The sequence below is a fragment of the Ursus arctos genome, unplaced genomic scaffold (assembly GCF_023065955.2).
Source record: "Ursus arctos isolate Adak ecotype North America unplaced genomic scaffold, UrsArc2.0 scaffold_23, whole genome shotgun sequence".
NCBI lineage: Eukaryota > Metazoa > Chordata > Mammalia > Carnivora > Ursidae > Ursus > Ursus arctos.
Window position 1 is genome coordinate 1,583,288 of NW_026622908.1, and position 72,089 is coordinate 1,655,376.

General features: G+C 36.7%; 5 protein-coding genes and 1 pseudogene across 5 annotated transcripts; 5 read left to right on the top strand and 1 right to left on the bottom strand.

Moving 5' to 3' along the window:
* The first annotated feature begins 11,919 nt into the window (after positions 1-11,919).
* Positions 11,920-12,855, top strand: LOC113249176 (olfactory receptor 6C3). The gene has a single exon (XM_026490704.2). It carries the CDS (start codon positions 11,920-11,922, stop codon positions 12,853-12,855), a length of 936 nt encoding a protein of 311 aa, XP_026346489.2.
* Positions 12,856-22,192: 9,337 nt separating this feature from the next.
* Positions 22,193-23,131, top strand: LOC113249173 (olfactory receptor 6C1-like). Its single transcript, XM_026490701.3, has one exon. It carries the CDS (start codon positions 22,193-22,195, stop codon positions 23,129-23,131), a length of 939 nt encoding a protein of 312 aa, XP_026346486.2.
* A 5,646-nt stretch (positions 23,132-28,777) lies between these two features.
* LOC125282304 (olfactory receptor 6C3-like) lies at positions 28,778-29,716 on the top strand. Its single transcript, XM_048216861.1, has one exon. The coding sequence runs from the start codon at positions 28,778-28,780 to the stop codon at positions 29,714-29,716; it is 939 nt and encodes a 312-aa protein (XP_048072818.1).
* A 3,325-nt stretch (positions 29,717-33,041) lies between these two features.
* Positions 33,042-33,682, bottom strand: LOC125282594 (60S ribosomal protein L10a-like; annotated as a pseudogene).
* An 18,819-nt stretch (positions 33,683-52,501) lies between these two features.
* LOC113249178 (olfactory receptor 6C75) lies at positions 52,502-53,440 on the top strand. Its single transcript, XM_026490705.1, has one exon. It carries the CDS (start codon positions 52,502-52,504, stop codon positions 53,438-53,440), a length of 939 nt encoding a protein of 312 aa, XP_026346490.1.
* Positions 53,441-69,676: 16,236 nt separating this feature from the next.
* On the top strand, positions 69,677-70,610 carry LOC113249171 (olfactory receptor 6C76-like). Its single transcript, XM_026490698.3, is given in 3 exon segments — positions 69,677-69,872; positions 69,875-70,120; positions 70,123-70,610. Coding segments are annotated over 3 exon segments (930 nt in total).
* Positions 70,611-72,089: the final 1,479 nt, after the last annotated feature.

Consider the following 72,089-nt stretch of genomic DNA (forward strand, 5'->3'; position numbering starts at 1 on the left):
CATCCTTCCCAAAGTTAGGAATTAATTCCAACTAAAAGAGAAGTAAAATAAACAAAACAGCTATTCATATGTCCTAGTAAGTACCACATAAATTACAGAGCATGAGGTTTTGAGTTGCTATTCAGCATAAACCCCTACAGATACTTGTGTTACTATTTCTGAAAATACTATTACATGTGATTTGGTGATCTTTTTTTCCTTTGGTTTGTTTCTATATACAATTGTATGAATTTCAAAAAACTGAGTCTGCTCATCTTCATTGAAATGAAGAAATATAAAAAATTCAGATTGAGTCAGGGAAATGGTCATCTAAATTAATTATGAAGAAAAGTAAAAGACAATTCCAATAAAAGAATTCTTCCAACCACTCAGTGGGATAAACTGTGGAGATTTTGATTCATGCAGACAGATGGAAAGTTTCACACGAACTCTAGTTGATTTGTCAAGAATGAATGAGTAGTGCCAGAAGTGTATTTCAATGCAATTATGAAGCTGAGCTAGATATTGCCCAAAATGTTAATTAAATTCTTTTCCTTTTCTCTAATATATTAAGTTGAGCATGAGTAATTACTTTATTGAATATTTCAATAAAGGAAAAAGAGGGTAACGATCAGAAAAGCAAACTGTTTTGGAGAGACTGTCTGAACGTATTTTTTAAATGGCTTTTAATAAGGTTTAGCTAAAGAATAGATAAGTCAGTAAATAAAGAAGACAAAAAAACTAGACTTTCAAAATCAATGCATTACTAAGGGAGACTTCCCCCAGCACAATAAATATCACTATTTTATTTTTTTTTAATTTAAAACACCTGAAATAAAGTGGAACCAGACAAAAGGTCCTCTCTCAGACTGTCAAAGGAACATCATTTGAGACTTAAATTTCATGTACTTTTTAAAATAGAGACCTTTTTCTAACCTTGAGACAATGAAATTGTCATTAGATCACTGTTAATATTGACTCAACAGTAAAGATTTTAGAAGGATAAGACATCAACATGTTTTAAAAACAAAAGCATTGAAGATGTTTCCTAGCCTTCTTATTTAGTCACTATTCAGTATTATTTTTAAATTTCAATCTTAAATGGCTCAGGAAATCTGCCTCAGGAATCCTTAGAAGGCAAGTCAGAATTCATTGTTTCAAAGGAGTGGAAGGAAATGTGTATCTTAGTAGCATAAGCCATGACACTGAACTGGAATAAATATAATTAAATATATATTTAGTTGCTCAGAAAAGCAAATGTAGCAGAATTATTCCAAGAGATCTTAAGTGCTGTAATTGAACTGTATATCTAAGGGGGTTTAATCTAAGTGCAAAAAGAATACCTTAAAAAAATTTCAAAATTTTCCTAGGTATGAATCATATTGTGGATGGTAGTGGTGTCACTGTTATTCTTTTTTTTTTTTAAGAGAAAACTGTCTTTATTTTTTTTTAATGTTTTTTTATGTTAGTCACCATACAGTACATCCCTGGTTTCTGATGTAAAGTTCCATGATTCATTAGTTGCGTATAACACCCAGTGCACCATGCAATACATGCCCTCCTTACTACCCATCACCAGTCTATCCCATTCCTCTACCCCCTCCCCTCTGAGGCCCTATGTTTGTTTCTCATAGTCCATAGTCTCTCATGCTTCATTCCCCCTTCTGATTAACCCCCCTTTCTTTATCCCTTTCTTCCCCTACCAATCTTCCTAGTTCTTATGTTCCATAGATGAGAGAAATCATGATAATTGTCTTTCTCTGCTTGACTTATTTCACTTAGCATTATCTCCTCCAGTGCCATCCATGTTGCAGCAAATGTTGAGAATTCGTTCTTTCTGATAGCTGAGTAATATTCCATTGTATATATGGACCACAACTTCTTAATCCAGTCATCTGTTGAAGGGCATCTCGGTACCTTCCACGATTTAGCTATTGTGGACAGAGCTGCTATGAACATTGGGGTGCATATGGCCCTTCCCTTCACTACGTCTGTATCTTTGGGGGTAAATACCCAGTAGTGCAATGGGTGGGTCATAGGGTAGCTCAATTTTTAACTTTTTAAGGGACCTCCACACTGTTTTCCAGAGTGGCTGTACTAACTTGCATTCCCACCAACCATGTAGGAGGGATCCCCTTTCTCCACATCCTCTCCAACAATTGTTGTTTCTTGCCTTGTCTATTTTTGCCATTCTAACTGGCGTAAGGTGGTATCTTAGTGTGGTTTTGATTTGAATTTCCCTGATGGCTAATGATTTTGAACATTTTTTCATGTGTCTGTTAGCCATTTGTATGTCTTCATTGGAAAAGTGTCTGTTCATATCTTCTGCCCATTTTTTGATTTGTTTATTTGTTTCTTGTGTATTGAGTTTAAGAAGTTCTTTGTAGATCTTGGATACCAGTCTTTTATCTGTAGCATCATTTGCAAATATATTCTCCCAACCGTGGGCTGCCTCTTAGTTTTTTTGACTGTTTCCTTGGCTGTGCATAAACTTTTTATCTTGATAAAGTCCCACAAGTTCATTTTATCTTTTGTTTCTCTTGCCTTTGGGGATGTATCATGAAAAAGGTTGCTGTGGCCGATGTCGTAGAGGCTGCTGCCTATGTTCTCCTTTAGGATTTTGATGGATTCCTGTCTCACCTTGAGGTCTTTCATCCATTTGGAGTTTATTTTTGTGTATGGTGTGAGATAGTGGTCAAGTTTCATTCTTTTGCATGTACCTGTCCAATTTTCCCAGCACCATTTATTGAAGAGACTGTCTTTTTTTCCACTGGATGTTTTTTCCTGCTTTATCAAAGATTATTTGCCCAAAGAGCCGAGGGTCCATTTCTGGGTTCTCTATTCTGTTCCATTGGTCTATGTGTCTGTTTTTGTGCCAGTACCATGCTGTCTTTGTGATCACAGCTTTATAGTACAGCTCGAAATCCGGCATTGTGATGCCCCCAGCTTTGTTTTTCCTTTTCAACAGTTCCTTGGAGATTCGGGGCCTTTTCTGGTTCCATACAAATTTAAGGACTATTTGTTCCAGTTCTTTGAAAAATGTCCTCGGTATTTTGAGCGGGATAGCATTGAAAGTGTAGATTGCTCTGGGTAGCATGGACATTTTAACTATGTTAATTCTTCCGATCCATGAGCATGGAATATCTTTCCATCTTTTTATGTCTTCCTCAATGTCTTTCAAGAGTGATTTATAGTTTCTAGAATATAGGTCCTTTACGTCTCTGGTTAAGTTAATTCCAAGGTAACGTATGGTTTTTGGTGCTATTGTAAATGGGATGGATTCCCTAATTTTTCTTTCTTCAGTGTCATTATTCGTGTATAGAAATGCAACTGATTTCTGAGCATTGATTTTCTATCCCGCCACATTACTGAATTGCTCTATAACTTCTAATAGTTTGGGAGTGGATTATTTTGGGTTTTCCATATAGAGTATCATGTCATCTGCGAAGAGAGACATTTTGACTTCTTCTTTGCCGATTTGGATACCTTTGATCCCTTTTTGTTGTCTGATTGCTGTTGCAAGGACTTCTAGTACTATGTTGAATAATAGTGGCAAGAGTGGGCATCCTTGTCGTGTTCCTGATCTTAAGGGAAAGGCTTCCAGCTTTTCCCCATTGAGAATGATATTTGATGTAAGCTCTTCATAGATGGCTTTTATGAGATTGAGGAATGTACCCTCTATCCCTACACTCTGAAGGGTTTTAATCAGAAAAGGATGCTGTATACTGCCAAATGCTTTTTCTGAATAGATTGAGAGGATCATATGATTCCTGAGTCTTTTCTTGTTGATATGATGTATCACGCTGATTGATTTGCGAATGTTGAACCACCCTTGCATCCCAGGGATGAATCCCACTTGATCGTGATGTATAATCCTTTTAATGTACTGTTGGATTCTATTAGCCAGGATCTTGTTGAGGATTTTGGCGTCCATATTCATTAGGGATATCGGTCTGTAATTCTCCTTTTTGGTGGGGTCTTTCCTGGTTTTTGGATCAAGGTAATATTGGCCTCATAGAATGAGTTTGGTAGCTTTCCTTCTGTTTCTATTTTTTGAAATAGCTTTAGGAGAATAGGTATTATTTCTTGTTTGAATGTTTGGTAGAATTCCCCAGGACAACCATCCGGGCCTGGAGTTTTGTTTTTTGGAAGGTTGTTTATCACTGACTCAATCTCTTCATAATTAATTAGTCTGTATAAGAAATCAATTTCTTCCTGTTTCAATCTTGGTAGTTTATAGGTTTCCAGGAAGGCCTCCATATCTTCCAGATTGCTTAATTTATTGGCATATAGCTGTTGATAAAAGTTTCTAATAATCCTTCCAATTTCATTGGTATTGGTCGTGACCTCTCCTTTTTCATTCATAATTTTATTAATTTGGGTCCTTTCTCTATTCTTTTGGATAAGTCTTGCCAGTGGTTTGTCAATTTTATTGATTCTCTCAAAGAGCCAGCTTCTAGTCCTGTTGGTCTGCTCTACTGTACTTCTGGTTTCTAATTCATTGATTTCTGCTCTCATCTTGGTCAGCTGCTTCCTCGTGAGTGGATTAGGCCTGTCCGTCTGTTGCTGTTCCAGCTTCTTGAGGTGAGAGTATAAAAACTGCATTTTAGATTTTTCTATTCTTTTGAGTGAGGCTTGGATGGCTGTGTATTTCCCCCTTAGGACTGCCTTTGCAGTATCCCATAGGTATTGGATCATTGTGTTTTCATTCTCGTTGGTCTCCATAAATTGTTTAAATTGATTTTTGATTTCCTGGCTTATCGTGTCATTCCTGAGCAGGATGGTTCTTAGTCTCCAAGTGTTTGAGTTTCTTCCAAATTTTTCCTTGTGGTTGAGTTCCAATTTCAGAGCGTTGTGGTCTGAGAATATGCAGGGGATAATTTCCGTCTTTTGGTATTGGTTGAGATCTGTTCTGTGTCCCAGAACATGGTCTATTCTTGAGAATGTTCCATGGGCATTAGAATAGAATGAGTATTCTTTGGTTCTGGGGTGTAGTGTTCTATATATATCTATGAGGTCCAACTCATCGAGTATGGCATTCAGAGCTCTAGTTTCTATGTTGGTTTTCTGCTCCAGTGCTCTGTCTATTGCTGATAGTAGAGTGTTGAGGTCCCCTACTATTAACGTATTTTTCTTTACATGTCTCTTTATTCTGGTTAAGAGTTGGCTTGTGTATCTTGCTACTCCCCTGGTGGGGCATATATATTTATAATTATCATATCCACTTGTTTGATACACCCTTTAAGAATAATATAGTGCCCTTCTGTATGTCTAACTGTAGTCTTTGGTTTAAAATCCAATCTGTCTGATATGAGAATTGCTACCCCAGCTTTCTTTTGAGGTCCATTGGCATGAAAGATAGTATTCCATCCCTTTACTTTCAGTGTGAATGTATCTTTAGGTTCAAAATGAGTCTCTTTTAGACAGCAAATGGATGGGTCATGTCTTTTTATCGAATCTGCAACCTTGTGGTGTTTTATGGGAGCATTTAGGCCATTTACATTGAGACTGATTATTGAGAGATATGATTTTAATGATGCCATGTTGCCAGTAAAGTCTTTGTTTGTATTGGTTGTGACTTTCTGTTCTGTAGCACTTTTGGGGCCTTTTTACCTTTATAGAACCCCCCTTAATATCTCCTGTAGGGCTGGTTTCGTGGTTACGAAATTGGTCAATGACTGGGAATTCTGGAAGGTCTTTATTTCTCCATCCTTTTTGAATGACAGCCTTATTGGATAGAGGATCCTTGGCTGCATGTTTTTCTCTGAAAGAGCTTTAAAAATGTCCCCCCAACCTGTTCTCTCATTCCAGGTCTGTGTAGACAGGTCTGACATAATTCTGATATTTTGCCTTGGTATGTGAGAAATTTCTTTGTCCTGGCCACTTTCAATACTGTATCCTTGGATCTAATATTTGCGAAATGCACTATGACATGACATGGAGTAGGTTTGTCGTGGTTGAGCTTGGGAGGGGTCCTGTCTGCCTCTTGGACATGAATATTTTTTTCCCTTGCTAGATTAGGGAAGTTTTCAGCTACAATTTGTTCAAATATCTCTTCTAGACCTCTGTTTTTCTCCACCCCCTCGGGGATGCCGATGATTCTGACATTGGAACGTTTCATTGATTCAGTAATCTCCCGTAACCTACATTCTTGTGTGTGGATTTTTTTGACCAGATTCTATTTTAGCTTTTTCTTCTACTAACCCATCCTCAAATTCGCTGATACGTTCTTCTGCCTCAATCACCCTGGCCATCAGAGCCTCTAGTTTTGACTGCATTTGGCTCATAGAATTTTTAATTTCTGCCAGATTCACTCTCATTTCCGCCCTTAGAGATTCTATATTCTCATTAACATTTCCGTTAATACTTTTTTCAAGTCTACACATCATCTTGATCATTATTACTTGGAATTCCATTTCTGATAATTTGGTTATATCCATATCCATTAGTTCTGTGGCAGAGGCCACAGACTCATTGTCTTTTCTTTGCTGGGGGGGCTTCTCCTTCTTGTTATTCTGATGAGGAGAGGTTGCGGGGTTGTCCAGAGCCCAAATTATTGACCTGTACCCAGGCCGTGGACCCTTGTTTTATAAGGATCTTAGGGATGTGGGCTTCTTGATTTTTCAGCCTTCCTTCTGGGGGAGGGTCCTGTCGCACTGATACTCAGGCAACCCTGTTTGGGTAGAGTCTCCATGTCCCCTGCAAGGGTGAATGGGGATGGGCACACTGTGAGCTGGTCTTTCCAGGCTTTTGTTCTCTGGTGGCTTTCCCTGGCGGTTTGCTGTGCCTCTTCTGAGAGTCATCAGCAGCGGCCGAATCTCAGCCTCTGTCTCAGAACACAGGGATCATGGACTGTTCTCCACTGATGTTCTGGCCACTTTAACTCTGTTACTCTTGGTGCTGCTCAACCCTGCAGTGTCCCAGGATGTGCACCCCACACCCGGTGTCCCAGTTCTCACTTCCAGGGCCGGCGCGTCTCTGTCCTTTTTGTTTCTAACACTGCCAGCTGCCAGCCACCCCCGCATGCTCCCAGAGCTCCCAGTCTCAGTCTGTTTCCAGTGAGCACACCGGAGCTGGTTTCAGTCTGGTGGCGCGCACTCCTGGCTCCCAGTATCAGTTTGCTCTCTCATGGGTGCTGGTCCGGGAGTCCACCTGCTTCCCCATGCAGGTGGCTACCACTTCCCGGTGCCCGAACACGGCAGCTCCCTCCCCCTTCCATTTCTCTTCTGATATCTGTGCGTGGTTTCACGGCTCCCCGCTTCGTACCTCAATACTCAGCACTGGAGATGTTCATTTGTAGAGATCCAGATGTATCTTTTGCATCTCAGGCTGATTCTGTGGATATTCAGGCTGGTCTGGTACCTATCCAGCTCGACTCAGGGGACCGGCTGAAAAAGGGGTCCCCTACTCCTCCACCATATTAACTCCTCCTGTCACTGTTATTCTAATGCTGCTGTATGTGCAGTGTGAGGAAAAGAAGCAAATGAGGATTAATGTGATATTACAATCTTATCTAATTCTATTCATAGCCAGGGCACTCATCATAAGATAAAGAAAATATACATGTATATTTTATATACATTTCATATATATTTATATTTTATACAAGGGGTTTCATAAAACTAGTGTAGTCTTAAAATTGAATGATACATTGAAATTACCTTCACAGGCATTTTACTTGAAAAAAAAATATGTGTTTCCTGGCCCTGTCTACTGAAAATACCTACAACGGATGATCGAACTCATAGTAATTATCATAGCTAGTGCCCAGTTTCTTACCTTGATTCACCATTTCCTAAGCAATATAAGGAGGCCTCTTTGGAGAAATGACTCAGTCCAGTAATACAGAAAAGTGTAGCATGAACTTGGAAACACTTGTCCCTCAAGATGGGAAGGAAACAATCAAAGAGGAAAAGCGTACTCTCCAAAGAGCAGGGTCTCCCCCCTGGCTAAAGCACTCCAAAGAGAGAGTGATGCCAATTTCAATCTCCCTTGAAATCTGTATGTCAATAGCTAATGTGACCTAGGACAAACACAAAATCTATAAAGCCATGTCCTCCTAAAGATACCGACAAAAAGATCCTAGAGAACCAACTCTGACTACTGAACAGAAATGAAGCAGGCATGCATCTGGGCTTCTTCCTATAAACTGTAATAGTGAATAAGCAAATGGCAAATGACAGATTACGAACATAACCTTTTTGCAGCACATAATGAATTAAAGGATCCTGCCATTGATCAACAATAGCTGCTAAGAATAAAAATAGAAGACAACTAAACACATATCTCCTGTTGATAGTTGCAAAAAAAATTCCCAAACCTAAATTTTTGAAAAAAAAAAAGTTCCCCCACGTACACCTGGATATACGTCTAAATCCAAACAGCAATTACAGGAAGCGGTGGGAACGAGCATGCGGCCAAGTGAGCACTGCTGCGCATGCGCCCTCCATGACTGTGAGAGAGTTTCTTGCCTAATAGTAGGGTTTTAGGGTAAAAACATGACACCATTTCATTCTTGCAACAAAACTGATCTATACGATTACGATATTATGCAGTCAACAGTTGCTGAGATGTTCTCACCACAAAAAAGAAAGGGTAAATATGTAAGTAATAGATGTGTTGACTAACCCTATCATGGTAATCATTTCACACTACACAAGTGTATAAAATCAACACACTGTACCCTTCAAACTTACACAATGTTCTATGTCAATTATATCTCAATAAAGCTGAAAATAAGATAAATCAAGTGGACAAGGGTATCACTCCCTATGATATAAAGCCACATCTGCCAGCATGCTCTTTTACTGGGTGCTCCTGTAACTCCTGTAACTGGGTGCTCCTGTAATATAAATACAGTATATACAGTCATAAATTTGAGTTATGCCTACCTTTTCCTTCCCTTTTTCACCACACTCTGTTCTTTTTTTTTTCTTTTAAAGATTTTATTTATTTATTTGACAGAGAGAGAGACAGCCAGCAAGAGAGGGAACACAAGCAGGGGGAGACCACACTCTGTTCTAATTCCCCTCTTCCGGTAAGTAATTTCCAAAAAATCTTGCATTCCAACTGTGATTTACTTCTGTATTGGTAACTATGTCATTATCTGAGTATACCAACTGACAATTGTATTTTTTATGTTAAGTGTATGTGTTGTTATTTTATTTAGATATATTACACTTATTTAATATTAACTAGTTATGATATAATATGTATTATTAGTTTATATAATTATAGAATAAATGTATGCCTTATTAACTGATTATATGTAATATAATTTTTATTATCAATATATTTGGGAAACTTAAAAATGACATTAAATAATAATCAGTAATAATTCACTATCCAGAATTTCAAATAAACAAAATATTTGTATTTGGTGATATTTCATCATGAGACTATTAAAGATATGACAAGTAGGGGCGCCTGGGTGGTGCAGTCGTTAAGCATCTGCCTTCGGCTCAGGGTGTGATCCCAGTGTTCTGGGATTGAGCCCCACATCAGACTTCTCTGCTAGGAGCCTGCTTCTTCCTCTCCCACTCCCCCTGCTTGTGTTCTCTCTTGCTGGCTGTCTCTCTCTGTCAAATAAACAAATTTAAAAAAAATCTTTAAAAAAATAAAATAAAATAAAGATATGACAAGTAAATATAAAGGCTAAGTTGAAAAATTAGATGGGCAAATTGACACTGCAATTAAATATTGCTATTTGTACTGAGGGTTAAATTAATGTGTGTATGGGGCGCCTGGGTGATGCAGTCATTAAGTGTCTGCCTTTGGCCCAGGGCGTGATCCCAGAGTTCTGGGATTGAGCCCCACATCAGGGTCCTCAGCTATGAGCCTGCTTCTTCATCTCCCACTCCCCCTGCTGTGTTCCCTCTCTCGCTGGCTGTCTCTGTCAAATAAATATATAAAATCTTTAAAAAAATATTAATGTGTGTATTGACATTTTTTAAAAATGTGTCCATAACATGTGCTTTATACTAGTTGTTATTTAACTTAGAATTAGGAAATAAACTTGCTTCTCAATGCTTCAACACCAACAAAGCCTAAGGATAAATAACAAAAAGGATATATTTAGAAAAATTTATATTTCCAGATGATTAAATATAAATTAGATTGTGAGTTTATTTTTATAAGACAGCAGGTTTCATAACAGTTTTAATTACTCATAAAATATTAAGAAATTGCGATTAATGGAAGTAATTATCTTGTAGAAGTCAACATTTTAGGTCCTCTGTGGGATACAAAGATGAACACAACCATTCTCCAGGGAGATCCATTACAGAGAAGAGTTAAAAGGCCACTGAGAAATGCAAGGATGGCTTCCAGAAATTGCTCATGGTCGATAATATAGCACAGATCCGTCCTGGACTTGTCCTTTTTCCCAGGAGATCAATGAACAACTTTCTTTTGAGGTTAAAATAAGTAGACTTGGAAAATTTGAGCTGTAAGTGCAAGGGAGGAAAGCCAATCTAGTTTAAGGATCTGCACTCATACCCAATGGTGTTCTATCCCTCTCAGTCCTTCCTTCAAACAGTACTTTCTTAAGTTTTTAGATCAACGCTATTGACGAGGACTATCGTATTATTTCCACATTTTTTAAGGTTTATAACATTTCATTTTTATTTCCTGAACTGTTTCCTTTGAACCATCAAAGGCAATCCAATCTAATCTAATCAAATTTGGTTAGAGTGAACTTTGCCGGAGTCTGGCACAGAAGCAATGATTTGCATTCTATTCTTCACAGCACAAATTTGACTATTTAAAATATAAAGGAGGTAACCGTCATAAATTTAACAATCAAAATCTACAGCACAGGACATCCAGCACAGCTGGGAATTACCTGAATGTGTTAGCACAAATAGAAGACATTTTCCTATATGTTTCTGAAATATCCTTATGGATCACTGCTCTCATGTAAAAGATAAGTGTGAGGCAGAATTACAAGAGAATCATTTTTTTCATAAAGCTAATATCTCAGAAAGAAGGGTGTTCAAATGAGATATGCACTGGGCAACAATCTGGGTGACAGAGCTGCTAAAATCTGAGGCAAGTATTTACTTTCCTCATTTGTGCTTCAGTGTAAAATTAAAAGAAAGATGCATGTCCCTTTAAGCTCAAAAATAAGAATATTTTTGTATGTACATTTCTAGCAAGCCAGAGAAGATATGAAACATTAGTGATTTTCATGGAATTATAAGAAAAACAAACGAGTAAGTAAATATGTTCTCTACATGTTAAATAATATAATAAGGCTATTAACTCTCTCATAGAGTAAATATATATATAATATACTACTATTTAATATGTATACAACATTCTCATGCTATCCTGAAAATTACACCCCTAAATATTAATATATAAAATAAAATTAATAGTTAAATTAAATAATTAATGATGATTATTTTTGCAAAGAAAATCATTAATTGATTTCTTATGTCATAAGATGTACTTCAGTCTTCTTTCACCTTTACCTTGTGATGGAATTAAGAGCAATCATTTCTGTTTTTAGGTGGTGGTATAACTAGTAAATAGATAACAAAAGAAAGAAAAATGCATATTTAAAAAATTTTTCAAACAATATGTAATGATTTACATAAGTTGGACAAAGCAAGAAGTACTGACTTTATTTACCATTTCTCAATAATGTGAGTTATTGTGTGAAGATTAACAAACTTCTGCTACATTTCAAATAAGAAAACTAGTAAAAAAAGCAAAGCTCACAATTATGTATTACAACCAAATGCCAACAAGAGGCTCAAAAGAAAATAAGATCAGCATGGACTACAGCATATATTTTACAACTGTATCAGCGATGGTGATTTTGGTCATCATGAATTACACATTTCATGTCCTCCCTTTAATGCTCTTGCTATCTAGATATCTTTAAAGAAGAAACAGGAGAGAGAGAAGGGGAGGAGGAGAGAGAGAGAATGAGAAATGAACCACACAGTGATCACAGAGTTTGTCCTGCTAGGCCTTTCTGATGATCCTGACCTTCAGATTGTGATTTTCCTCTTCTTATTTATCACATACTTATTAAGTGTCACCGGAAACCTGACTGTCATCACCCTAACCTTGGTGGACCCTCATCTACAGACACCGATGTATTTCTTCCTTCGAAACTTCTCTTTCTTAGAAATCTTATTTACATCTGTGTGTATTCCTAGATTTCTGGGGGCAATTATCACCAGGGATAAGACTATTTCCTATAACAACTGTGCAGCCCAACTCTTTTTCTTTATTTTCATGGGGGTGACAGAATTTTACATTCTAACTGCCATGTCCTATGACCGCTACGTTGCCATCTGCAAGCCCTTTCATTACACCACCATCATGAACAGAAAACTCTGCACCCTGCTTGTGCTCTGTGCGTGGCTCGGCGGGTTCCTGACCATTTTCCCGCCCCTTATGCTCCTGCTCCAGCTGGATTACTGTGCTTCCAATGTCATCGATCACTTTGCATGTGACTATTTTCCCCTTCTACAACTGTCGTGTTCAGATACACGGCTCCTAGAAGTGATTGGTTTCTACTTTGCTTTGGTTGCTTTGCTCTTCACTTTGGCATTGGTGATTTTATCCTACATGTATATTGTCAGAACGATTTTGAGAATCCCATCTGCCAGTCAGAGAAAAAAGGCTTTCTCCACGTGTTCCTCTCATATGATTGTCATTTCCATCTCTTATGGAAGCTGTATATTTATGTATGCTAATCCCTCTGCAAAAGAAAGGGCATCATTGACAAAAGGAGTAGCTATTCTCAATACCTCTGTTGCCCCCATGCTGAACCCGTTCATTTATACTCTGAGAAACCAGCAAGTAAAACAAGCCTTCAAAGATGTGGTCCATAAAGTAGTATTTTCTTCAAGTAAATGAAACATTTCTTCTGGGGGAGAAAAAAAAAAGGACACTCTAAAGAGAAACTAGGTAAAATCCTGAAATTCCTAAATCTCTGTATCAGTATGCTTCTTCCTATAGTCTCTTATATGCCACATTATAGTTAATTAAATATTTTCCCAGCTCATTTCTTCTACTTCCATACCCAAGTTTCCCCAATGCATTGCTTATTGACTTCTTTTAAAATATGGTAAACTTTATTTCTCCTACAAAATTTTGTGGAAATGTATGTATTTCTATAAGACATACTCTATAGCACAATGTGGAAAATAGTATTAATTTTGTTAATAAATTCCCTAAAAGGTGCACACTGTTTCAAAATTAGTGTGTGATTTTTTGTGTGTTTTCAAGTAGTTCATTGGTGATCTCTTAACATTTAAAAAATCTACACTTCCTATACTATTGTATATTAAATTCAGTTCTTAAAAGCAGTAAGTAGCTGTGATTTGCACTTTAAATGTAGAGCTTTATATTTTGTGAAATTTAGTGCATATAACTAGTTAAATATTGATCATGTTACTGAGTACTATTTATAGAATTTCCATGCTCTCTATCATTTTTAAAAAAATATTTATACTTGGGGCACGTGGGTGGCTCAGTCAGTTAAGCGTCTGCCATTGGCTCAGGTCCTGACCCCAGGGTCCTGGCATGGAGTCCTACATCAGGCTCCCTGCTCAGCAGGGAGCCTGCTTCTCCCACTCTTTCTGACTGCATCTCCGCCCACTTGTGTTATCTTTCTCTCACTTTTTCTGTCAAATAAGTAAACAAAATCTTTAAAAATATATTTATACTTGGTAAAGATTTGAAACAAATGCAGTAAAACTAAAACACGTGCCACTTTTGTAATTCATTGAGCACCGTGTGACAGTTGTCCTGAATAATTTGTCAGACGTGCCTATATGTCTCTAGACTCTGCTAATAAAGATTTTGTTTTCTGATTGGAGCATTTTTCTGTTTCTTCATGTTCCTTGAACCTCTGTGTTGATACATATGCATTTGAAACAAAACAAAACAAAACAAAACCATCTCTCACAGTCTTGTAAACCTGAATTTTTGCAGAGGAAGACCATCACCATTCAGCCCAGCTTCAGTCCACAAAATTCTGGGGACCTCTCAAACCTTTTCCAAGGATATGTCTTCTCAGATTTCCATGGGGATATTCCCAATTAAAAGGTTTTGCCCATTTTCTTATTTTTTTAAAAGATTTTATTTATTTATTCGACAGAGATAGAGACAGCCAGTGAGAGAGGGAACACAAGCAGGGGGAGTGGGAGAGGAAGAAGCAGGCTCACAGCAGAGGAGCCTGATGTGGGGCTGGATCCCATAACGCCGGGATCACGCCCTGAGCCGAAGGCAGACGCTTTAACCGCTGTGCCACCCAGGCACCCCGTGCCCATTTTCTTATTTTGATGGTGTTTGTAATCCCTTGCTCTCTCTGTTCCTCTCTGTGTTAACTCCGGTCCTTGATGTCACGTCCTGCCATCCAGATCCTTCTTGTCCTCAGCAGCCTACAATCACCTAGAGTATGTCAAGTGCCCTAAGTTAACAAACAAATGATTTGTTTTACCTTTACTATTCTTTCTGTAATGCTCTTCCTTACTTTATGTAGATCTGACTTTGTGACCTATATTATTTTCCTTTTTCTTAAAGCATTTCTTTTAACAATTTCCTTCAAGCCTGGATACTGACAACACATATATTTAATTTCTGTTTGTCCAAGGAATTCTTTATTTCTTCAGGATTGTTTTTATTGTTGTTAGTGGCGGTGGTTGTTTTTTGTTTGTTTGTTTGTTATGGGTTTTTTTGGATTGTATCTCTCTCCGTGTCTTCCTCTTCTGTTCTTGAATTCCGTCTACTTTATCCACTAGAGTCCTTGTGGTATTAAATATATTTGTTTCAAATTTCCAGTCTTATCATTCCAGCACCTCTGCCATGTCTGGTTCTGAATCATTCTCCACCTTCTCAAATTTATTTTTTGCCTTTGTTATGCTTGTACTGTTTTCTTGACACCCAGCCACTATGCACTGGGTAAAAAGAACCAGAGCAAGCAGACTTTTAGAAATGTGATGGTCAGGCATGGGGGGAGGGGAAGCATTCTGCAGTCCTGTGGTTAGGGCTCAGGCTCTTAGTGAGCCTAGGCCTCTGGGCTGTGAACTTCATAAGTGTTTCTCAGTTTTTCCTCCCCACTTAAGTAGAACAGGAAGGTTAGAGTGGGCTGGAGTTGGGTATTTCTCTTCTGCCACGTGAAAGGCTAGAGGATACTGGAGTTGGGTATTTCCTTGTCCGGGGTCCGTTAAGCTCTATAATGTCCCAGCAGATTAGGCTCTGGTCGCTAGATTTCTGTGAGTGCTGGCTCTCTTAAGAACACAACACTCTCATGCATTTCAAAATGGTCCCTTTTCCTCTTCTCCTGAAGAAGCACGAGGTGATTTTTCTGACATTCCCCATCTGAATCTGGTTGAGCTCTTGGAAATAAATCTCACAATATGGTGGGGGCCTCAAATATCTTGGTTCCCCCAGAGCTTTTAACTCTCTGAGTTTCCTCACTGAGCCTCTACATATCATCACTTACACTTCAGGTTTTCCTACTCCCATTGAACCCAACGGCAGTTTCTGCTCATGAGCTCCCATAAAGCTTAACTTCTTGATTTTATCTGTCTGATTTTCAATCTTGAGGGCAGTGATTTGCCTGCTCTAAGGACCCAAAATGAGTTGATTTTTCAGGCTGTTCATCTTTTTTCTTGTTGTTAGAACCGAGTGGTGACTTGTGACTTCTTACATGCAGAACTGGAAACTGAAGGTATCCTATGTCTTAGAACACATTATTTTTCTGTTTAATCTCACATTTCTATATGTTCTTTGCATGCTTATTATCTGTCTCAAGCTGCTACTCCTTACAGAAACAGAGAGCTCCACATATTATGTTTTATTTAATTTGTTAAAAATTTGCATGTTTATACCCATTTTAGAAATGAAGAAAGGCCTTTAACAATTAATTTTCCAATCTTACAATGAGAATAAACAGCAAAGCTTGACTTTGAACCCATCTCTCTTGGATCTAAAACTCCACTTAAAAAAAATCCCAGGATTACTGCCTTCCATCGATACTCTTGTATATCAGAGGCACTTACATATCAAACTAAAAATATGTTTCGAGCCCTAAAGTAACAAAATTTTGTATATTTGAAATCTTTAATAGAAATTAAAGATATCTGTTAAAATAGCTCTTTTCATAGATATGCTAGTTATACTGATTGGCTGTGATACGAACAATTAGATCATCATCAAACAAAATTTTATAAAAAACTATGATTGAATCAGAATAATTCAGAGTATTTAATAAGCTAAGAGTCACTATTTTTGGGCTTTTGGTGAACATTTCACTCAACAGAAAAATTATAAAATGTTGAAAGTAAACTTTTGTATAAATTCATATTTTAAAAATGACTAGAATAATGAGATCAATATATATATTATGTGGTATAATGGAGTAAGTTTCCTCATTAAAAATAGCTTGGTATAGTATCAAAGTTCTGAACTGAGAAACAGGTCACTTTATTTATATATTTCAGAACACTGTCTTTTTTTTTTTTTTAAGATTTTATTGATTTACTTGGAGAGGGAGAGAGAGAGAAAGCATGAGCAGGGGGAGGGGCAGAGAAGAGGGAGAATGAATCCCAAGCAGACTCTGAGCTGAGCTCAGGCCCTGAGGTAGGAATCAATCTTAGGACCCCAAGAGCATGACCTGAACTGAAATTAAGAATCAAACACTAACCAACTGAGCCACCCATGTGCCTCACAACTTTGCCTGTTATTGTGTGATATTGTTCAAGTCTTTTTCTCTCATTGGCTTGCCTTCGATCTTTGGTAATTTCATGACGGGGGAATCATACCTATTTTGATTCTATTTTATCCGCAGTGCTTTGTATACTATTTAAAGATAGCAGGTCCTCAAAAGATATTTGTTGAAAGAAAAAAAAATAGCAAATGAGTCCACAGACTTCTTTTTTTTGTCATTTCTAAAATGAGACAGAAAGAAATCGGAATTATAAAATCCTGCCAAGTTCCTAGATTTTGTGCTTCCATTAATTACGGGGTTAAACCCAGCACATCTTTCAAATGGAAAGGGACCTTCTAGGTAGTAGATGCTTCTCCAGAATTAGCACCATTAGTTTGATAGGAGAATGACTTCAAGTGATTCTTGGAAAAGACTGAAGAGTTCAATGAATATTTAATCCATAGTTTTTCATGCCTTTGGGAAATCACTGAGCACTGAACTCTATCCCAGTCTTTTTGTTGTTCTGTATTCGGTGTTTTTGAATAACTTACTTAATACCTACTAGCTTGGAGAGCCACTTTTATGGAGACATTTTAATACATGTTAAAAATGTAATCTTTTCATATAAGATTAAGTTGTCCCAGTATTTTACTCAGCAAGAAAAAAAGTGGGGGCATCCATTCTAGAGAGAAATCCTGATTTAGGAAATTCAGGAAACCTCTCCCAAAAGCTTTGCACATTTAGTTATTTTCTCATTTAGAGCATATGCAAAATATTCCAAATGCTTCTGGAATACTTCTTATGCCTTTCTATCTCTTTGGGAGTTTTCTCAAAAGTTTCCTGTTCCCATATTGGTGCAAATGTTGATAACATTTTTTTATAAAGATTTTATTTATTTATTTGACAGAGATAGAGACAGCCAGCAAGAGAGGGGAAACAAGCAGGGGGAGTGGGAGAGGAAGAAGCAGGCTCATAGCGGAGGAGCCTATGTGGGGCTCGATCCCATAACACCGGGATCACGCCCTGAGCCGAAGGCAGATGCCCAACAACGCTGCCACCCAGGCGCCCCTCCTCAAGGCCTTTCTTGGCACATTTGATTCACTGGAGTGTTTGCTGTGAGACATGGGCATATATGGTAAATAAAACATGTGCCTTATGCAGGGGAAAATCCATGTAGAATCTTGGTCCAGAAAGGCCCAAAGTAACTCCAAATCTAACGTCTCTTCACTACTTTTGCTCCCATAGCTGCAATGGAAAACGTGTAATAGAATATTAGCTATAGAAATAAAGTGATTGGAAATGTATTGAGAGTGATTTTTACAAACACTGAATCTCTTAACCTAAAACTGAAATTGTTGTCAACGTGCTTTTTGTATCATTTCAACCAGCCGATGCAGTACATTTGCACGACAAATAGAGGTAAGATTATAAAACTGAAACCAATGATAAATTTCTTTTTCTTAGCACTAATTCATTTATTCTTAACTCAACTTTTCATCAGATCATGTAGAATAATTTGAAGTTCTTATTTCTTTCCATATATATCTAGTGTTATGAAAATGAGCATGTTACATTTCCTGTTTGTCATAACAATTTATTCCTTTATTAATTTTTGGAAAATTATTTTCTTTAATTTTGGTTCCCTCATTGAATATAGGTTTACTAGGTCCCATGCTCCATTTCCTGGCAGAAAGAGATTAGTATTTCAGACGAGATCAGGTGCGTTCAGGGTGGTATGGCCATAGACAGAGAGATTAGTATTTCAGTTCTACTATTTAGTAGCTGTTTGATCTTGTTTATGTCATTTAGCCTGTCTCATTGTCAGTTTCTTCAAATTAACATAGGGTTATCAAAAAGAGTAAATGAGATAAGAGCATACAGCGTTAGCACTCTCTAATGAGTGAGCACAAAAATGGTTTTTGCTATTTTGCAATGGGGCTGTATTCCTCAAAAACGATCATTGATTTTTATTTTTAGTAATAGGATAACAGTAACTGCTGTCTAGGAATACATGCTATAATATTGTACAATTCAATTTTACTTGTAATTAAATTAGCCCTAATTCCATGATATATTATTTTCATTTCAAAATTAAAATAAAAAACTAAAAGTCAGAGAGATTAAGAAACTTGTCCAAACTCACGATACTATCATGTGGCTGAATTGCAGTTTTTTTTAAAAAGATTTATTTAGAGCGTCTGCCTTCGGCTCAGGGCGTGATCCTGGCGTTACGGGATCGAGCACCCACATCAGGCTCCTCTGCTGGAAGCCTGCTTCTTCCTCTCCCACTCCCCTTGCTTTTGTTCCCTCTCTTGCTGGCTGTCTCTCTCTCCATCAAATAAATAAATAACATCTTAAAAAAAAGATTTATTTAGAGACTTTAGAGAGAGGGGTAAAGCACGGTGGGGAAGGGTAGAGGGAGCAAGAGAGACAATTTCAGACTCCACGCGCTGAATGCAGTGTCCAAGGCAGGGTTCAATCTCACATCTCTGAGATCAGGACGGGAGCCAAAACCAAGAGTCAGACTCAACCAACTGCGCCACCCAGGCGCCCCTAAGTTGCATTTTTAATCGATTTCTCTTTGAATGCAAAGCCCACAAGTTGCCCCAATAATACCACAATTATAAATTAAGTTTGATGCCATACATTTTAAAAGAATTCTTTTTCTTTTTTTTTTTGTTGTTGAAAATTATCTGCAAATGTAGATACTTAGCTAATAAACTGAGATAATCGGGATATCAGTAGAACATCTCTATGAAAACCTACAGATTGCTAAGTGATTTAGGTGATTACTGTTTTTCCTTCATTATTCCTATTTCATAATGGTTGGTCTGCCTGACTTGGGATTCAAACTTCCCCTTTCCATTAGAAAAAAAAACAAGGTCACTTCTTTTTTTCAGAGTTCTCAGGTAAACTGCATTCCAAACTAATTTTGGTAATACTCTAAAGCATTGTTAAAGTAATCATCTGAAAAAAAATCTACATTGGTTCTTATGAGACTTTTTTTACATTCAATCACCATAAAGTTCTTACATGAGATTAAATGTCACTAAACATTTTTTCATCAAAGATGGAATGAATCATTCTAGAAAAAAAATAGTACTTGGTATAAACGAAACAATTAACCAAGATATCAAATTAAACCACAATCTTGCTCTCTTCTCTGAAAAGTAGCCTGGCATATAGACTTGACACCGAGAAAGAGTGTCAATGAGAGAAAAAGATAGAGAATTGGAAAATTGTGTACTAATGGTGTGGGTGCAAATTGCCTTAAGGATATATGTGTTCACAACTTTTTTAGGACTTTGAACTTAAAAAGAGATTTCAGCACACATAGAGAATGCAGGATGATAAAGTTAGTTTCCAATTATATTGTGGAATTTAGGGAGCTTCATACCACTACTCTAATTATTAAAAGAGATAAGGAAAAGCAATTTCTTAATCCTTAATAGGCCTTTTTAAATTGTTGCACTTTTGAATTGGACAATTTAGGGGATGATACTGTTCTTTTCTCAACAAGGCCATCCTTAAAATTCATATGAAATGGCAGAAGTGTCCTAAAAGTAATTTATTTAAATAAATAAAATAACTGGTTGATACTTATTATTTCATTCACATATCGGTTATTGCATTTAACACACTAGCAAGTATTTGTTCATTAAATAGATTAAATTTTACTTCCAATGAGCCACACAGGTAATTCAACAATAAGACTTCACAGGTTAGAATTCACTGAAACAAAAAGGAGCAGAGGGGATATTAAACTTGAGACCATAACTTACACATGACTGGGAAAAAGAAATGTAGATGAGTAGTTAGGAAGGAAAGCCTAAAATTACATCTTCAATTCTCAGGTATATGTTTCATTTCTCTACTGAAAACATCACAGAAATGGTTGAGAGATCAGAGTCTATACACAGTTGTTAATTATAGAGGATTGTTCATTGAGACCAATGACTTTTATCACTGAAATATCCATCATACACTTGAATTGCCTTAATTTTGTTTACAAAATGTATCATTGTGATGTCTGTTTCTCTTGTAAGTTCAGGCTGTTTCCTCCAGTCTCTGAGAAATAACAAAAGAAATGTTCATTTCTTGTGAATCTCACATGCTTTCCCAGTAACATCGGCACTCTCCATCTCAGTTGGAATTTGCCTTAAATAATCAACAGCCATATTTTTTGCTAAACAGTGAAGTGAGTGAAAAGAGAACTCAGGCGTATAAGGGGAAAAAAGAGCAAGAAATTTCACAGTATTATGATGCATTCTATACCAATAATCAACAATTCTACATCTTTAAACTAAATATCCTATTACAAAACTTCTCTCATGACACTAAACTGAAAACTTTACTATTTAGTGAGAATACACAGAATAAGGGATTAGATAATGGGCTGGTTCAATTTATTGAGGGAACTTTTAGCTTCACTCTAAAATGCATTGCCGTTGTTGTTGTTGCTGTGGCTGCTGTTGTTTGATGATGATGATGATGATGATGATGATTCAGGAAGAGAAAGGGATTTCATGTACTGATTTACTGATTACTCCAGGATGTTGACAAAATAGAGCTTCTGTCAGGGAATGCTGATGTAAATAAAAGGAAACATATAAAAATATAATTGGGGACAGAAAGTAGAATACATATATAGAGAGAATACATTAACAACATTTAGATGGAAAAAACCTTGAAGGCAAAACTGTTCTGTAGAAGACAATGTTTATTTTAGATATTCATACAATTTTGCTTCTTTAGCCCATGAAATATGTAGATCCAATCTACTAAATTTCTGCTCTGGCTTTTCATATTCTGTACTCTGTAGTATCTGAGGACATGACGTCAATGAATTCAGTGTCCGTGGCTTGAGATCAGGAGCAGGTGGTTGAAAGGAGAGCGGGAGCCAGAATGAAAACACAGAAATCTGTGACATGGTTAACGATTCAACTTCAGTGACTTTCAAATTTTGGAGACGTCTCCATTTGAGTGACCTTTTTCTGACATATCTGTCTTTTCTATATTACACTAGTACAGTGAGTAATAATACAGGAAATTAGGTGAGGGAAATGAGGAAATGAGACTTTTATTGTGGTTGGAAAAAAGGCAAGTAGTCTCCCACTGAGAAGGGGACCTTTGAAAGGGGTACGCTTGTATCAATAGGCAGCACTTCTATTCCAGGTATCAAACACACAAAGAAACCTAATTAAAAACCCTGTTCTTCTCATCTGGGTACATGATTTGGATAAGATTTTTAAAACTCTTTTTAGATTCGGTTTCCAATCCGTGAAACAAGGATTTTACGGAGAAACGTTCTACGTAAAACACAGAGTGCAGCAGATGGTAAAAACTACTTTAAAACATGTTACCTACTTTTATTAAGTTGTCTTAAAGATCTCCTGAATTAAATCAGTAGGGCATAATAGGTTTATTTTCAGAGAAAAATTCCGGAACTATCCACGGATAATCCTCTTTTCTATAATCTGCTTGTTTTTGTTTGTTTGTCTGATTTCCCCTCTAGATTATATAAGAGAAGAAAAAAAAATGAGAAACCACACAGAAGTAACAGAGTTCATCCTCCTGGGCTTGTCAGATGACCCACAGCTTCAGGCGGTGATCTTCGTCTTTCTGTTCATCACCTACACGCTCAGCATCACGGGGAACCTGACCATTATCACCCTTACCCTGCTGGATCCTCACCTCCAGACCCCCATGTATTTCTTCCTCAGAAACTTCTCCTTGCTAGAGGTTTCATTCACAACTGTCAGCATACCCAAGTTCCTGGGCACCCTGATTACAGGAGATAAAACCATTTCCTTTAATGATTGCATGGCTCAGTTCTTTTTTTTCATTCTGTTGGGAGTCACTGAATTTTGCCTTCTGGCTGCCATGTCCTATGACCGTTACATTGCCATCTGCAAACCTCTGCATTACATGACCATCATGAATCCCAGAGTCTGCATACTCCTTGTCTTTGCTTCTTGGCTGGCTTCATTCTTAATCGTATTCCCATTACTCATGCTATTCATACAGCTTGATTACTGTGAGTCCAATGTTATAGACCATTTCACCTGTGATTATTTCCCCTTACTACACCTTTCTTGTTCAGACACAAAATTCCTAGACGTAGTGGGTTTTTCCTGTGCTGTGTTTACTTTAATGTTCACGTTGGCATTAATAATTCTGTCCTACGTATATATCATCAGAACGATTGTGAGGCTTCCTTCTGCCAGTCAGAGGACAAAGGCCTTTTCCACGTGTTCATCCCACATGATTGTCATCTCCATCTCCTATGGCAGCTGCATTTTCATGTACATAAACCCAGCAGCAAAAGACAGAGTGTCTCTGAGGAAGGCAGTTGCTGTGCTGAACACCTCAGTAGCTCCCATGCTGAACCCTTTTATTTACAGCCTAAGGAACCAGCAAGTCAAGCGAGCCTTCATGGACAGGGCAAGGAAGATTGTATTTTTCTCAAGCAAATGAAAAAATAAAAGTGCTGTCATAAATTAGAGGCATAATGAAGAGCAAGTAAACAAAAAACAGGTCCCCTCAAACGTCTATGAATATCCACATAGTCTCACTGGAGTTTTATTTCATTGCTTATGTTTCCATTGCCAGCAGTATACTGAGGATATTTGAATATTTTTTTTCAATTTAAATTCCAATCCCATTCTCATGCATTTCCCTTCCTTTGAGCTAGTCTTTCCACCTGTAACTATGAGACTAGCCTCATTTCCTTCTTTTAAATATTTTTAAATTCCAATTTTTCCATAATAATACCTAGAAAATTAAGAGATGAAAAAAGACACAACAAGAGCATAAGAGAGAAACTGTTTTCAGATTTCATCAGGAAACACAGTTTCTAAAAATTCAGGAAATATTAAGTCATGTTTAACATTATTTTTAGTTTACTATACAAGACCATAAATATAGTCATGGCTAAGAGTTGTAACAATCTCTTACTTTTTCTGGCTATTTTGATATAATAGCTTACACATACAATTCCTTTAAGTGCAACTGATGCAAAACCTTTTTTTTTTCATAATATACTTTGTTCACAGAAAAATCACTTTAACAAAATCGGTTACAAGCTCACTATCATTGCGTTTATTCAATGCTATAGTGGGGGTTCTATCCAGGGCACTAGCAGGACAAGCACATTTAGTAGCATTGGAAAGGAAGAAACAAATAAATCTTCCTTTGCAAAGAACATGATTTTCCTCCTAAAGCCTTAGTGCATTTACACGAGATGGTTCTTGAACCCGACACACTCCTGTCCCAGATATCCACATGTCGCCTCAATAAGGCCTCCCCCAATGACACCACATAAAATTATAGTAGCTCCCCACTTCCAAGGTTTTTCAGTTTTCTCTTCCTTTACAAAATAGTTGTTAATTTATAAAAGACCCTATAATTTATGAATCAATCATGCTCATTGCTTATTGTCTGTATTCTGGCACATCCCTCACCCCAGGAGAGAAGGGATCTCTGTCTCTCCGCAGACAAATGCTGTGGTCCCAGCAGCAGGGCACAGGGCCTGCCCACACCCTTCCCGAGAGCCACTGGTGCTTGTGTCTTCCCAATTCTGCATTCAGAAAGCCCACGTCAGGAGCTCGAAACCTGCCATGTGAGGACCTCACATCTTAGAACAGGATCAGCTCTTACACATCAGCCCCTCACCTCCACCCTCTGAGACGCAGTTCTTAGACATTTACCAGAAGTCACTAATCCTTCTCATTTAGAACCTGCATCTGCCATGTAGTAGGTATTCGATAACTATTTTTTGAATAAATAAATAAGTTGAATAAGTTAGAATGGTTCCAGTGTCCTAGATATCAGAGCACTATTTTACCCAACATACACATGTATAATAATGTATATAACACTGAGTTAGCTTTTAAAACAGTGTTCAAATAAAATGTGCATTCTATCATAACTAGACATTTTGTTTGACAAAGAAATAATTGAATATTTTCTAAGGCATTTGGTGTTCATTTTCCTCTTTTATTCTACATTAGCCTTTTGACAACTATGCAAAAATCAACTTATTTGATGTGTATTGACTTTTCATGAAGTTAATGAGAACACTTCTTGTTAAGGTTTGCATATGGAGCTTCTTAACGGTAGGAATTCCCATGATGCAAATGCTCATTTTTTTCACACAGAAAAATCCTTGTAACTATTTGGGCTACACCTAGTAATATATGAGGTCCAATATTACCTGTCAATCAATACACTTCTGAGATTAGAAATTCAACTTATAGGATAATTGCTCAATTAAATGATGGTAGTCAGTTAATGGGAGCCTAACCAGACATCTTGCGGAGGGGCTTACCTATAAAGGGTGATAATATGTCACTGAAAAAATTAGTAATATGTACTGGAATTATTCAGTAATATGATGCCAGATCTAGTTTTGGGGAAAGCCTTAAAATATTTGGATCCCTTAACCATGTGATTTAATAAATTCTACTTTTTTATTTTGAACATGTTACAGGAAACCATTATTTGTAATTAAAATCCATCCTCCCCTCTCTGAAGCGAGTGAAACCTGGTAGATTGAACGATGTTTCATTGACCTAAAACATAGTCACTCACCAAACTCAGAATACATGGAGGTAATTGACACATTATTAAAAAGCAGATGTCCTACTAGCTTGCGGATAAGAAGGTAACGAATGTTATCAGTCTCCATTTAAAGTAAATTATTTGGAGGCTTAGAGAAAAGCTAGAGAGCTGTTAGGAACTAGGAATAAAACAGTAAAGGTAGAAAGTTAGAGGGTAAAAGAGTGATCAAGGACAACAGACAATCCAGCATCTAGGTATTTGAGGAAAGTAACGGGGAAGAAACATGTCTAATAGGATATTTTATGAAGTGCAGTGCTTCGTGAGATAGAAATACATTCCCTTTTCCTGTAAGTAAGTCACTAAAGATTGCATTGCTCACAAATACACAAGTGGTGGACACCAGACACTTTAACTTCTGTCTCAGACTCTTTCTTTACCTGAATAATAATAGCACTGACCTCAGAGGGTTTTCTATTGCCCGCTTGTTTGAAAAAGAGATAATTTTATAGTCAGTGCCTGGTAATCAATAAAAGCTCTGAATGAAATATGAAAAGAATCACTATTTAGATACAAAACTAAAGGCAAAGGAATAGAATTTTCATAAGGAGAAAATCAGTTCCACTATCTCTATGGAAATATCTTGGATAAATATTTTCAATGCCTATTTTAATGCATGTCAGTTATAAATTCAACACAGTTCAGTTCTATGTATTGTCCTATGTGTGAGGCAGTGGTTCATTCATCCTTTCCCACTTCTTTCTTTTGTCCCACTTTCAAATACTCTCAACTTCCAATCTTGTAAATAATCTTCCCCCCCGTAATAATAATAATAATAATCTGCACTGCTGGCATTTAATGCACCCGTGTTTTATGTCCACATTTATAACTGTGAAGAAAATAAAGATAAATTATTGAATATAAAGTTATATTACATATATGTGTACATATGGTATCTATATGTACTTCTATACTATATTATTCCTCTAGTAATAAAAATGACATCTTTCATTGAAGGAAATGTGGAAATAAATTCAAAATATCCAATGCTAGGTTTCCAGATACTTATTGGTTTATAAATATTCTCCATATAGAAGATATCATGTGCATAAATATAAACACCTGTTCAATGGAAGTAAACAACATGGTGAAGAAAGTAGTCAAAAGGCAATAAAAGCCACATTAGGGAGGGCTTGGGAATGGCTTCCTTAAATTCAAAGGGCCAATCTTGGTATGAACCTTGATTGGTTGTCTTTAATAGGTTGTCCATTTCAGAAGATGATCAAGTCATACAAGAAATCCGTAGCAGTGTTTTCCATCATTTCATTCTGGTAAAGAATTCTTCTCTAGGTTGCCAAAATTCAAAGGATATAAGCAGCATTGTCCACAATTTTTAAGTTGTGGAAGGAGCCAAGATGCCCTCCAACAGATGACTGGATTAAGAAGATGTGGTCCATATATACAATGGAATATTACTCAGCTATCAGAAAGAACGATTACCCAACATTTGCAGCAACATGGACAGGACTGGAGGAGATAATGCTAAGTGAAATAAGTCAAGCAGAGGAAGACAACTATCATATGGTTTCACTCATTTATGGAACATAAGGAATAGGAGGACCGGTAGGAGAAGGAAGGGAAGAATGAAGGGGGGTAAACAGAAGGGGGAATGAACCATGAGAGACTGTGGGCTCTGGGAAACAAACTGAGGGTATTAAGAAGAGTGAAATTCTAAATCAAGCTTCCACACCCTCAATATCACATTGTTTGTATATTTGTCTATTTACCTCAATCATTTTGCTTTTTATACCTTTTCATCAATATTTATAAAAATGATTCACCTGTATCTTTAATGATTCTTCTCCTTGGAACCCTATTTACTTAATGAATTCCCCTGGGCCAAGAAAAAGACACAGATAAAATAAGTCCAGTTCCATTACTTTGGCATCCATAGAGAAGAACATTCCATATTTTCTGTTTTTCAAAGCAGCATTTGCAGGAAAATATAGCAGTCCCTAAACCTAAGGAAAAATACTACTTACATTTTATAGATGTGTAATCATAGAATTACAAAATATTGGTTTTAAATGTTTGCATGAATAGAAAGAAAAATGATTTAATAAATCAGTATTTTGTATTATATGAAAAGAGCCAAATGGAAGAGTACTAGTCAAGGCAGGCATAACCGAATTTGTACTAGGAGTTTGAGTGAGAGATGAAAAGCAAGAATGAGTTGTAATAAATAAAGTGTTGTCAGAATTTCATAGTATCAGGAATGAAGGACATTGTGAGTCAAAGAGAAGTATAATCCCTAAGAAACATGAAAAAGTTAAATCAACACAATTGTTTTGAGAGCACAATAGAAACCAAATATTTTGCTAACTTGATTTACCAGCTCTGAAATTGTGTAAATGTTTAAGCAAATCAGATGATAACATTTGAGACTAAATCATAAAGAAGAATCAGGAAGTAAGTAAATATTTTTTCTTCAATATAATATATGTATCTTCATTTTATTCAAATGTTTTAAAAAATCATGTTTATATGTACATTTATGGATTTACAACCCTTTCAATATTAAAAATTAAATAATTGCTTACTACCAATAGACTACTAATGAAATCCTAAAGCAGGAACACAGAAATAAATCTTGGATTGTTCGTTTTTTTCTAATGTGAAATTGTATTCTGTTATAGAGACAGGATTATTTATTAAGTTCCCTATTGGAAAGAATATCTGCTTCCCAGTTAATGCTATTTTGACCAACTATTTGTTCATTTTCCATAGCAGTATTGTAAGAAAAAAAGAGAAGGAAAGGATTATGCATTGTATGAATTAAACTATTTCTAGGCAATTATTTAATTTAGGAATAGAAGGTTACTTTCTTGTCCTGGCCTTTTTACCAGTTAAGAAAAAAAAAAAAGATAAGAGAGTGATAGCATCAACCAAACCCTTAGGAAATTAATTTATGAGAGAATGCCAACAAGACATTCCCATAGATAAACATGCACATTCTACAGTGAGATGATTACTGTGGTGGTTTCCTAAACTATGTAGGTTTCCAAATATATAATGCGGAGGTAGGCTTAAATAACCCCAGTGAGATTTCAAATGCTATATTTAAATTATCCATAATCCAGATTAGTTTTTATAACATTGAGAAAAAAGAAAAAATATCAATTATAATATCTTCATGCTTTTATAAAAAGACCTAATATTCTATGAATAATTAAAATCTTAAAGAAACATTAGAATAAATAGTTTCTGCTTAAATGTTAACACAAGTTTTTTGGGTTTTTTTTTAACCCATGGCCCGCACCAGTGTATTTTCAACAAAAAGAAACCAGTATTTAACTTCAAATAATATGTATTATTTGCATGTGAGGTCCAAAAGAAATTGGAGAGAGTTGCTAAAGGAAAACATTAGTTTTTGGATTTCATAAATTATTTATCACCGTGGATATTTTTAAGATTCTATTCTCAATCTTAATCCTGTTTTCACTGTTTTATGTCCTGTAGGGAAACACTCATTTTCCATTCTAAAGGGGGAAGAAAGGATCGGCAATGAAAAACCACACAGTACCCACAGAATTCATTCTTCTAGGGCTATCGGATGACCCAGAGCTTCAGATTATGATTTTTCTCTTCTTAATCATCACATATATGTTAAGTATCACTGGAAATTTAACCATCATCACTCTCACCTTGGTTGACTCCCATCTACAGACCCCTATGTATTTCTTCCTCAGGAACTTCTCTGTATTAGAAATATCCTTTACAACTGTCTGTATTCCTAGATTTCTGGGCACAATTATCACCAGAGACAAAACTATTTCATACAATAATTGTACAGCTCAGTTGTTTTTCTTCATCTTCATGGGAATAACTGAGTTTTATCTTCTAACTGCCATGTCCTATGACCGCTACGTAGCCATCTGTAAGCCCTTGCATTATACAACCATCATGAACAAAAGAGTCTGCATTTTACTTGTCTTTTGTGCTTGGCTGGCAGGATTCTTAAATATCTTCCCACCAGTTATTCTTTTTCTCCAGTTAGATTACTGTGGCTCCAAAGTCATTGATCACTTTGCTTGTGACTACTTTCCGCTCTTGCAATTATCTTGCTCAGACACACGGCTCCTAGAAGTGATCGGTTTTTACTCCGCAATAGTGATTCTGCTTTTCACCTTGGCATTAATAATTCTATCTTACATGTTCATCATTAGAACAATTCTGAAACTGCCCTCTGCCAGTCAGAGAAAAAAGGCATTTTCTACATGTTCTTCACACATGATTGTCATTTCCATCTCTTATGGAAGCTGCATATTCATGTATGCCAACCCTTCCGCAAAAGAAAAGTCATCATTGACCAAAGGAGTGGCTATTCTAAATACTTCTGTCGCTCCTATGATGAATCCATTTATATATACCCTGAGGAACCAGCAAGTAAAGCAAGCCTTTAAGGATACTATACAAAAGGTTATGTTTTTCTCCAGTAAATGAAAGTATGAGTAGCATTGAAAGAATGAAGTTCTTGTAAATACTATTATTCACACCTTCTCAAAACTCCCTTTCCTTTATGAGAGTCATGGATTTTCCCCCTTTTTTTCCATTCCCATATTAAAATTCCCCAATCATTGAACTCAACAAATTTGATGAACTGAATATTGTTCCAGAATTTTCTGTAAATGCTGGTGTTTTATTCAAATGTATTTTTTCATAAGAACTTTTTTATTATGTTATGTTAGTCACCATACAGTACATCATTAGTTTTTGATGTAGTGTTCCATGAGTCATTGTTTGTCCATAAACACCCAGTGCTCCATGCAATATGTGCCCTTCTTAATACCCATCACCAGGCTAACACATCCGCCCTCCCCGCTCCTCTCTAAAACCCTCGGTTTGTTTCCTGGAATCCATAGTCTCTCCTGGCTCCTCTCCCCCTCTGATTTCCCACCCCTTCATTTTTCCCTTCCTTCTCCTAATGTTCTCCATGCTATTCCTTATGTTCCACATGTAAGTGAAACCATCTGATAATTGTCTTTCTCTCCTTGACTTATTTCACTTAGCATACTCCCCCCAATTCCACCCATGTCGATTCAAATGTATTTGGATGAAGTAATACATTTGGCTTAATGATTATGATTTTGAATGGTAGTGGTTTGCCTTTGAAGAGACACTGGGCATTTAGTTTGATGGAAAGCGTGTCAGGATAGGTGAGGATTTCTGAACTTTTCATTCTTACCCAGTAACAGGAATGAATGTTATTAGAAATATTTTATTCTATTTGTCATTTCCATGAAATCAAATAAACACAATCACCAGGGTACTGGGAATAAAATACAAATATCTACGTAAATATTTTGAAAGATTAGAAACTCATACATATTAAAATATTTATACTATTTATAATAATTATGATGCTAATGAGGAGGAAGAGAAGGAAGGTAGAAGGAGGAGAAGATAACATAAAATTTTCCATCAATTCCTACATTCTAGATCTATTGTTTTCTTTGTATTGACTCGTTTAATCCTGCCAACAACTTTATGGGGTGCTATTAATTACTAATCTCTCTTAGCCAGATGTATTTTTCTTTAGGTAGATCAAATACCTCCAAAAATTAAAAAGTAGGCGGAGAACAGACAATGTAAAATACATCAAATGTATCAAATGGATGAAACTATGATGAACCAGTGGAAGTGCACCTTTCTGGAGAACTGAGCGGTATTTGTGGTATCTAGAGCCGACTTCAGGGTTTTAGGAAGTATGGAAGAGAACTAACACCTACGGATAATGTTCTACACACTCTACTTTGTATTAAGCAAATCACATGCACTATTTATTTTACAAAATCTCTGAGAAAGTGAACATTATTACTTCTAATTTATAGGTGAATGAACACAATGAAATTGAGGTTGAAAGTTCAATGTACAGTGGCACCTGGATGGCTCAGTCTTAAGCGTCTGCCTAATGCTCAGGGTATGATCCAGCCTGGCATCAGCTCCCTGCTCAGCCGGAAGCCTGCTTCTCCCTCTCCCTCTGCCCTTGCTTGTGTTCCCTCTCTTGCTGTCTCTCCCTCTGTCAAATAAATAAAATCTTTAAAAAAATAAAAAAAGAAGAGAAAGTTCAACGTACAGTGATTGCAGCTTTCAGAAATGGGAATTCAATCACTTTTCTTCCACCTCAAAACCCAGACTAGTTGGGTTATGTTCCTCTTCACACTGGCTTTCATTTGTAATAATTTACGAAAAAAAGCTCATGTTTAATACTAGAATTGTTACACTAAAGGACTTTCTAAAGTGTAATGAACTCATGGAGGCTATTCTTACTTATGGCAGGCTTTGGGGAGAGAGTGATGAAGAAGGAGGATTCTTGCTCTAAATGATCTCAGATTCTAGTGGGGAGAAAAACACCATGTAACTAACACTAAATTTGACAAATGTAGCAACTTGGGCATGAGTAGCCTATAGGCCAGGTGATGTTATCATTGTCAAAGAAAATGTCAGTTTTCCTGCCTCTTCTCTTAGCACAATTATGGTCAGTTTCACAATATTGCTAGACGTTGGTTCTTTTTAACCCTCAAGTCACATGCATAAGACAAACCTTGTCTGCTTTGCCTGTCATCCTCGTTTTCACTTTTATTTTATTTCTTGGTCATTACCATATATGTTTTTTAAAAAGTCACATGACTTCCTCAGTAAAAAGGGGTTTTGGGAATAGGATTATGATACTCTCCAAGACTCTCCAGGAAGGTTCCCTTTACCCTCAAACTGCGGTGTGAATCATACATTTATCTCACACTCAGTTTAACCTGTTACCACTCCATGTCTAAAACTCTCTCAGATATATTTCAAAGACTTTATATCAGTGACCACAGTCTAGATTTGTAAGACTTTTACAGGCATTTATCACTTTACATTAGGAAACACTGATATATATATTTGTCACATTAAATCCATGCACAAACAAAGCAAACTAAAAGAAAAACCAGTAATAATACTTCCTACCTCTGTGTGAATATTAACATCTTACTATAAGCAGAATAGGAAACTCACAATTATAAATTTCTTCCTAATTCTTATGGTGAAAATTATTCAGATGTTTCTTCTTTTTTTAAAGATTTTATTTATTTATTTGACAGAGAGAGACAGCCAGCTAGACAGGGAACACAAGCAGGGGGAGTGGGAGAGGAAGAAGCAGGCTCACAGCAGAGGAGCCTGATGTGGGGCTCGATCCCATAATGCCGGGATCACGCCCTGAGCTGAAGGCAGACGCTTAACGACTGAGCCACCCAGGCGCCCCCAGATGTTATTTGTAAAAAGACTACCAAAGAAACTACATTGCAGGCATTTGCTAGCCATTTGGATTAATAGAAGAGACCATCTCCACCTTACAAGATTTCAAGCAACAGATTAAAAAGGTAGACATCTAGCTATGGAATTAATCTTTCAGAAATCCATATACCTGGGGCCACATGAATATAAACTATGGGATTGCTCACAACATTTGCAGTAATGCAGTAAGAATTCCAAGTAAGAATAAGAAATATAATTAAATGGATATTCTGGGCAAACAGAATAATGATTGCAATTAACACAGTTGTGAAAGGGAGAGAAGTGAATGGTGAATTGAATGGGAAGCAACAGAAAGCAACAAGTAGCCCTTACTTCCCTTTTCTGCTTTCCATGAGAAGCTGATTTTATTGATTCAATTTATTATGCACAGAAGAAATTATGCTATAAAACCAATACTCACGTTCCTCATGTGAACATTATATATATTTTTTCTTTTTCTTAATGGTAGCACTAGTGTTTATTAAGGTGTGCCTTAGTACAGGTGCCGGGGCTTGCCCATGGGTGCTTTTGATGTATAAAGCCCAGACCTTCTGCCAATTCTTCTTGAGCAATGACACCAGGAAACTGACAGCTAAGTGGATGCTGTACACAAGCTCATCATCTGCCATCTTCCTGGGCCAACCACCACTGCCAGACATAACGCCTTCTTCATCTGGAATTGGATGGTGGACTTCACTTCATCCACTTTGGTCCCCATGTTCTCATTGTGGGTCAACATGGAAGGGAACATGCCAGCCTTACTCAGGCCTGGACCCAAACCTTGTGGGATCTGCTTGATCAGAGATTCTGAAGCCAAAAAGCATCACGCTTCTTGAACAGCTTCTTGACAAAAAAAAATTTTTTTGTTGAGTTTCTTCTATGTCTCAGTGTCCATGTGGGGAATATCCACGACCTTGGCCTCCTCAGAGTGCTGCTGGTCCCCCAAAACTTGGGGCAGGGAGTGGACTGAAGCCTGATGGTGCCCGAGAAGCACTTGTCCTTCTGAGGGTGGTAGTTCTTCAAGCTGACCTGCAGCTCCACCATCTCCAAAACCTTCCAGCGCTGGCACTGGTTCCCCTGCAGGACTTCCCACACCACCAGTGCAGGGTGTCACTTGGAGACTTTGCTGCTCATGGTGCCTCAGGCCACAATAACCAGATGAAAGAACAATACTATATGTTTTAAACTGTGTTAAACATTTTACCTAACCCCCCTAAGATAGTAACAATCCCTTTAAGTGGGTATGCTTTTCTCCTCCTTTTAAAGAATGAGACAGGCATAGGAAACAAATTATGTCTATATGGCCAATATACATTGGAACAGTGATTCAGATCAAAGCTATGCCCCCTCCCCATGAAACCATTGTACCAATTACTGGGGGAGGTGAGAAATCTTGCAATACAAGCATATACAAGGGAATCTTAGAATTTCAGAATAGGATGCTATTTGTTTCACAAATACTTTCTTTCACGAGTCCTAACTAAGCCCATCTAAACTGCCAGGCTTGGTTTATGGGGATTTCTCTCAAAATAACATAGCTCAGGAAATTAAAAATTCAGAAGACAACGACTCCTTTGCAATTAAACTTAAATCCTTAACTTAAATGCTGAAAATTACTTTCACTAAAGAAACTCAGAATCCCGAACTCTTCCACTGGTAATCTCAGATGTGACATATACCTGTATGATAATATCATCTCTCATTGGCAAGAGTCTCTGTCATTTTTGGATTGAACACTGAGTTATCCACAACAACAACTGCAGGCATAACCATAAAATATGATTTGGCAATTGATTCTCTCACTTACAGATATTACTTAGTCATTTTCATCAGTATACCAGTCACAGTAAACCTTTGTATTCTTAAATAATCAGAGCTTTTTGGTGTTTATCAGGCCCTACCTCTCTCTCTGATGGTAGATCAATGCTAAAGTCTTCAAACTCAGATTGCCCTTTACGCTCCATCTATACAATCGGATGTGTATCGCTATAGTTTACAGTCACGTAGGATCACATGAACCTCATGGTACACTATGCTTATCAATGTGATTAGAAGTTTTCACAATATACTGAAATTTCATATTTCTTGACTATATTAACGGATTATGAGCATTTTGTGAGCAAAGGGAATACTTTGTTCATTAGTGCCTACCAAAGGACTTATTATAGTGCAGTCATTTACTAAAATATTTGTTAAGTTAATCAGCAAAAGATGAAGGTATCATAATGCCTATTCCTACCTAAACTATTATTATCCCCTGCCTTGAAATTATCATTGCTCTGCTCTGGTATCTTATTTGAATAAGTTTCTGTGACTGGGTTTTCTAGGACTCCTTGTTTTTCAGAAGCATAGGCAGAAATTGCTATAACCCTTCAACAATAGCAGCACCTCTTAACCTCCTTACTCAACAGACAGAAACTCTCTCTTCTTTCTAGGTCTACCTCCCAGGATCTCCACTGTGGAAACATACAGGGCAAAATTCTATCTTTTAATCATTAAGAAACCAGATGGAACCATACGATTAGACTCCCATGGGTATCACACTTTTAATGTTTTCTTAACTTGAGATGTTTTCATACAGACAATACTAAAAAATCATAACGGGACTCAACAATATTATTTACTTAGCACATATCAATGGTTTTCTTGATACAGATCCCTTCAGGTCTCAGAAGCAGCTCATATACTCCATCGTTCATTCTGTTAAATCCCCAGAAACACATTTCCATTTGTGCAGCCTTGGAAAAATTAGCTAAACTCTCAATAAGTCACTTACTGATATAGAAATTAAGGAGAATAATAGGAATTTCCTCAGGGGGTAGTTGTAAATATTTATTTAAACAAGGTTAACAAACACGTCTTGCACCTTCCAGGGCTTAATAAATTAAAACTAGTATTATTATCTTAAATAATGTCAGTTTTAATTCAATGTCATACAGCCAGCCACATGCAATTTACTCATAAATAATTTGGTTTTATGCATCACAACAGTGTCTATAGGACAACTGTCCTTGCATATGGTATGTTATGTGGTACTCCCTCATCTATAAATTGTGGATGACTATAATGTTTACTTGATTTTTTTATGTGAATAATTTAGACTTACTCTTTTGCATATCACTACTCTACTAGTGTTTTATTGTGAACTTTGCATCCTCCAGATTCCATCAAACATGTCTATTTATATGCAAGGGCTGCAAAGGCTGCATTTTCAGTTGTCCTTGAAGCTAAGATTCTAAATGTAATTTTAGTTCTGCCAAACAGATACATTCATAAAAGATACAAACTTCAAACACTGTTATCGTTTTAAGCATCTATATTACTGGTGTAGATCATAGCAGGTTCAAATGACCCTAAATTTTGTAGTAATAGCACTAGATTCCTGAGGAGTTCTCATGGGGACTTAATTTCGTGAAGCAGCTTTGAGATCATTCCAAGAAGCTCATCCTAAAATCTGCCTTCAGGGACGCCTGGGTGGCTCAGTTGGTTAAGCATCTGCTTTAGGCTCAGGTCATGATCCCACAGTCCTGGGATTGTTTCCCTTCCTGCATCTTTCTCCTTGCTCAGTGGGGAACTTGCTTCCCCCCAGGCTTGTGGCTTCCCCTACTTGTGCTCTCTTTCTTTCTCAGGCACATAAATAAAATATTTTTTAAAAAATCTACCTTCAGCTCTCTTGATAATTCCTTGAACCATACATTACTTGATACTAAATAGATTTATTTTTAATTAGCTACCATAAATCCTGCTCTCTGCACCTGCAGTTGATATACAGAGAACAGATCTCAGTAATGGACTCTCAAAGCAGTAATAATCGAACCAATTAACCTGGTTTGGTCTGAAATCAGCAATGATTCCATTAGACAATGAAACACTGTTAGTCTACATGGACACATTTATAAGACAGAGTTATCTAGAATTAAATGCCTTCTGAAAGCAAGGTTGAGTAAAACTGAACAATGAATACAAGGCTTATGTAGGAGCTGGCTGTTTCCAAATGCATTATACAGATTAAACAAAGAAAATGTAACTTGAAAGTTTCAATTATCTTGTAACTGAAGAGACGACATAGCCAATATTAAATCTCTATCCTACGGGTTCCTTAATTATCAAGCTGATTTAATTCACAACCTCTTCACATGTCTTATGTGAATGCTAAAACCCTGACTGGGGAAAAAATAGGAACTGATCATTGGAATAAAGGCATCTCTGTGGATTCAGACAACTTGGGGTACCTGAATGTGAAAGCACCACCTAGACTCCCTTGCCAACAGAAGGAACCATCTTTATCTTGTTCTGCTTCATGAAACTGACCATGCATCATTTAGAACCTCTATAGTTAACCACACGTGAAGGAATTAGTTTTAAATTTTTCCTTATGTGTATAGTCACCATTCCTAGACTATTTTCTGATCTATAATATGTATCAGAATCTAGCCTTACCAGGAGATGGTAAGCAAGTACAAACTCAGGAAAAGCCATAATTACATTGAAAAATTTTACCTGTTTTTGATAATTTATCTTAACATAATTATGGGAACTTATGTTTGGATGGTTTCCCACGGCATGTGTCCAGGAGAGAAGAAACATAATTTTACATTCTGCTGAATTTATTGAAATGAGTGCATCTATCAGAAATTCTGGGTTTGCTAAGCCACCTTGAATAGATAGAATTTCCAGTGGATTCAAAGGTGATTACTGAACTGATGATTGCAAGTTAACTTATAACAAAGAAGCTGAAATACCATAAATTCCTTAATATAAAGTTCACAATCAATAGATTGATGATACAGTTTGGAAAGCATTCAGCATGTTTAAGCTATTCATTGGCCTCCAAATTCTATTCCCCAAGATACCAAGAGTTGAAACAAATACAATAATTTTCTCTTTTTTAAAAAACTGAGGAAAGGAGCACCTGGGTGGCTCAGTCAGCTGAGCATCTGAATCTTGATTTCAGCTCTGGTCATGATCTCAGGATTGTGAGATCGAGCCCCGTATCGGGCTACACACTCAGAGGGAGTCTGCTTGAGGATTATCTTTCTCTCCCTCTGCCCCTCCCCTGCTCGTGCTCTCTCTCTCTCTTCCTTTCTAAAATAAATAAAATCTTAAAAAAAACGAGGAAAAATGGAAGAGGAGATAATGACTAACGTGGGAGGTACTACTAGAGAAGGATCTATTGAGCGTCCCCACTAAGGTCTCCCTTAAGTCTTCAAATGATGAAAGCATGTTCTTATATGACGTCCAAGCATGTCTAGATTGGCAATAAAAATGATAATTGACAAAAATTGACCTCACTATGGGCGATTCATCATGAAAATCTAGGACAGAAATAAATGGCTAGCCCCCTGAGATAATTGAATTTGTTATTCAATAACAACAACAGCAGCAACCACAATAATCATAACGTCTTATTATGAAAGCCTGACTTGAATTATGATGAATCAAGCAGCAAGTGTTCTGTTACAATTTAAGAAAGACCCTGCAGTTTCACAACATACATACAATGAATTTCATGGTCAATTTACAATGGCTAGTTACCAGAGGAAGAAAAAACTGAACATGGTTGACATAATTCTGCATCATATAATATAATTGCAATAAATAATCTACTGATTAAATGAATCCCATTCAGGAATAGCCCTAAATCATAGTTAGGATAGGATGTTTTTTCTGGTAGAATAAATTCAAGTGGTATATTTCATTGTCCTTGTTTCCAAGAGCTTACAGCTAGTCACATGTAAGATTTTATACTGTTTCATGAACATTAGTTAATGATATGTTGGGTAGCAAGAGGCTTAGAAAGAAATATTGGAATATCAATAAGAAAGACGGTTAGGAAATAGTAGTTGAATGAGACTCTCATAATGGAACCAGAATATTTAGGTGTTTGTGTGCCATGTGACTTTCAACAAATACTCATCTGAAAAGGAGATTCATAATAATCAAGAAGAAAAGATGATCCATTTTATGAAAGCCATTCACTTTTCTTGAACCATTTACTTCAATATTTAATTACTGAGTTAATGAAAAATACAGCCATGAAGGCAATGATTAAATTTTATGTATAAGTTCCTTCGATGTCAAACCTGCCAAGATCACAGTTGAACTTTTGATATAGCTCGTATGCTAGAGGAACAACTAGCCACCTGACAGAAAATTGATAAGTTTACACCCTGTCTTCGTTGGGGCTACAATTTGTACTCACTGGAAGAACAACTTTTTCTGAATATGTGTTTGCTTTTGCTTCCCACAAGGCTTCTTCCTGCAATCCCATCTGTAGGGTACTAATTATTTTATCCTGAGTCACAATGACCTAAATAAAATTGGTTCTGAAAATGAAACTTATTTGAGAGTAAAAGAAGTGAGGCAGCGACACTGATATATCTTACTAGGTACTGTATCATCCAGAAAGGACAAAAATGAACGTAGCTGTGATGATAAATTTTGGTCATTCTTGAGAAACATGAGTATTAACCCAGTAACTGGGGTTGGTGGAAAATGTCTAGGTGCCAAGTATCCCATCCCCTTACTAGCATCACCATTTAAGTGGTAATTTAAAATGGAACATACATTAGAGATACAGCAAGCATTCATGTAGGCAAAACATTTGGTTTCTCAAAAAACATTTGGTTTCCTTCCTGACTGAAGGAAAAAAAATATATATATATAATATATGCAAAATATGTAATAGGTAAAGGATATGTATTGAGAGTATATAAAGAAGTCCCAAAATACAACAAGAAAACAAAATTTAAACAATGGATAAATATCCAAACACAAATGTTATCAAAGTTAATATACAAATGTTATCAAAGTTAATATACAAATGTCAAGTAAGTATAGTCAAGGATACTCAACATCTTGGTCATCAGAAAAATTAATTAAAAACCCAATGGACGGAGAGGAGTTAAGGTGGTGGAGGAGTAGGGGACCCCTTTTTCAATCAGTCCCCTGAGTCGAGCTGGATAGGTACCAGACCAGCCTGAACATCCACGGAATCAGCCTGAGACGCAGGAAGATACATCTGGATCTCTACAAATGAACATCTCCAGCACTGAGTATTGAGGTACGAAGCGGGGAGCCATGAAACCACGCACAGATATCAGAAGATAAACGGAAGGGGGAGGGAGCCACCGCGTTCGGGCGCCGGGAAGTGGTAGCCACCTGCATGGGGGGAGTGGGCGAACTCGCAGACCGGCACCCACGAGAGAACAGATTGAGAATGTGAGCCGGGGAACGCGTGCCACCAGACTTCTCACGGGGCTCCGGTGTGCTCACTGGAAACAGACCGAGACCGGGAGCTTCGGGAGCACACAGGGGTGGCTGGCAGCTGGCAGCTGGCGGTGTTAGAAACACAAGGGACAGAGATGCGCCGGCCCTGGAAGTGAGGGCTGGGATGCTGGGTGTGGGGCTCACATCCCAGGATGCTGCAGGGTTGAGCAACACCAACAGTAACAGAGTTAAAGTGGCCAGAACATCAGTGGAGAATGGTCCACAATCCCTCTGTTCTGAGACAGAGGCTGAGATTTGGCCACTGCTGCTCTGACTCTCAGAAGAGGCAGAGCAAACCTCCAGGGAAAGCCGCCAGAGAACAAAAACCTGGAAATACCGGCTCACAGCATGCCAATCCCCATCCCCCCTCGCAGGGGACAGGGAGACTCTACCCAAACAGGGTTGCCTGAGTATCGGCGCGGCAAGACCCTCCCCCAGAAGGCAGGCTGAAAAATCAAGAAGCCCACATCCCGGGGCACCTGGGTGGTGCAGTCATTAAGCACCTGTCTTCAGCTCAGGGCATGATCCCGGCGTTCTGGAAAGGAGTCCCACATCGGGCTCCTCCACTGGGAACCTGCTTCTTCCTCTCCCACTCCCTTGCTTGTGTTCCCTCTCTCGCTGGCTGTCTCTTTGCCACATAAAAAAATAAAATTTTCAAAGAAGAAGCCCACATCCCTAAGATCCCTATAAAACAAGGGCGCACGGCCTGGGTCCCGGTCAATAATTTGGGCTCTGGACAACCCCGCAATCTCTCCTCATCAGAATGACAAGAAGCAGAAGTCCCCCCAGCAAAGAAAAGACAATGAGTCTGTGGCCTCTGCCACAGAACTAATGGATATGGATATAACCAAATTATCAGAAATGGAATTCAGAGTAAGAATGGTCAAGATGATGTGTAGACTTGAAAAAAGTATTAACGAAAATGTTAATGAGAATATCGAATCTCTAAGGGCAGAAATGAGAGCAAATATGGCAGAAATTAAAAATTCTATGCGCCAAATGCAGTAAAATCTAGAGGCTCTGACGGCCAGGGTCACTGAGGCAGAAGGACGTATTAGTGAATTGGAGGATGGGTTAGTAGAAGAAAAAGTGAAAATAGAATCTGGACTCAAGTGGAAGGAGCCGAGATGCCCTTCAACAGATGACTGGATTAAGAAGTTGTGGTCCATATATACAATGGAATATTACTCAGCTATCAGAAAGAACGAGTTCTCAACATTTGCTACAACATGGACAGCACTGGAGGAGATAATGCTAAGTGAAATAAGTCAAGCAGAGAAAGACAACTATCATATGATTTCTCTCATCTATGGAACATAAGAACTAGGATGATCGGTAGGGGAAGAAAGGGATAAAGAAAGGGGGGGTAATCAGAAGGGGGAATGAAACATGAGAGACTATGGACTATGAGAAACAAACTGAGGACTTCAGAGGGGAGGGGGGGTGGGGGAATGGGATAGACCGGTGATGGGTAGTAAGGAGGGCATGTATTGCATGGTGCACTGGGTGTTATACACAACTAATGAATCATCGAGCCTTACATCGGAAACCGGGGATGTACTGTATGGTGACTAACATAATATAATAAAAAATCATTAAAGAATCTGGACTCAAAAAAATCCGCACCCACGAAGGTAGGTTATGGGAGATCACTGACTCAACGAAATGTTCCAATGTCAGAATCATCGGCATCCCCGAGGGGGTGGAGAAAAACAGAGGTCTAGAAGAGATATTTGAACAAATTGTAGCTGAAAACTTCCCTAATATAGCAAGGGAAACAAGCTTTCGTGTCCAAGAGGCAGAGAGGACCCCTCCCAAGCTCAACCACGACAATCCTATGCCACGTCACGTCATAGTGCAATTCGCAAATACTAGATCCAAGGATACAGTATTGAAGGCGGCCAGGGCAAAGAAATTTCTCATGTACCAAGGCAAAGGTATCAGAATTATGTCAGACCTGTCTACACAGACCTGGAATGAGAGAAAGGGTTGGGGGGGGGCATTTTTAATGCTCTTTCAGAGAAAAACATGCAGCCAAGGATCCTCTATCCAGCAAGGCTGTCATTCAGAATTGATGGAGAAATAAAGACCTTTCAGAATCGCCAGTCATTGAACAATTTCGTAACCACAAAACCAGCCCTACAGGAGATAATAAGGGGGGTTCTATAAAAGTAAAAAGGCCCCAAGAGTGATACAGGACAGAAAGTCACAATCTATAGAAACAAAGACTTTACTGGCAACATGGCATCATTAAAATCATATCTCTCAATAATCAGTCTCAATGTAAATGGCCTAAATGCTCCCATAAAGCACCACAGGTTTGCAGATTGGATAAAAAGATATGACCCATCCATTTGCTGTCTAAAAGAGACTCATTTTGAACCTAAAGATACATTCAGACTGAAAGTAAAGGGATGGAATACCATCTTTCACACCAATGGACCTTAAAAGAAAGCTGGGGTAGCAATTCTCATATCAGACAGATTGGGTTTTAAACTAAAGACTACAGTTAGAGATACAGAAGGGCACTATATTATTCTTAAAGGCTGTATCCAACAAGTGGAGATGACAATTATAAATATATATGCCGCCACCAGGGGAGCAGCAAGATACACAGGCAACTCTTAAACAGAATAAAGAGACATATAGCGAAAAATATGTTAATAGTAGGGGACCTCAACACTCCACTATCAGCAATAGACAGAGCACCGGAGCAGAAAACCAACATAGAAACAAGAGCTTTGAATGCCATACTCGACGATAGACCTCATAGACATATATAGAACACTACTCCCCAGAACCAAAGAATACTCATTCTATTCTAATGCCCATGGAACATTCTCAAGAATAGACCATGTTCTGGGACACAGAACAGATCTCAACAGACACCAAAAGATTGAAATTATCCCCTGCATATTCTCAGACCACAACGCTCTGAAATTGGAACTCAACCACAAGGAAAAATTTGGAAGAAACTCAAACACTTGGAGACTAAGAACCATCCTGCTCAGGAATGACTCGATAAGCCAGGAAATCAAAAATCAAGTTAAACAATTTATGAAGCCAATGAGAATGAAAATACAACAGTCCAAAACCTATGGGATACTGCAAAGGCAGTCCTAAGGGGGAAATACATAGCCATCCAAGCCTCACTCAAAAGAATAGAAAAATCTAAAATGCAGTTTTTGTATTCTCACCTCAAGAAGCTGGAACAGCAACAGAGGGACAGCCTAATCCACTCACGAGGAAGCAGTTGACCAAGATTAGAGCAGAAATCAATGAATTAGAAACCAGAAGTACAGTAGAACAGATCAACAGGACTAGAAGCTGGTTCTTTGAGAGAATCAATAAAACTGACAAACTACTGGCAAGACTTATCCAAAAGAAAAGAGAAAGGACCCAAATTAATAAAATTATGAATGAAAAAGGAGAGGTCACGACCAACACCAATGAAATTGGAAGGATTATTAGAAACTTTTATCAACAGTTATATGCCAATAAATTAAGCAATCTGGAAGAGATGGAATCCTTCCTGGAAATCTATAAACTACCAAGACTGAAGCAGGAAGAAATTGATTTTTTAAACAGGCCAATTAATTATGAAGAGATTCAGTCAGTGATAAACAACCTTCCAAATAGCAAAACTCCAGGCCCGGATGGTTGTCCTGGGGAATTCTAACAAACATTCAAAGAAGAAATAATATCTATTCTCCTAAAGCTATTTCAAAAAATAGAAACAGAAGGAAAGCTACCAAACTCATTCTATGAGGCCAATATTACCTTGATCCAAAAACCAGGCAAAGACCCCATCAAAAAGGAGATTTACAGACAGATTTCCCTAATGAATTGGATGCCGAAATCCTCAACAAGATCCTGGCTAACAGAATCCAACAGTACATTAAAAGGATTATCCATCATGACCAAGTGGGATTCATCCCTGGGATGCAAGCGTGGTTCAACATTCACAAATTGATCAGCGTGATACATCATGTCAATAAGAAAATACTCAGGAACCATATGATCCTCTCAATTGATGCAGAAAAAGTATTTGACAAAATACAACGTCCTTTCCTGATTAAAACCCTTCAGAGTGTAGGTATATAGGGTACATTTCTCAATCACATAAAAGCCATCTATGAAAAGCCTACAGCAAATATCATTCTCAATGGGGAAGATGCTGGAAGCCTTTCCATTAAGATCAGGAACACGACAATGATGCCCACTCTCACCACTATTATTCAACATAGTACTAGAAGTCCTTGCAACAGCAATCAGACAACAAAAAGGGATCAAAGGTATCCAAATCGGCAAAGAAGAAGTCAAACTCTCTCTCTTCGCAGATGACATGATACTCTATATGGAAAACCCAAAAGAATCCACTCCCAAACTATTAGAAGTTATAGAGCAATTCAGTAATGTGGCGGGATAGAAAATCAATGCTCAGAAATCAGTTGCATTTCTATACACGAATAATGACACTGAAGAAAGAGAAATTAGGGAATCCATCCCATTTACAATAGCACCAAAAATGATACATTACCTTGGAATTAACTTGACTGGAGACGTAAAGGGTCTATATTCTAGAAACCATAAATCATTCTTGACAGGCTTGAGGAAGACACAAAAAGATGGAAAAATATTCCATGCTCATGGATCGGAAGAATTAACATAGTTAAAATGTCCATGCTACCCAGAGCAATCTACTCTTTCAATGCTATCCCGATCAAAATACCCAGGACATTTTTCAAAGAACTGGAACAAATAGTCCTTAAATTCGTATGGAACCAGAAAAGGCCCCGAATCTCCAAGGAACTGTTGAAAAGGAAAAACAAAGCTGGGGGCATCACAATGCCGGATTTCGAGCTGTACTACAAAGCTGTGATCACAAAGACAGCATGGTACTGGCACAAAAACAGACACATAGACCAATGGAACAGAATAGAGAGCCCAGAAATGGACCCTCAGCTCTTTGGGCAACTAATCTTTGATAAAGCAGGAAAAAACATCCAGTGGAAAAAAGACAGTCTCTTCAATAAATGGTGCTGGGAAAATTGGACAACTACATGCAAAAGAATGAAACTTGACCACTCTCTTACCCCATACACAAAAATAAACTCCAAATGGATGAAAGACCTCGATATGAGACAGGAATCCATCAAAATCCTAGAGGAGAACATAGGCAGCAACCTCTACGACATTGGCCAAAGCAAACTTTTTCATGACACATCTCCAAAGGCAAGAGAAACAAAAGATAAAATGAACTTGTGGGACTTCATCAAGATAAAAAGCTTCTGCACAGCCAAGAAACATTAAAAAAAAACCAAGGGGCAGCCCACGGAATGGGAGAATAAATTTGCAAATGATGCTACAGATAAAAGACTGGTATCCAAGATCTACAAAGAACTTCTCAAACTCACTACACGAGAAACAAATAAACAAATCATAAAATGGGCAGAAGGTATGAACAGACACTTTTCCAATGAAGACATACAAATGGCTAACAGACACATGAAAAAATGTTCAAAATCATTAGCCATCAGGGAAATTCAAATCAAAAGCACACTAAGATACCACCTTACGCCAGTTAGGATGGCAAAAATGGACAAGGCAAGAAACAACAATTGTTGGAGAGGATGTGGAGAAAGGGGATCCCTCCTACATTGTTGGTGGGAATGCAGGTTGGTACAGCCACTCTGGAAAACCGTGTGGAGGTCCCTTAAAAAGTTAAAAATTGAGCTACCCTATGATCCAGCCCTTGCACTACTGGGTATTTACCTCAAAGATACAGACGTAGTGAAGGGAATGCCCATATGCACCCCAATGTTCATAGCAGCTCTGTCCACAGTAGCTAAATCATGGAAGGAACCGAGATGCCCTTCAACAGACAACTGGATTAAGAAGCGGTGGTCCATATATACAATGGAATATTACTCGGCTATCAGAAAGAATGAATTCTTTACATTTGCTGCAACATGGATGGCACTGGAGGAGATAATTCTAAGTGAAATTAGTCAAGCAGAGAAAGACAATTATCATATGATTTCTCTCATCTATGGAACATAAGAACTAGGAAGATCGGTAGGGGAAGAAATGGATGAAGAAAGGGGGGGTAATCAGAAGGGGGAATGAAACATGAGAGACTATGGACTATGAGAAACAAACTGAGGGCCTCAGAGGGGAGGGGGTGGGGGAATGGGATAGGCCGGTGATGGGTAGTAAGGAGGGCACGTATTGCATGGTGCACTGGGTGTTATACGCAACTAATGAATAATCGAACTTTACATCAGAAACCGGGGATGTATTGTACAGTGACTAACATAATATAATAAAAAAATTAAAAAAAAATAAAAGTATACTCTGAAAAAAACAAAACAAAACAAAACAAAAAACCCAATGGACACCTGCCTGGCTCAGTTTGTACAGCATGGGACTCTTTTTTTTTTTAAAGATTTTTTATTTATTTATGTGACAGAGAGACAGCCAGCGAGAGAGGGAACACAGCAGGGGAGTGGGAGAGGAAGAAGCAGGCGCCCAGCGGAGGAGCCTGATGTGGGACTCGATCCCAGAGCGCCAGGATCACGCCCTGAGCCAAGGCAGATGCTTAACAACTGCGCTACCCAGGCGCCCCAGCATGGGACTCTTGATCACAGGGTCATAAGTTTGATCCCCACATTGCATGTAGAGATAACTAAAATAAATAAATGAATGAGTGAATGAATGAATGAATCAATCAATCAATAAAACCCCAATAGGATACTGCTATGTATCTATCAGAATGAAAAATAAAAGTTTTTTAAAGACAATATCAAGTACTTGAGGCAAAACCACAGAAACTTCCACAAATTGCTAATGTGATACAAAGCACTGCAGTCACTTTAGAAAGCTGTTTAATAGTCACTTATAATGTTAAACATACAATTTTTGAAAAGTCTATCCCTCTTCTAATTATTTTACTCAAGTGAAATGGTATCTCTCCACACAAAACATCTTTATTCATTACCATCATAAATTGGAGACCACCCACATGTTCTTCAGTATGTGAATGAATACACTAACTGTGGGGTAGGCACCTAAAGGAACACTACTTGGACTAGACAGGAACCACATACTCATTTACCCGTCAACATGAGTGAAACATGACTCCATTTTACTAAGTGAAAAAATCCCAATCCAAAGGCTGCACCTTCTATGGCTCTACTTGTGTGATGTTCTGGAATAGCAAATATCAGGACAGGAAATAAATAGTCATTGTCAGGGTTGAGAGAGACAAAGGGTTGACAAGCAAGGGACAACGTGAGGGATGTGAGATGATGTACCCATACTATGTGGTTCTGTGGGGTGGACACGTGACTCCATGAAATATAAACACCTATATAGCAGTAAAAAACCCGTAGTGTATGAGCTTTCTAAATGCAAATTACAAATAATTATCCAGGATGCTGGTGGAACTCAACAGGAACACATTCTGTGACAGGTCAATCTCACCATTTTACAAAGAATGAACTCTGGACTGGAGGATTGTAATTGGAAGTATGAACTAATGTTCATTTTATATAAAGTGTTCTTCATTATTCATGGAGTCCTTATTTGCACATTTGCCTACTCTCCAGCATGTATTTGTAACCCCAAAATCAATCCAGGAGGCACTTTTGCAGCCAGTCCAGGACATGGGCAGAGCAGCAAAGAGTTTGAGCTCCCCATCACACCTGTTCCCAGCTGAGGTTAAACAAGCTGATGTTCTGCCTTCTTGTTCAGCTCTCATACCCTAAACAAAGTCCTTTTCATGGCCTATATAATGCCACATTTTTCTGTTTAATTAGTAATTTCACCGCTTCTAATGCCCCCCAAAGCACAGTACTAAAGCACTTAGTGTCCTGAGAGCAAGAATGCTGTGATGTGACTTACAGAAAAAATACCTGTTGGGGGAATTTGGGCCACACATGAGTTATAGGCTGTTGGCTTGATATTAACAAATCAACAACATAGTACATTAAGAAAAAGGAAGAAAACATTTGTTACTCTGTGAGGCCTCTCCTGAAAGTGCTAAATTAGCATCTTTACTGCATGATGAAGGTATGGAAGAGACGGAAAGGAGATACATTTGTAGATTCATGAGATGAAAGAGATTTTTAAAAAAAAAGTCATAATGACAGCATTGTTGGAAGTCTGACAGCCAAAGAAATTTATGGTCATGTTACCATTGTTAGGACATGTTAAACTCTACAGAGCTAGCGCTGTTGGCTCATGTTTTTCATGATTTTCGAAGACTGACCTGATGCACATTCTTGGGTTATCTTTCCAGGATTTAAACCCCTTTGAGTGCTCAGATACCAGACCAACTAAAGCCAGAGGAGCAACAATGCTGACCCTTGCCAGCCCTTGGGATTTCAATCAACAAAGTCACTTTAAGATGACTTTTGCCCCAAATCCATGCTGAATTTCCCATTGTGCAAGCGCCTGGATAAATATGTATACGCCCTTAGTTTAAAACCTCCCAGTTTGCTGTTCAAAGAGTCACTGCTTTAGGAAATACCCCAGGTGTTCCCTTTACTGATTGCAAGTAAAGCCCTTCCTTTCCTATTCTTTAACTTGCTTGTGTTTTTTTGGCTCAACATCTACCAAGAAGCAAACCCAGTTTTGGGTAACAAAACCACAATAATAATTCTGTAGCAAGATCACTCTATAATGATAAAATTAGGAAAATATCATTTAAGACATATTTTTTTTTCTGATTTGGGAAGAAGCCCTTAGGATGTGCTAAGAAACATTGCTTTGTTTACAACAGAAGCAGGTGAGCCACACAAGCAGAAAGGAGTTTATTAATATGCCATCTGTAAATTTGACTCATCTTTTTTCACCTGTCTTTTGTTTATTTATAATTATATATTTATCCATTTTATTCATTTTCATTTATTCATTTTTTCATTTCATTTTCAACATTATAAAATGAAGACAAATACTAGATATTCATATTTTTAACTGTGTATACGGATAACTAGCTGATGAATAGCACCACTTCAATCACTGGGGGGAAAATATGGTCTCAGGTGTGAATTCAAAAGTAAACTAAAACTAAAATACAAGCAAGTCTTATCATGAGTAAACTGATATGGTATGCCACAGGTTTAACACAATCTTCAATCTTTGATGGATTTGTCTTTAATGCATAACAGATTGTTATTTCTTTATTTAAAAGGTTATTCTTAATTTAACAGATTTATTACTTATGTTCTGTCAATCTTTATACATGCTCCTACAATCTATTATTGAAAATATTGATATAAAAGCAGATTCTGCTAAAAAGTTTGAAAGTAAATAAGCTGCTATGCTCACTGGAGACTTGTTATTGTTTAAAATTATTATTAAAGGTATCTGTTTGGGGGCATCTGGGTAGCTCAGTTGGTTAAGCCTCTGCCTTCAGCTCAGGTCATGGTCCCAGGGTCCTGAGATCCAGCCCCTCATTGGGCTTCCTGCTCAGCGGGGATCTCCCTTTGCCCCTTCCCCTGCTTATTCTCTGTTTCTCTCTCTCTGTGAATAAAATCTTAAAAAAAAAAAAAAGAAGTATCTGTTTGGGTCCTGTACTGCTTTGCATAGTGCCCTTCAAAATTCATGTCTACCTGGAACCTATAGATATGACCTTATCTGGAAATAGGGTCTTTGCAGAGATAACTGAAGGGGAGCAGAATAACACCCCAAAATATGCCTTTTTGGCATAGGATTATTTTGAGCTGGTTATTCTTAAAAAATAACAAAGGGAAAGGTCAGAAAACTGGGAAGTTACTTTTTTGTAAAACACATTTATATAAGGAAGCTCCATTCGTAAGGGGGTCTCACTCTCTGTACTGGGAAGTGGAGGATGATCAAATCTCTAGAAACTCTTATCAAAGAAGAAGGTGGCAACTCAAATCTGCATAACAACCATACCCTGATTCACTGTGCTTTGCCTGATAACTTCCTATAACTGGTTGTCTCTCCACCCCACAACATCTTCCTTTGGCTTTAACTGAAGATATTATGTAAGGTGGTGGCCTTGGGCCATTTTGGGGTGTTTTATCAAGCCTGATATCTCTTATGGTATAGTATGATAGAGACCTCAGCCCCAGTCTAAATCATCACAGTGAATTCTTAATATTTTCCCTAAGATTGAAGAAAAACCCACTGTTCACAACTTAAATCTAATGCCACTGAGAAATTGCTAATCTCTTACTCTATTAAATTTGTAAAGTTCTGGATTATTATAAAAATTTAAATCCTTATATATATTTTTCTGCTCTGATTTCAGATCACTATCACCAAAATATTCTATTCTAAATTGTGTACTAATTTGGACTACAGCTTAATGCTGGTGTCTTGAGAACACCAATCTCCATGGTACCTTTTGTTTATTCATTCAACTAATCCTCCTGAGTCCATTGTGAATGGAGCAGATAATATTATGGGTAGCCTGAATAACATGATTAAAATCTTATCATCTTGCCCACCAAGCTTGGGAAGACATTATATTAGACTTCATTTCAACTATAACATTTCATTTCAAATATCAAGTTACACCTCTAAAAGTAGCAATAGGTAGGATACCTTGGGACCTCAGAGCCTTAGAGAAATTTGGGTTGATGTATACCCTTTTTGAAAAATTGGAGAGGAGTTCTTGAAATTATTCTTTATTATCAATATTTTGAGTATTTGGTTACAAATATAACATGGCAGAGAAGAAAGAGAGTGTAAAGAATTTTGAAAAATCTCAAAGTACTTGTGTTTAAACAAATTAAAGAAGCCATTAGAAATGACATTGCCTAAACCAGCCATATATACCATAAAAGTAAGTATGTCTTTAATGGTTTCAGGAATATAATTTTGCTTTAATAGAGTAAATGTATGCTTTGTACAAGTAATCTCAATTATTCACAATCTTATATATGAATAAATTTAAGCCACACAATTTATATGAAATATACAAATGAAGACATTTTGAAAACTGCTACAATTTAAGAGTTTCATGCAACATTTTTGTTCATTCATAAATTATTTTGTGATTGTTAGGATTACATGGTGATATTGTGTTCTTATCTAAATATCTTTTAATAATTATTTTTAATATAATCAATATTAGGACACCCTGTAATCATTTTTGTATAAGATTCAAAATAATTTATTTCATGTGTCTTGACACTGAGCAGATCTACTTTATGTTTTAGTTTTGCACAATGTGAATTTGATAGAGTGAAGGTTATCATCCATCAGATAGAGGCAGAAGCCAAAAAAATGCGTATCTTACGACCACAAAGAGGACAGATGATGAAAAGTAGGAATAATTCTGTTCCGGGAATTTTGTAGGTAAAGAATTTAATAAGTTCATTAATATATTAAGTTAATTGGCTAATTGTGAGTAAATATTATTTCTTTTGAAAGCTCTGAAACCTCTGAAAGATATAGAAAACAAGTGAGACATTACAGACTTAGCCAGGCTGTCTGGACAGTTAAGCATTTCTTAAAATGATCTTAGATAACAGCACTTCTAAAGCTTTTATGGAAAGTAAGAACTTCAAACAGGAAAAAAATTAAACAAATCCTGTAAAGCATCAAGAGTTGCATTAAAGCCAAAAATAAAAAAGAAGAGTAATAAGAAATACTCTTTGCCTCCCAAAAGCTTACCTTGAATGTTGAACTATTCCTTTTGTCTCCCTCAAGAAAAGAATAGGTAATATTATGGAAGTGCTAAATCATTTTAGAATTAAGTAAGAACACTTATAGTTTGCAAAAATAAAATTAAGTCTTAAGTAAAAGTATTGCTTTATGTATCAGAGAACAGACTCATGATAGGTAGAGAGTAAATACAAATATATTTAAGAAATATATATTCTTTTTTAAGATATGTTTATTTATTTTAGAGAGAGAGCATGGGGGGGAGGGCCAGAGGGAGAGGAAGAGAGTCTTAAGCAGACACCTCATTGTGCATTCCTCAAAACCCTGAGACCACAACCTGAGCCAAAACCAAGAGTCAGACACTCAACTGACTGGGCCACCCAGGCACCCCAAGAAGAACATATTTACAATCTTAGAAAAAACCATTATGACAGATTCATAATTAAAATTAAGATTATGGAAGAGACATTGGAATTAGATTGGGGCTACCCTCCCATCCATTAAATATTTCTGTATACTGTTATCAGGTACACATTACTCTACCAGATGGGCAAATGGTCTCCGTAGATTGTAAAACGTTGAATGGGAGAAGGAAACAGACATGTTTATTCAAAATAGAAATGTTAAAAATTATATGAAGAAGAAAGCAACCAAAAATACCTTCAAAATATGGCAATATGCTGGGAGTAAGCTCTGAGCCTTAGATTTTCATCTCACAGGTTTTGTTCTCTTTTTTTCCCCTTGTTTTCAGGATATATTAAAACATTCAAGAGACAGGGATTTATACTGAGATATGTGAGACTACAATGAAAGAAATATAGGAATAATTAATAAATTACATAATAAATATGTCAGTTTTAGTAAGTATTTTGTTTCTACACCCACAAAATCATTTCTCTCTAAAAACACAAGGCAGCAATGATTTTTTTTAAGTGTGTGTGTTTTTGTGTGTGTGTGTTTCTTTTCTGGTGTCATAACTTTCTTATTGTTTCATCTATTTTTCAGCTAAAATGAAGAATACCATTATAAAGAAGGAAAATAATGAGAAATCACACAGCAGTAACAGAGTTTATTCTTCTCGGGTTGACAGATGACCCACAGTGGCAGGTTGTACTTTCCATATTTCTTCTTGTTACCTACATGCTCAGTGTGACGGGGAACCTGATCATTATCACCCTCACCCTTTCGGATCCCCACTTGCAGACTCCAATGTATTTCTTCCTTCGAAACTTCTCATTCCTAGAAATATCATTCACATCTGTCTGCATTCCCAGATTCCTTGTCACTATCATGACGAAGGACAGAACCATTACCTACAATGGTTGTGTGACTCAGCTATTTTTCTTCATCTTCTTGGGGGTGACAGAATTTTACCTTCTGGCCGCCATGTCCTATGACCGCTACGTGGCCATCTGCAAACCTCTCCATTACATGACCATCATGAGCAACAGAACCTGCATCCTTCTTGTCTTTAGCTCATGGCTCGCAGGATTCCTGGTCATCTTTCCACCAGTAATCCTGCTGCTTCAGTTGGATTTCTGTGCCTCCAATATAATTGATCATTTTATCTGTGACTCTTCTCCTATTCTACAGCTTTCTTGCACAAACACTCGCTTTCTAGAACTCATGGCATTTTTTTTAGCAGTGGTAACACTGATGGTCACCTTAACACTAGTTATCCTCTCTTATAGATACATCATCCAGGCAATTCTGAGAATTCCTTCCATGAGTCAAAGGAAAAAAGCCTTTTCCACTTGTTCCTCCCACATGATAGTGGTCTCCCTCTCTTATGGCAGCTGCATCTTCATGTACATTAAGCCTTCTGCAAGGGAAAGAGTGACTTTAAACAAAGGAGTAGCTGTGCTCAATACCTCAGTCGCTCCTCTCTTGAATCCTTTCATATATACACTAAGAAACCAGCAGGTGAAGCAAGCCTTCAAAAACATGGTCCGGAGAATGGCCTTTTCTTCAAATAAATGAATGTGATTATGAAAAAGTAAACCCCTGAAAGCAAAGTTGAATGAAGAACTCTGCCTTTCTCTACATAAATTCTTTAAACACCTCAATTCTTTTTTCATATATATATATATATATATATATGTATATAATCAATGTCTCTTTTCTTATTAGCCTAAAAACCAGGTCCTAACTGGTTTTCTACATAGGAAACGGTCAATATTATCCTGTGTAACTAAATTTCAGATGTCATTAATCTCCATTGTTTCTCACATCAAAGCAAAGCTGCTTATACATTCATAGAAAAGATACAGGTTGCTATACTATAAGAAGCTACGAAAAACATATACAAATATGGAATGTATTTTATGTGAAATAAAAATATGTATCAACTAATATTTCTCAAATTTCTTCTTCTGCGTCACCAAGAAAATATGTTTATAGATTTTATTTATTTATTTGTCAGAGAGAGAGAGAGCACAAGCAGGGGGAGCGGCAGGCAGAGGGAGAAGCAGGCTCCCCGCTGAGCAAGGAGCCAGATGCAGGGCTTGATCCCAGGACCCTGAGATCATGACCTGAACGGAAGGCAGACACTTGACCAACTGAGCCACCCAGGCATCCCAAGAAAACATGTTTAAAATTAAAAGTACTATTAAAATGTCTCCATGAATTCATCAATAAAATGTAATTAAAACGTGTTGATAAATTAAAAAGAGTGGTCTATAAAAGTAAATTAAGCTATCCTGATAGATTTCATATTTATATTCAGACTGTTTCAACTTGTATTAAGATGGTCTTTCCTACTGACATGAAAAACAACAAATTCAGAATCTAGAATGGTGTGAGGTAGACTCCAGAGAGTATCTTGGAAATGATGATACATGAGCTTCTTATGCCTCAGTTTTCCTTTATTAGCAAATCTACATACTGTCTTTATCTTTCCAGGGCCTCCTTCACAGCAGGTTCTACCTCTGTCACCCAAATCTAAGAAAATGACTCTTGCAGGTATCTGAGAATGTAAAAAATGTGCTCAAGCCTGGTTCCTATAGTTAATGAGCCCCTTGACTCCAATATATCACTAAGAAAATTGGTTGTCTTGAGACAGTAGTTGTGAATCTAACTCAATACCAGGTAAGTGGATTTGACTTTGGTTTCTTGATTTCCAGCTTGGCCTGATAGGTTAATGTAAAGAGCTCTACATAGTTTGTAAGTCCAAGATAGAAATACCTTTTCTTATTTCTCATAAACAGACAAGAGTGTCCGTGAGCACTCACTTACTTTTTCCCATTGTCCTTTCGTGGAATGGGTTACATTTTTTTAAAACAGGTTTAACATAATACTACCACAAAATGAAAATTAAATGATAATTTTATTCAATTTAATTCTTTATTGGGCAATTTGTACAGAAATGAAATTATATAGGTTTGCTTTTGTAAGAATGTAACAAATAAGCAGAAATGCAAAAGTAGGAGGGTATACAAACAACATGAAAATATTAAGTAAATGAATATATACTATATATATGGTATATATAATAGGTGTGTAGGTAGACGGAGAGAGAGGTAAAGAGAGAGAGGAAGGCAAATAAGAGGGTAAGGGAAGGTTGATCCTCTTGATTGACAGAAAGTTCTCTGAAGATGTTGTTTCTAATATTCACCTTGTTAGTAAGTTTAAGTTGAAATACCATTGTAAAATATTGTGAAATAATGAAATTTCTATTGCAAATGTGATGGTTGGTGAGAAATGCATCAGATATATGTTGGAGGTCATGTTTTTAGAGGCTTTCAAAAGTATTTAAGTTCATATTATTTTTCACACTAATATTTCTAAAATTCTTTTCCTTTAACAATAGGGAAAATTACATGTATGTAATGACTACCCAGAGCACACTTGTCCCATAATCTTTTTAAAAATCAAATGGCAATTATCGTCACTTTCTTGGTTTGTGGTTATGGAAAACATAAATAGTAATTTATGGAAAACATAAATAGTAATTTATTTTCATTGGTGAATTATCATCTTGAAAGTTGATTCTGATAAACATAAAGTTAAATGGGAGCTTAGAATAAACATTTCTTAGTAATATTGTAAATTGGAATTTCATTGACTCATATTCCCAGGAAGCATTCCTCAAATTCTGGAGATTACAAAATACTCTCAGCAGAGTATTAATCTTTCATGGACCATTGAATCTCTTGGGATCTTAATGACAAGTGATGATTGGCTGGAGGAAAAGATATAATCACTAAAACTTACTGATCACAAAATCTAAGAATCACACAAAAACAAAATTTTAGAAAAGCCTTCATTTTGTCTTATATATAAAAATGTTCAGAAGGAAAAGTGAACCAAATGAACAGATAACTGAGAATAGAAAAGGAAGACACCAGTTATTTTATACGTTCCGTGGAATTTCTGCCTTATCTTAACTAGGCTGCCTGCACTCAGTTAAATTCTTCTAAGTATGAACAAAGTAAATGTGGTAACATTTTTCTAAGACATTCCATTTAATCATGTTTTCTGTAAAAGGCAAACTACGTATTTCTTTTATCTAGAAGCAACAGGAGAGGTGGTGGTATTTTCTAGTTCTCTATAACTACTTTTTATACTATCCATTTGCTTTCATAAATATTCAGTTATTTTTTTTATCTCTAATTCACGCAGTACTAATGGAAACCTTTCAATACAGGCTTTCGAGAATTCTGTCTTAAATCCCTGCTTAAACTGAAATCATTAATATAGTTTAGCCTATGAGGAGAGAGGCAGAAATGGGTAGAAAGGCAGAAGAGGAAGAATCTAAGAGCACAGAAAGAATAACAGCCTTTCCTGTAAAGAGGACGGGGGTTGGATACTCAAATGAAATTATTTATCATTTAAAATAACATTCAGAGAACATTGGACAAAGCATGGTCTTTTCCCCCCTTTATGTGGCCAAACATGCTCTTTGGCAAATTCCACATGAAAAGAATTACTATTAGAAACTATATATTAGTTAAAAACTACATGAATAGATTTCACAGCATATTCAATTGCTTAAAGTTTCCTCCTTTTATTTACACTAAGGAGATTTTTAAACAGTATTAAAGATATTATCTTAAATTCATTGATTGCATACTTAAGTGATCTGAAGATTTGCTGAGTTTTTAATGAGGGGCAAATACTCTGAGCTGAGAGTAATATGAAATCTGAATGAGGCAAAACTTCATATCATTAACCAGGTACTAGAGTCCACAAATCTAATGAGACAGCTTTTACTGAACAAATGAATGAATGAGTGGGTGAATGAAGGCATGGAAGGCAGTTGGCTCTGGCAATAGCAAAAACAGGCCATTCTAAATATCATTTCTTTCTTTCCAGTTTCCTATGATATGTTCCTAGCTGCTATTTTCCCTGTTAAGTTTCATTTTCCAGAATATATAAATCTACAAGAGTAGTGATATCCTCTATGCTATCTTCTTATCTGTGTGTCTGTGTGTGTGTGTGTATACAGTATCCCAAACATATTAATACTTAAACTAAATCTTTATGTGAAGATTTCAGAGCAGCATGAGTATATATGTGTAATTTTATTTATTTATTTGTTTATTATTTATTTTGAGAAGCAAAAGATCTCTTTCTCTTTCTCTCTGCAGGGAGGGGCAGAGGGAGAAGGAGAGAGAGATCCCAAGCATGCTCCACTCCCAGCAGAGAGCCTGACAGGGGGTTCAATCCCATGACCCCAAGACCACGACCCAAGCCAAAATCAAGAGCCAGATGCCCCACCGACTGAGTCACCCAGGTGCCCCCATATGTGTACTTTTGAGATGAATTGAAGATTTCGATACAATGAACTTTCCGTTTCTTCATAAGGAGAGGAATCACTCATCTAAATATACTGTGAGTCAGACTTTGGCTCTGTTGTAATAAACACATAAATAATCTTCTTACCCCATGTGGAAGTCTAATGTTGAAAATCATCATTCTCAGTATTAGAAATAATTCCTAAACTGCTTCCAAGCACCAACTTGGATTTTTGTCCCATAACAACTAGTACTCATTGAAGGGTGGTACCAGATAGAAAATTAACTCTGGTTACAATGCATAGGACAGCCTGAGGGAAGGTCAGGGTTTTGCAATGGTTCAAACATAGAATAGTAAGATCCAGAACTAACATATCAGTTCTGTGGATGTAAAAATTTAAAAAAAGTAAAATAAAAATAAATAAGAGGCATTTTCAGAAAACAAAATTTTCTTGAGGTGAGGGTGGGGCAAAAAATGCAAGCCTGTGGGGATAAGTAGAGGAAGCAATGACATCCAGGAATCTGGCTGAAGAGACACAATTCATTGTGAACTTTTCAATGAAGACAGGGAATGCAGGAAGAGTAGACAGTGGTGCAGAGAAGCAGTGAAAAAAGCCAGTTGCTGTCATGTTCACTTCTGGGATGACATAGTAACAAGGAACAAACATTTTGAAGACAATATGACATCAGGTGAAGAATGTTGTGGAAAGAACTTAAACACATAGAACTATCTTTTCTAATACTACTTCTTAGCCATATCCGGGGTTGAATTTATTATTTTCTAGAGACTGAGTCCCATGCAGTCTCTGCACATTTGAGAATGTCATTACATTCACCATTCAAACTGCCTTAGAAAAGAATACTTTTATTTATTTATTTTTAAAGATTTTATTTATTTATGTGACAGAGAGAGACAGCCAGCAAGAGAGGGAACACAAGCAGGGGATTGGGAGAGGAAGAAGCAGGCTCCCAGCAGAGGAGCCCGATGTGGGGCTTGATCCCAGGACTCCGGGATCATGCCCTGAGCCGAAGGCAGACGCTTAACGACTGAGCTACGCAGGCACCCCAGAAAAGAATACTTTTAATTAGTATGGATGATATGATCTAAAATGGCATTGCATCTCAAAATTAATGGAAAAATGCAAAGTAGGGAGAAGGAGCTATCAAGGAACGAAGGCCTTTCTCCAGGACTGCTCCATTCCTTATGTTGCTCCTTTCCAAATTCTAGAAATATTGAGCAAAGAATTAATCTCTTACCTAATGAAAAAGAGTCTTTCCATACACTCACCAAAATCAGTGAGCATCTTGGAGGCTATAGTCCACATATAAATTACATGATCTGAGCACACCATAAGCCTTGGAACAATATTGTGTAGTCAATTCCATAACTATATAAGGGACAGTATTATGGATGCAATAGCATTTTAACATTTTGTTCTCATTTGATAGCAATAACCAAGAAAACCTCAGGCCAACGCATGAGGTACTAATCCAAACTCTACATTGATATCAGTCACAGTAAGTTCCATGTATTGAATGTTAACAATGCAGAACGCATTTACAATTGTTTGATCACTGCACATGTATTGTCTCATTTAATCTTCATACCCACCTAATCATCATTGCTATATTTCAGGTAAGTAAAATCAGCCTTGCCTTTTCTATGCTCCCTCTCTGCCAACCACCCCCCTTATGGTATTATGTTTCTGTGACCATACAGTATTGCATAAGCTTTGAAGGAACAGGACCTCCAGGAAAATTAAATTCCAACAGGTGTCATGCTCATAAGTGGAAGAGCTGAATCTCAAAGTCAGCTTTCTATACACAGAAGAGGGACTCACACTTATATGTGAAAAACAGTAATCTTACAATTTTTAATTAAGTAGATCTCAAAATAATTTGAAAATAAACTATATGACCCATTGCAAAGTTTAATTTGACATTTGACATTCTATTATTAGCATAAATAGATCCAAAATTAAATAATCTGGATATGATGAAAATATGAACATGTTGAAATTAAATTCTTGCATTACAATTTGTTTTGTTTTTATTGTTAAATGTGCCCCATGCACAGAGTCTATATAAAATTAATGATTGTAGTTTAAAATAACTAAAAAAAAAAAAAAAAACCCAAAACAAGCATATTCCACTTCCCAGGCTAACATACCAAACACCATATTTTAACATAGAAACTCCCGCTTTTCTGTCCCCCAAAATATAGATCTCAAAAGACACATTGCCATACTGACGCTACTTTTATTTTCACACCATCAAAATTAACTCTGTATTTTTGTTTCTTTTCTGGGTTTTGGTCAGGTTTAGGGAATTAAAAATTACAAACAGTAAATTTCAGCTGCATGCTTTTACAAAATTTGAGAAATGTATGCAGTTATATGTCTACAAGCACAGTCGAAATTAATATTATCTCAATCCCTTCAAAATATTTCCCCATTCACTTTTGTAGTCAATGCCTATTCCTTATTCACAGCTCTTGAAGAATCCACTGGTCCATTGTCATTTGTTTTTGTTTATTTTGTATTGTCATAGAAAAGGAATCATATCATATACAGCTTTTGAGTGTCCCTTTTTTCACCTTGTAAAATGCTTTTGAGATTCATCCGTGTGTTTACATATATCATTTGTTTATTCCTTGTTTATGTGGATACATGGATTCACCAGATGATGGAAATTATAAAGCTTCAGCTTTCATATTTAAATAGGTCTGTTTTGGGTTATCTTTTGTATATGATAAAAGATACATGCTGTGGTTCAGATTTTGCTTATGGAAGTCCAATTGTTCCAGCACCATTTGCTTAAAAATAATGTGTTGTGATTGAATCTTTTGGGCAATTATTTTAAAAGTTAATAGAGTCTATTTTTGGACTCTCAATTTTGTCCCTGGATCTTTTTATCTCTTCTTTTACCAATACCATATTCTCTTAATTAATCTACCTATAACAAATAATGGCTTAATAATTTTATTATATAAAAATTTACAACAAAATAAAAAGTTATTTGACTATTTTAGGTTTTTTAGCTTTCCATAGAAATTTTAGATTAGGCTTGTAATATCAACAACAGCAACCACAAAAACTTTCATTTTAAGCTTGACTTAAAGAACTTGGAATTCCCATTCTTAGAAAATAAAAGGCTAAAGAAACTGAAAATTGATAACTTGTCTTTGACCTTTCTGAGAACTGAGGTCATAGGGTAAACTGCCACCTTGCAAATGGAAGAGAGGAACAAATTCAGAGTCATGGTGAGATCTGCTTATCTGGAATATAACTGCTAGAGCCTTAAAATGGTAGGAATACTTAAATGGTATTGACAAATTGCTGAGAGTGAGTGTGGACTAGAATTAGAGAATTCAGAATGACCTCACACTTTCATGGAGGTTACCTCCAGGGGTTCTTGTGAAAAACAAAGAAAATCCCTTCCTGCTGAAGGAAAAGTAACCATTTTAAAACACACCTCAGAAAGAACGAATTCTCAACATTTGCTACAACATGGACGGCACTGGAGGAGATAATGCTAAGTGAAATAAGTCAAGCAGAGAAAGACAACTATCATATGATCTCTCTCATCTATGGAACATAAGAACTAGGAAGATTGGTAGGGGAAGAAAGGGATAAAGAAAGGGGGGGTAATCAGAAGGGGGAATGAAGCATGAGAGACTATGGACTATGAGAAACAAACTGAGGACTTCAGAGGGGAGGGGGGTGGGGGAATGGGATAGGCTGGTGATGGGTAGTAAGGAGGGCACGTATTGCATGGTGCACTGGGTGTTATACACAACTAATGAATCATCGAACTTTACATCGGAAACCGGGGATGTACTGTATGGTGACTAACATAATATAATAAAAAAACATTAAAAAAAAAAACACACCAAAATTGTTCTCCATTACAAAGACCTACTTTTCAGTGAATTTTACTACATCATTACCCCAACTGGGCAAAGCACATTACTCACAATCCAGTCCTCTCTAAACTTTATGTTTCAACTCAAAGGTGGGTGTTTGGGACAATTATACCCCTAGAGAAATGGTTGTGAAAATCACATCTTAGAGACACGAGGTTAAAATACTGAAGTGTAATCATAAGATTTCAAACAATACCCTTTTCCCACAACTACCACCACACAATATACAATATAACAGTGGAATACAGCTGTAGAGCTCTTCTCTCTCTTGGAAAGAATACTTACAGAAGGCGAGATAAAAGCAAAGACACTAAAAGATATGAAAATATCTTCAACCTACAGCTTCAGCCACAGCAAATATTAAACACATCCCAGCAAAATTATCCTAGCAAGATTATCCTAAATCTCCATACTAATGACCTATTTACATCAGTTTATATTTCAACAACAACAAAAATACAATGCATAGTAATGGATGACCCCACTTTCCTTGTGATTATACTGGATGATGACTTGGGAAAGCCCTTATCTCTTGACAAGTCTTTCCCCATTGCCAGTGATTCCTTGTTAAGATATTAAGGCTAGACCTCAAACAAAAAGACTTCTTAATGGTTTCATCCCACATAATCATATTTATCCTAGAAGCCACCTCTATGGATATAAATTACAAGGAGAGGCGTTAGCCAGCATACAAGAGCCCTCCTGGTAAAAGGACCCTCAAAATTCACTATGGGACAGTCGCTTACTGTAGTGACTTCAAGTCAGGTCCAAGACCAAAAGCCACCAATGGATGATAGGAAGCCAACTTATTAAATACCAGGCTATGTTTATAGATATGCCTACAGTAATACTTGAGACCTGTCAGACTTTAAACCCAGCTACCCTTAAGTACATAGTCAAAGCCTAAGTGACACTCGAAATAGCATTTCTCTATTAAATACTGAAGTAATACAAATACGTGAAGCAGTTTTACAAAACGGAATGACAATAGATGTTTTTAACTGCTACACAAGGTGGAAGTTGTGCTATCATAAAAACAGAACTCTGCGTATACATCCAGATTATCACAAAATATTTCTGGGTTACTGACATGAATACTCAAATTGGCTCTTTAAATGATCCCTCTCTTTCCTTTAATGATTGACTAAACTCCTGGACTGCAAAAGGATTTTTTGTCAACTACCAAAGGACTCTTAATTTGGGTTTCTTTTTCATTTTGTTATACTAATCATGTCTTGCTGTTTTCTCCCATGTCTCTCCACCTGGTGTCGAGACTCCTTCACTGCCGTAACTTCAAGCCAACAGATGATCCTTTCCACTTGGGAAGATCTACACATGCAGTCTCCCTTGGATTCAGCTGCCTCTGCCTTTTGTAACTCCTGTATCTATATAACCCCAACTGACCAATGTTGACCCATAGGTAGGGACATCTCTACGTGCCTATTCAGCAGGAAGAAGTTACAGAAGATGAGACCTTCCAGCAACCTTATAGATTTAAGGGTCAAAATTGTTCAGGGGGGGGAATGATGTGGGAAACAAAGGCAGAAGAAAAATTATTACATGTCCTTACTACCTACAGCCCATTGACAAGTCCTGGAGACAGGCAGAGTGACATTCCTCTAGGGACTCAACTGCCTCGATGTTAATACTTTGCTAAGGGCAGAAGGCAATCCTAGCCTGATGCCCCCCCCACCCCCCACCCCCCACCAGGATCCTGTAAGTCTACTTTAACATGAAAAATTCCTTTGGAAATTTCCTTTATCTCTAACCTCCCCCCCCCCCCAAGATACATGTTGGCAATCATCCCCCAAGCATATGGCCCACTGATATACATCTGAAGGGCCTCATGACTAAGGTTTTATTAGACGGTAATAAATGACCTTTCCCCACCAATAGCTAGCCCCATCAAGGTCCTGGAAACCTTGATTCCAAAATTCCTTAGAAACTTACGCTATACCTAACCCTCTCCCAACTTATGGGTATATAATGGGCCACTCCTCATGACACCAGTGCAGCTCTTTCTGCCCACAGGTTCTGTCCCCATGCTTTAATAAACTACCTTTATGCACCAAAGACATCTCAAGAATTCTTTCGTGGTCGTTGACTCCAGACTCCACCCCACCTCACCTCACGGATATCCCACAACCTCATCACATGGCAAAGCAAAAAAAAAAAAAAAAACAAACAAAAACACCCTACCATCTGAAGAGACAAAGCAAGCTACAGAATCAGAACAAATATAACATAGATGCTAAAGGTATCTATCAGGGAACTGAAAACAACTATGATTAATATAGTAAGGGCTCTAAAAGAAAGAGTAGCATGCAGTGACAGATGACAAAATTAAGTGCAAAAATGAAAACTGTAAGAAAATCAAAGGAAATGCTAGAAAAAAAACCTATAAAATGAAGAATGCCTTTGATAGGCATGTTAGTAGGTTGAAGAAGGAAGAGGAAAGAACCAGTGATTCCTGAAGACAGCTCAAAAGAAACCTACCAAACTGAATGCAAGAGAAAAAAGAAAAAAATTTACAGCACAGCATCCAAGAATATGGGATGAACCCAAACTTGTAACATAGGCATCATTGGAATACCAGAAAGAGAAGAAAGAGATGAGAAAAAGAAATATTTGAAGAAATAGTGGCTGTAGAATATTCCAAAATTAGTGACAGAAACTAAAACACAGACACAGGAAAATTAGAGAACACCTAACAGGAAACACACACACACACACACTCACACACACACACACACACACACACATTCAACTATCCATATAATATTCAAATGCAGAAAACAGAAAGAAAATCTTTAAATAAAAGACAAAAGAAAAATATAGCTTATCTAGAGAAGAACAAGGGTGAAATTACAACACACTTTTAATCAGAAAATATGCAAGCAAGAGGGGAATAGAGTGAAATATTTCAAGTGTTTAAAGAGAAAAACCACTAACCCACACACAGTTAAATTATACTTCAAAAGTGAAGGAGAAATAAAGACTTTGTCAAACAAACTAAATGAATTCATTATCAGCAGGCCTGACCTACAAGAAATTTTTCAAAAGTTCTTCAGGCAGAAGAAAATTATACATATCAGAAAACTTATTCTACCTATACAAAGAAAAGATGAACACTGAAGAAGAAATAATTGAAGGTAAAATACAATACACTTACTGTAAAGATAAATTAATGAAGACAGCATGGTATTGACAATAGAATATACATAAAGATCAATGAAACAGAATAGAAATTCCACAAGTAGAACAACACATACAGTTAGTTGATCTTTGACAAAGGAGCAAAGGCAATTAAACTGAGAAAATCTTTTCCACAAATGTAGAATTGGACATCCATATAAAAAATAAATCTACACACAGATCTTTCACAAAAATTAACTCAAAATGGATCATAGACCTACTATAAAACATCAACAATAAGCAAATGGAGGTTGGTTGGTGGAGCCGGGATTCTCACTTTTGGAGTGGGAGGTTACAGAGAAGTAAGGGAGGAAAGTTACATATAGTAATACTTATGTATTTATATACAAGTTATTAGGATCACATATATTTCCTGGCTCTGTCCTCTTAGAGATTCTAGAAGCAATGACACCATGGTAGCAATGAACACACCTAGAGCCCGGACCTTGGTTTCTAATACCATTCTCCAATAAAAGTAACCAGGTATTACTGCAGGAATGTCTGATTAGAGGGCCCTGGTAAGGAATATATAAGATGATCCTGAAGCATCTTATAGTAGCAGAAAATAAGGAAGTGATTTTTAAAAAACACACTATGATGGTTGGATGTCAAATGGAAGAGTAGCCAACTGAAAAGCCTCCCAATGGCCAAAGCTAGAAAAATTAAGCAACAAAATAAATTAATATTGGATATAAGTCAGAAGTATAAAATAAATATCCATGAATCCATACTGATGTAAATAAATAATTGAATAAATTAATAAATGGGGAAGAACACACAAATTTCCCATGTAAAGGAATCCCAAATAATTTATACAGATACTCCATCTTCTAGGTAGAGAATAATTCCCACTGTTCAGTGTCAGCTGCTCATAGAGACTTCCTTCCGCACGGTCCAATGTGGAAAGTGCAGGATGGGAGGACAGCAAATTTGTGGAGAACCCTAACAAGTAGTGCTTCAGTCAGGTGATCAAAGTTCACATGAACAGTAATAAATTATTCTGATAGCAAAAACTCAAGATATGGTTGTGATGAAAATGGCAAATTTAACCCCCATGGGCTTCTTTCCCAAAACACATAACCCTAATTTAATCTGAGAATAACAGCATATAAATCCCCATTGAGGTCTATTATACAAACTACTTGCTTGGAGTTCTCAAAACTCTCAAGATCATCAAAATTCTGAGAAAGTGCCCATCTAAAGAAGCCTACGGAGATGATTAATGTACTGTAGTATCCTGGAAGAGATCCAGGAACAGAAAAAAGAAACATTAGGTAAAAATCAAGGAAATCTGAATAAACTAGGTTCTTTATAGTTAATAATAATGTATCAATCTAACAACATATCAATAAATGTGTCAGTTCATTAATTGCAATGAATCTACCATATTAACATATTAATAATAGGAGAAACTGTATTGGAGACATATGGTAACTCTACCTTCACATTTTTTCCATAGTTCTAAAACTGTCCTAAATAAAAAATTTATTCAAAAAAGAACCTTGATGATATCTTGATTGGAATTTTGTTGAATCTATCAATGCATTTAAAATACATTTAAATATTGATACCTTAAAAATATTGACCCTTCTAAAACATGAGGATTTCTTAACTTTCTGTTTAGTTATATGCTGATTTTTTTGAATTCTCCATCACAAAGAATTGGTTTACTTATTTTTTTATTGAAGCTTAATTAACACACATGTTATATTAGTTTCAGGTATACAACATATTGATCCAACAATTCTATACATTACTCAATGTTCACCACAATAAGTACTATACTATATATTATTACAATAGTATTGACTGTATTCCCTATGCTTTCATCTCCATGACTTATTTATTTTATAACTGGAAATTTCTGCCTCTTAATCTCCTTTATCTCTTTCACCCATCCCCCACCCCTTTCCCCCCTCTGGCAACCACTAGTTTGTTCCCTGTAGTTAAAAGTCTGGTTTTTTTATTTGTTTATTTGTTTATTCATTTGTTTTGTTTTTTAGATTGCACATATAAGTGGTATTTGTCTTTCTCAGACTTATTTCACTTAGCATTAAACCCTCTAGGTCCATCTATGTTGTTGCAGATGTCAAGATCTCATTTTTTTCTTTTCTTCTTTTTCTTGGCTGAGTAGCATTCCATTGTATATATATATCACATCTTCTTTATCCATTCATCTATCAATGCACACCGGGTTGCTTTCATGTCTTAGCTATTGTGAATAACGCTGCAGTAAGTGTAGAGGTGCATATATTTTTCTGAATTAGTATTTTCATTTTCTTTGGGTAAACACCCAGTAGTTAGATTACTGAACCATATGGTATTTTTATTTTTAATTCTTTGAGGAAGCTCCATGCTTTTTTCCACAGCAGCTGTCACAATTTACATCCCCACCAAAGGGCATGAGAGGGTTCTCTTTTTCTCCACATTCTTAGCAACACTTAATTGTTTCTTGCCTTGTTGATTCTAGCCATTCTGACAGTTGTAAGGTGATATCTCATTGTGGTTTTGATTTGTATTTTCCTGAGGATTAATGATGTTAAGTACATTTTCACATGTCTGTTGGCCATCTGTACATCTTCTTTGGGAAAATCACCTATTCAGATTCTCTGCCCAGTTTTTACTTGGATTATTTGGTTTATTTGATGTTGAGTTGTATCATTTCTTTATATATTTGGATATTAACTCCATATTGGATATATCATTTGTAAATATCTTCTCCCATTCAGTAGGTTACCTTTTCATTTTGTTAAAAATGGTTTCCTTTATTGTGCAAAAAGTTTTTTATTTTGGTATAGTCCCAATAGATTGTTTATTTGTTTATTGTCAATATATTTTTATTAACAAAATATTTTGAATAGCACATTTTATATCCTTGTGACTCTTTCTTCTTGCTGTTTTCTGCTTCTTCACAAGTTTACACATAATTGGATTATAGTGCCTCAGCAGACATTTATCTCAGGTAAAAATAATATAACATTGACAAACAAAAATTCTAAGACTGCTTTTTCCTCACTGCTATTCTCTGCATTTATACACCTCTCTGACATTTAATTTTTTTAAATCATTTCCCAAGGCTACCTAATTAAAATTATTCAACTAAACTTTAGAATATACTCCTCAGGAACATCTCTCTCCAGAGACATTTTAATTGTTTCCCTGTTAAGAATCTCCTGTGACTATTTTGAGGGGGGAGAAAAAAACAGATAAAACCAGTCTGTTTGTTTTGGTAACAATAGTTAGAAAACCAACTTTTCCCACTGGAAGGTAAGAAAAAGTTGGGTTTTTTTGTTTTTGTTTTTGTTTTTTAAATTACAACCCATCTTTATTTTATAGAAGTTACCGGGAGCCGGGTAAAATGTTATATTAGTAGATCTTCCAAGCATCTATGGTTAGGATATTGTTATTTTCATGGAAATTTTGGAAAATAAGAGATACTAAATGGCTGCTCTTGGATTGTGCAGTTTCGGATAGTTCCTTACATTTCAAGGATTTTCTCTCTCACAAATTTTTATTCATTCCTATGCAGCTCACCTCTTTCCTGTACCTGTTATTCCTTTTTTTTCTTAAATTTATTATTATGTTATGTTGGTGACCATTCAGTACATCATTAGCTTTTGATGTAGTGTCCCATGATTCATTGTTTGCATATAACACCCAGTGCTCCATGCAATACATGCCCACCTGCTATTTCTTGATTCTCACTCATGGCTTGAGCCTCTCCTTCTTTTGAACTAAGAGTTTCACTTAGTTAACCAGCAAAATATACAGCTTTGTCACCTCTATTTGCCTATTTTCACATAACTAGTGCCTCGATCTCACATTTTTCTCTTTCTCTTACTTTGTATTTATTTTGAGAGTCTTACCCACATTCCAGGAAACTATAGTCTCTAGTTCTGCCGTGTTACCAGGTAGAAATTTAGGGCAGAGGTCCATTTTGCTCCTGGCCTACCCTCTCCACACCTCTAGCTTTACTCCTAAACAAAGAGTTAGTGCCAGAGATACTGCTGCCCAATGAAAAATTTTTGCAAGACCATTTGAGTCTCAGCCTTTCATACTAAACGTGGATTGACTACATGGAACAGTCCATAAACCTGTTTCCACTGTGTTACAGAACCTCTTGAATACTTTGCTGCCACCTTCTACCAGTTACTGGAGCTGTGTCAACTTTCTATCAGGGTCTCCCCAACTTCAGGAATAAACTTTCTCTTAAACTTATTCTTCAGTGTGTTTCATCTTTCTCTATGCAACCAGGATCATCCTGCCAAATTCCACCTATACACTACAGAAATATATTCTTGCATAATGAAATTAAAGGGAGAAACAAATTGTGAAGTCTATAAAATGCCCCAAAAGTTAAGTAAAGCCTCAAACACTGACACTCAATTAAAGTAAGGCAACAGAACATTTGGATTTGAGAAGTCAAATTGTTACTACATAGGATTATATAACTGTAAGTATATTTTTCATTTCTTACCTCATTTATTTTTTCCATTTTCTAATCAATTTGTAACTTAAATCACTTAAATTTGTCTGTTTGACTATCTTCTAAAAAGTAAAATATTATTATTTAATTCAGAAAGGAAAAGTTTTAATTCTTAGTTTGTTTAAAATAATATAAATTTCAGATTTTATAGCCCTGATTCTTTTGTTAAGTTATTAATTCTATATTTAGGCAGGACTGGCATGAAACATCTTGAAAAAATTGTAGAAACTATTTTAAAAAGCAAACTTCAAATGTTTTATTTTAAGAAAACTCATTAGAACATGTGGTCATTAATAAAATATTTTAATAGAAATAAAATAATATATTTTATAGTTTTCATACACATATGATGAAATTTTAAAAGAAAATAAAAAATTGGTAAGTGTATTTTTCATATACAGATGTGTTTATTAGATCTATCAAGTGACTCACTCAATGTTAAATGGCTAGGGTCTATAAGGAAATACTGGGTATAAGTTTCTTTGTCCTGGCTCATATATATTTTCAGAATTTAGTACAATTTAGTGGCTAATTTATTGGTCCATTTTATGTCTTATATATTTCTTTTTTTTTTTTAAGATTTTATTTATTTATTCGACAGAGATAGAGACAGCCAGCGAGAGAGGGAACACAAGCAGGGGGAGTGGGAGAGGAAGAAACAGGCTCATAGCGGAAGAGCCTGACGTGGGGCTCGATTCCATAACGCCGGGATCACGCCCTGAGCCGAAGGCAGACGCTTAACTGCTGTGCCACCCAGGCGCCCCTGTCTTATATATTTCTTAAGCCAGCAGAAGTGATAAAAAAAAATCCTAGACTCACAAAAATCATTGTTTCTTGTTTGCATTTACAGATCTGGAAGAAGTCAGCAATAAGAAATGAAAAATCAAACATCTGTGAAAGAGTTCATTCTTCTGGGATTAACAGATGACCCAGAGCTAAATATTTTGATTTTTCTATTTCTATTTTTCACTTATATACTGAGTATAACTGGAAACCTGACAATTATCGCCCTCACTCTGATAGATCCTCACCTTAAAACTCCCATGTATTTCTTCCTTAGGAATTTCTCTTTTCAAAAATCTCATTCACAACAGTTTGTATTCCTAGATTTCTGGTCAGCATTATAACAGGAGATATGACCATTTCCTATAATTCTTGCATGGCACAGGTGTTTTTCTTCATACTCCTTGGTTCAACAGAATTTTTTCTTTTGACTGCTATGTCTTGTGATCGGTATGTAGCTACCTGTAAGCCATTGCATTACACAACAATAATGAACAGCAGAGTCTGCAACCAGCTTATAATTAGCTCTTGGCTGGCTGATTTCTCATTATCTTTCCACCTGTGATCATGGGACTTCAACTGGATTTCCGTGACTCCAACATCATTGATCACTTCACATGTGACTCTTCTCCTATGCTATGGATCTCCTGCACAGACACAGCATTCCTAGAACTCATGGGATTCTTCCTGGCAGTATTCACGCTCATGGTAACCTTAGTATTAGTGGTCATTTCCTATGTATTCATCCTTAAAACAATTCTGAGAATCCCCTCTGCTGAGCAAAGGAAAAAGGCCTTTTCCACTTGTTCTTCACATATGATTGTTGTCTCTATTTCTTATGGAAGTTGCATTTTCATGTATGTCAAAACTTCAGCAAAAGAAGGAGTGGCTTTGACCAAGGGTATAGCTGTGCTCAATACCTCTGTTTCCCCAATGCTAAATCCTTTTATTTACTCCCTAAGGAACCAGCAGGTAAAGCAGTCCTTTAAGAACTTAGCCAACAAATGCTTCTCAAATAAATTGTAATCATAAAGAAATTCATGACCTCAATTTTAAATGGAACCTATGTCTAACACAATATTAACATTGTTATATTTCTCCAACCACTATGATATTCAACTTCCTTTCCTTCAGCTCTTATTCAACATTTATTCTATTTTGGCCTCACTCAGTTCAACTTTCTTTTTACATTTACATGCTCTGAAAATTTTCTAAGCGTGAGTGATTTGATGTCATGTAAATGAGGATAACACTTAACAAGAAGGCCAGAATTTAGTTTTAACAATCATTGAAAGAACTTTCTCTTTGCACACCAATCAAAAGCTAGATAAAATTCTAAGTAATTCTAAAAAGTTATTTCTCCCAGGGCACGAGCACTGAGTATTAATGTAATTCCATCTGTGAGGTAAATCTCCTACCTCTAGTGTGCTTTTATTTGTCCTTGTATCTCCTAGGGTTTTTATATTATAAATGTTGATCTATGCTATTTGGGGCACAGGCGTTATATCTTCATTGTGAATTTTATCCTTTAATATTATAACATATCTTGTTTAATGTCTTTTCCAGACTAAATTCCAAATTTACTACAAGTATGGCATTGCCATTTCTGTAAAATCCCAATATTTTCACCACAAGCATTTTGAGTGAACTACACTGATGATTATTCCACAGCCCATTACTTTCTTTTAATTTGCTGATGCTGAGCTGAAGCTTATCTGACACTCCCCTGGAAACAACCTGGTTTCCTGTGATCCAATTTCCTCTTTTTTTATTTTTATTTTTTTGAAAATTAAAACCATGTGTTTTCTATCTCCCAGGTAGTTCTCAAAATTTCTGGCACACTGATGGCTCCCTAAAATGTTTTCTAGTATTCATATGGTTTCATTATCTTAAAAATGGAAAATACATCTTTCAGAATTTTTATGGACATTGGAGGGTGTGGATTTAAGCATGTTTGCACTATCTAAAACTTGACATAAATCTTTCCTACAAGAAGTTCTTAATTATTGCTCTACGGTTACAAGAATAAAACTTAATTTAGTATTTGTCCACTTGCTTCTTTCCTGTCCTCTCCCACAAGCAATGCATGAAATCATTTAACTTACCATCAGAGCATTTTTCCTTAATATTTATTTGAATTCTCAGTGCTTTGGTTCTCTTTTCTCACCGTAAAAAGTTCTTCTAATAAGTGTTTACAGAAACAGGTAACACATAATCAAAAACAGGTGAAAACTAAATTCTGAGAGCATGAATGTCTAAAACATCTGTGATATTTACAACTGTGTCTCAGCAAAAATATTTACTATATCTGCTTGTAAAAAGTGTTTCACTCAATTTGATAGTAACTTTTTTAAAATAATTTTTATTTTTTATATTAGTCACCATACAGTACATCCCCAGTTTTTGATGCAATGTTCCATGATTCATTATTTGCATATAAACCCAGTGCACCATGCAATACGTGTCCTCCTTAATACCCATCACCGGCCTATCCCAATCCCCCAC

Excerpts from the sequence above, each read along its gene's own strand:
- LOC113249176 (XM_026490704.2), top strand. The coding sequence starts at position 11,920 with ATGAACCACACAGTGATCACAGAGTTTGTCCTGCTAGGCCTTTCTGAT.
- LOC113249173 (XM_026490701.3), top strand. The coding sequence starts at position 22,193 with ATGAGAAACCACACAGAAGTAACAGAGTTCATCCTCCTGGGCTTGTCA.
- LOC125282304 (XM_048216861.1), top strand. The coding sequence starts at position 28,778 with ATGAAAAACCACACAGTACCCACAGAATTCATTCTTCTAGGGCTATCG.
- LOC113249178 (XM_026490705.1), top strand. The coding sequence starts at position 52,502 with ATGAGAAATCACACAGCAGTAACAGAGTTTATTCTTCTCGGGTTGACA.